Raw genomic sequence first — 72089 nt, forward strand, 5'->3', positions numbered from 1 at the left:
TGTCTTGCCTTGTTGTGTCTCTGTATTTGTGTACACAGCTTAGTAGCACACACAAGAGTGGCTTTATAGGACCTTGCAAGGGAAAGGCACCACTCTAAAACAGGATATCAGGGCCAGTGCTCTGGGATCCGCTGATTCTGTAAACTAAAACTTTTAAACATCAAGAAGTTGCATCAATTTTAACTGATTTAAATAACATTTAAAATAGAGTAAAATCTTTTTGACTTTATTATTGCTTTAAGGGTTAATTCAAAATGTTAAATTAGGGGTTAACCACACTTTGAATGAAGCTGTTGTTTACTGTTTCCCTCCTACCTTCTCAATGAAACCCACATAGCTAAATACTTACCTTCAAACAAGGCGGGATTTCCCACAAGGCCAACCGAGGCCCGGCCTCGGGGCAGCAGGGGTGTGGAATTCCTATCTCCCGACGCCTGGGACATGCAGTTCCAGGCGACGGGTGGGTAGTTCTTTTCTACATTTAGCCCTGTTTTGGGCAAGCAGGGCTAAATGTACAACGGTGAAGCCGCCGCTTCTTTTGTTCGAATAATCTCTGCAATGTCACCAAGATCACTTGTATGAAGCCGGCATACAGGGGGGCGCATTGAGGAACCTGGCACTGGGGCAGCAGTGATAGTAAATCCGGCCCTGCCTTCAACCTTACTCCGTCCACTTAAATATGTCCCCTTCCACACAATCTACACAAGGGAAATCTTGGACATACCCTGTGCCTACTGAATATTTGTCTTTTTTATCCAATCTCTTTCTGTTTCAGCAATGGTCTTTCGTGCAGTGTTGTCGATTTTACTCATCACATATGGTTTGTGCATGCTGGCTGAGAGGACACAAGGGAGTTTCCTTCATTTTTTCTCACACAACGATGCTTGTAACATGCAGGTATTATGGTCACATTTGTTACTAAATTAAATTTAAAAAAAACATGTGGTATGTGCTAGCTCCTTACATTTAAATTCTCAAATCACTAAGTCCTTTTTCTCATAGCTTATTCCAACTGTGCTAATATCCAAAGTAATAATAGGAAATGACAGTGGAAGCATTCGAAAAAACAGGAAACAGGGTTATGATTAAACATACTTTACAAGTTGATTTATATAAAGGTCGTTTGTAGTAATATTCACTGATGCCTGTGCAAAGCTTTCAGAAACTTGTCGTTTGAATTATATTTTAAAAAAAGATTGTGGGGTGAGATATAATTTCCAACACGCAGTTGACAATAATCCCATGAAATAATACCGCAATCACATGCAAGGCTCTTTTAGTCTAAAATGTCTAAAGGATACTTGATTTTCTGTGCAGCTACTAGTTTAGTACTTTGGCAAAAATTATTGGTAATATTGTTTATATTACTAATATTATTATAACAGTAGATCTTTTGTTTAGTAGCACTTTAAATGGGTATATATTAATGTTATTGTTATATTGACCATGCTATCATATTTCTAGTGCTTAGAATTTAAATAAAGCTGGCCATACATTATGCGAAGTTCGCACAGGGGTTGCCACTGTTGCAGTGCACCCATCAGCACGTCCCCCCCCCCCCCCCCGCTCGGGGTCGACATTACGTGCCGCCAGCCCCCCCATCAGCACAAGCCTCCATAGACAACCCCCTCCGGTGATCACTCACCCGGCATTCAAAGCGCCGCCGACCGCTGCCTGGACACCGCCACAACCCGCTGTCCTCGTCCCCGCCGGCCTCGTAAGGGGAGAGAACCACAGCAATTGCCGCTCTCAGGGAATCTGCCGCTCCAGGCAAACGCCTTGTTTGCCTCGCGGCAGATACGTCCCTGCACTGTTGGCATCCGTTTGGCCAGCATCCCTCAATCAGCTGATCGACGGAGCAGGTTGGAAAATCTTTACACGAACAGAGCTGGAAGCCAATGAGCTCTGTTTAGGTATTCTGACAGCGGCCACTGTCAGAATACAAAGGAAACAGCTGGGATTCCTTGCTAAATGCTCGTAAGCTTTGATGGAGGAATTTGTTTTATTTTTTCAGTTCAGCCCGCATTATGAACGATAAAAATAGAATAGTGTATGGCCAGATTAAGTAAAATATGTGTCTAACCAAAACCTTTTCCTTTCGCTGTGGATAGAATAGGGGACACTTAGAACTCCCATTGGAAAGATCTTTCTTATCTTCCTATCCCGGTGACAGCATTGTGGTGGGAAGTGAGGGGAAATCTCTAATAGGTACACAGACAATACATTCAAATATTTCTTATACAGTATATAAATATATTTTTATTGCTATTGTCTTTCAGTTAGAGATATCAATACTCATTTTTTAGTCCTGGGCAAAAAAAACAAAACATAATAATTATCCCTATATAGAACTCTGCAAGAACAGAAAAATATTGATCTCCCAGAAATTAAATAAGCTCCTAATTCTTGTTGTGAACTAAAACACAGTGCTCGTGCTGCACCTTTCCTAAGCAGTATTGTCAGCCCTTCCTGAGTTCTCCTTTGCTGGACTACAGTACCCTCCCCCTAATGTTATAGAGATAAGAAGGTCTAAATTGGAATTTCAGTGCAGCAGAGGCAGTGCAATGAGCTTAGACATCAAGAGCTTGCTGGATTTTTGGCAGGACCCCTGCCATTTTTAAAGAGATAAAACATGGGGTAATATGCGTGTATTGCAGGGATGTAAATTATTTTTATTTTATTTTACCCAGACATACACTTTAATAGATTAGGAAACTAGGCCCATTTACCTACCTAGATTCACCTGCAATCACTGACACATGCCCTGCCTTTTCAGGGAAGGTATGGAATTCCTTCTTCCAGAGCTAGTGGGCAAATGCCAGTGAAAACAAATAAGAATTTTAGGCTTAACAGGTGAATGTGCAGTGAATGATGGGAAAATGTCCACCCTTTAACCACTTGCAATTTCTTACTATTTGGACACACTGAAATTTTGGCTAGAAAACAGCTTAAAACCCCCAACAATTATACATTTTCTAAAAGCAGAGGCCCCTGTAGAATTAAAAAAATGCTACTTGCAATTTTTTATGTTGCATGCTATTTGCGCAAATGTTTATCAAGCTAGTATTTTTAGGATAAATTACACTAAAATAAAATTTAGTGCACGGAAACGGAATATAATACCCAGTTTTCTGGTAAAATATTAAATATGGGATCACATCTGGTAAATAGACACCAAACATGTCAAGCCTTAAAATTGAGTGGGTCCGTGAAACCGCAGAAAACTACAATACCCAAAATTTCCCATAGGCTATGCTTTAAAAGCTTTTATTGCTCATCAGTTTAGTGATTGATGGCCCAAGAATTATTGCTCGCACTTGACGTTTGCGGCAATATGTAAAGTGTGTGGTGCGTTTTAAGCTTTTGCGTATAGACGCACCTGACACGTGTTTCTGCTTCTATGTGTATGTACCTGGGCGCTATGGACTTTGTAGAATTTTTTTTTTGCTTTTTTAAAAACATTTTATATGTTACTTTAATTTTTAAAAAATGTACACTTAGCTGTATTGCTATCACATAGGGGGCTAATAATTTGTAATAGCAAATATAATGTGACAGGTCCTCTTTATGGCGATATCAGCGGTCTTTCAGATCCCAAATGTCCCCTAGGGACCCCAAAGAAGCTGATGAAGCAGAGATCTACTTCACCAGCTTCTTCTCCTGGCTTAAAGAGCCGGAGAATGTGCACAATGACACCGGAAGTGATCAGTGGTGAAATCAGCAGCTGGAAGCTTGCTGATCTCCCTCCAATCGATGCTGGAAAACCCGCCGTACCGATCACGGGGGACAGCGGAGCCTGGGGTAGCCGGCGGCGGAGGGAGAGGAGGACACACTCCGCCGCTCTGTACAAACAACCCAGCGGCTGTATAGATGCCGGATCATTTGTATCTGAACAGCCATCACCGGATGTTTACAGCAGCAACCATGTTTTTGGTATAACCACCTCAAGGGGCCAGCCGTATAAATACAGCCACCCGCTTGAAGTGGTTAAAGAGGAACTTTACCCATAGCTTCAAAATGGAAACAGGCACCTTTAGAAATGTTTTGCAATGGCAATCCGCAAAGACATTTAGGCAATTTCATGCTTTTTATTCTTTGCATACCTGGTTTTATTTTCCTCCCCATTTTTCTCACAGTGGCCATTTTTACTAAGGGCAGATCATTGCATCTCCCTTTACTCTGGCAAATGTGACTAGGACATGTGACTAGGACATGTGACCATGCACATCATCTCAGGGGAGGAAAATGCCTCTCCCTGAGATCTCATGAGATTACAGATGAGATTTCCTAGCAACGCTCTGCTGATGTAAGATTCCCAGGAAGCAGCACTTGGGCAGATTACATCCCTTTTGCCAAAGAGAACCAGGAAGTAGAAAACTGAGTAAGTAAAATGAAAATATGTTTGTTGAACTGCTGAATGTAAGATGATTTCATATCAGCATGCAGAGCTGCGTGATGATGTAATTTTTAGTGAAAGCGAGTAGAGGTCCACTTTAATAAATATCCCAGGAGCAGATGTTATTGAGTATACCATTCATTCAGATCTACTGCAGGGTTACTGCTATGCTTGCATTTATGTTCAGGTCAGTTTTCTCAAACAATTCACATTTTCAAATGTTAAACAAAGAATTCTAAATCACAAAATATTAGAATTCCAGGTGTACATGTTACATGCACAGGGAAATGTCAAATGCCTCTCCCCAGGGCCATATATCTCCCCTGTAACTGTAATTAATTACTTTTTATAGACATCTAGTAATTAAGGTTTGCTAGTACTTTTAAATGTCTTTGCACTTTTCTGCATACTGCAATAATGAAAATGTCCAGTAAAATGGTCATAGCTATGGCTAGTTAAGTTTAAAAATCAAAATCCATCACATTTAACTTTTCAGAGATATTCACATTGCGGGCCCACATAAACTTGCCATAGCATTAATAACAGTTGCCAGTACTGCTTCATGTATAAAAATACCATTCTGACTCCAAATATTGAGATCAGAAATATTGCTTAACACGTTCCCATAATGCCTTTTAACTATAAAAACTGAAGTCGTTTCTTGTAAAGGAAGCATCCTCTCCATTTCAAATGAATGTATTGATTATGCCATCACATAAGGTGAGATATGTGTTAGCATGATCTGGGATTGATCCATGGACCATTAATCTCTATGGTAAATGGACCATCGTTACTGATGAATAGTTGATTGAGGAAATCCCTGATGAACATGAACACAGCATGAATGCTCTATGCACCTCTTTCTTGGTCCATGAAGCAGAAATATAATGGTATATTCAGAAGAGGAAACGTTTAAAAGAAACAGTAAATTGGAGAGATTCATAATAACCACTCATTCACCAGAATACAGTTTCTGTAAAGTGACTACAAAAAAACATATTAGTTGATATGTGCATATGGATATCATAAGAGCCTGTAGGCATATATGCAGTTTTACAGACTGAAGCCTTGTTGTGTACATTGTATGTGTTTTTATATATTAAGGCTGAGCAGTGCAAACATCTTTACATTTCAACCCAATTCATAGTCTTAGCTTGAAAGTAAACCTTCCAACACGCTTGGACAAGCAGCACTAAGAATCTGATAAAAAATATACATAAAGGGAACATTAAAAAAATGTATAAAGTGTATAACCATTACACAGAACTCAGAGTATTGTGGATTTTCTAAGGGGAAAGAGCAGTGAATGCTGTTGACTTTTTTTTTAAATCAGATAATTTTTATTAAGTTTTTCGTTAAACAGACAATATAAAAGAAAAATATGTAACAACAAATATAACACAAATAAGAAACAACCAAAACCAATAGCAACACACAAAAAAAAAACCATATCCACCATATGCACATAAAACAGTATCCAGGAACTAACTCATTTAAGTCAAATCACCTAGGTGCATATAAACATTTACATCGCTGATGTAATTCAAAAAGAGACATAAAGACTTGGAACTGGAGTAGTCAAATTACATCTTGAGCTCACATATACGACACTCATATATCTAAATAGTACTAATATGAAGAAATTCTAGAGTACCCTTAATGTGTATGGTAGTGTAGCCATCTGGACCAAAGCAAAATAAATCTATCTTCACCAATGCTGTTGACTTTAACAGGGTTATTCACAAAAGGGTGAAGAGTTTGGAGAAGGCTTGGGAAGTGAACAATCTAGGACAACATAGATTAACTGGAAAGTGAGCTGAATTGGAGAATTTTTCCAAATCGGCTATTTTGGCCTAGATTGTTCACTTCTCCTGTCTTCTCCAAACTCTTCACCCTTTTGTGAATACCTCTGTAACACTTATTCTGTCTTTCTCCCTGTCTGAGCAGTGGAGGCTGGGGGATGGTGTGAGGAGTCACTGTAAATTTGAGATTGAGCTATTAAGTGCTGTAAACAGCAGTTTGTTTGTTTTTTATAACAGAGCAGCTAGAACCAGATCTGGAAAAAGCCAAGCTTGCCCCGACTACCTTCTCAGCATTGCTATTGAACAGCAAGTCTGCCCAGCATTAGGTTTATGAGATGGGAGGGGGCAGGTTAACTGTTACAAGAAAAATTATTTACTTACAATTTCAGCTGCCTATATCTACTGATTGTTTTGACATGTGACTTTCATAGTGGGTACATCTGCTTATGCATTGTTTCTTCTTTTGATTCCTGCTGCAGAAGGGGAGTGCATGCAAAAAATTCTTGCAGCAAAGATCAGAAGGAGGAGATCTACGAGGTGTTGGGGATCTGGAAGAAGAAAATGTTATAAAGGTAAGACATATTTCTTTCTAGTACATCTATTTGGAATTTGTATTCAATGCTTAGGCAAAAACCTGTCCATATTAAAATGATTTGTAAATTAATTTCCAGCTCTTAATCTGTAAGAGAAGAGGTACTCGGTTTTTCATGCTGAGAGCCACTATCCGATTTTGTGGGCCCCCATCTGTGAGAATAAAATTGTTCTAGGAGTCCAAAGATATAGCTTTCAAGAAAATCCAATATGAACAATCATATAACTAATGAGGATAATATTTATATAGTGTTTTCAAGGACTCAAAGAACTGTATAGAGCATGCTTAGTGTCAGACCATAGTCCTAGATTAATGGTTAAGTTCTTAATATCAATCTTTAGACGAAAAACTAGGGACACTGCAGAATCGGGCATTTTCTGTTCATCTTATTGTACAGTCTTTTTAATTCCTGCAGAAGGAGAGGCAATTTTACAGAGGTGTTTTAAAAAACAGTAACATATAAGAAAATGAATTCACATTATTTATCTTTTCAAATAAAGAGTACTTGTATTTTGCCTGTGAAAAACTCATGCACCCCATTTCTGCCACATTCAAAATAATGGTATGCAAAGTTCAGAAGCGTGAAAAGTGTCTGACAGTGATTACATTGAAACACAGTTTCAGACCTTTATGAAGGAGTGAAAATGTATACAAATAAAGCAAAGCTAGGTTTTCTGAAAATAGAAAAAACAGCAAGTGGTCAGTGAAAAGACCAGAGTCTATGTCTAGGCAGGGTATATCCTGTGCCTCTATGAGTGGCACATTTCACAGCTTGTAAACACACATTTCTAATAACATTTAGGAGCTTTTTTCTATATTTTGACCCTTAAACATTTAGGTTCTCTAGGATAATCCATCTTGGATATGCTAGAGTTGGTGTAATCAGAAGGTCTGTGAACTGCTGGAGGAACAGCAGACCCTCTCTTGGAGAAAGGTTGATCAATAGGATTTTCATTGCGGGATCCACCTGCATCCATGCTATTGCCCAGGCTTTGCTGCTTTGATATGTCATTAAACAATTTCATGGTCCAGTGCACAGGGCAAATTGTCAGACAGCATTTGGTTGGTCAGATTTACCAAGAAGTGACAGGGTGCAAAGGCCAGAATAGCCGTCCACTCATGTGTTACCTGCTGTTTCATAATACTGTGATCTTAAGGGTGGCAAAAACTCTGTAGTCAAAAGGCGTAATATGTGTAGCTCTGCAGAGTAATACTGCTTTTGCCCAGTTTTCTTAAAAAATTTAAGTGTTTGTAATATAAATGAGGACATTTATTTTAAATATGATAATGACCATTGTAAGTATTGGTTATGTACAGGATGGCAATATGTAACATAATAAGAAAGTTTATGTATCCATTTTTTTAACAATGTTTTTTTCTTCCACTTGCTGTCAGTTGAAGTCCCCTGTTGAGATTGAGCTTAGGCTGGAGACACAACAAATGGATAACTACAAGAATTTTGTTGAAGACATTTTTGGTGATGAAGTTCATGAGTCTTAATGTATTATTTGGTCACCTGCATCTTGTTTAAAGCACAAGATAAAAATGAAAAATGTTGTCATTTTAGTTAAGCAAACAATAAATATATGAAACATGTACGTTTATGCAATTCTTTGAATGGAAAACCAAATACACACACATTGGGGGGTATTTATCAAAACTGGAGCAGACAAAATCTGGAGCAGTTGGCCTTGGCAACCAATCAGCATCCACCTTTATTTTCAAACCTTAACTGAATCAACTGAAGAGAGAAGCTGATTGGTTGCCATGGGCAACTGCTTCAGATTTCTTCTGCTCCAGTTTTGATAAATTCCTTCTTGTCTTACAATTCTACATTACTTGATATGTGCTATAATTTCAAAATGTGCTTAACTATATCACAAAGGCCAATTTTGTTTCCATAGAAATGGCAATATTTTAAAATGAGTGATATGGTGACATTTTGTAGTGAGGGAGGTAAATGACAAATGATTTTATAAGGAAGAACAAGATATTTGTACAGACAAAGGAAAGATGTTTTATTAAAGTTAGCCTTACATTATCAGATGATAAATATTTTGTTATGTTTAATTGTTGTTTTAAAATAAATTAGTTTGGTATTTATCCCTCCAAATAAATATTAATCTATTCTTTCAGTTTATGGATTTGGGCTATTACAGTACCAGCCATAAACCATGCTTATTTTAGATCTCTTTTTGAGGCTAAACTCTTTTTAGTGCCATCTGATTTCACTTAATTTTCTTGCAAGTGATCACTAGTAATCCTGACCTGATGACTTTTATGCAAATGTTATTGATGTTATGACTGCCAGCGAGGTGATGTATAGCCTATGGAGAAGACCCAAAAACAGCTTAAATAGTCATTTACAAATTGCTACAGAAATAATAGTAATATATAAAAATACATGAAGGAATCAATTTTTTTTAACCAAACAATGTTTCCACAATTCACAAGACATTACTTTAAAAACTCCACATTGCACTGACATATTATGGTTTATTTATAAATCTTCAGATGGAGCTGTGGAGCTAGCCATGTCCTTTGCTGTGTTATCTACATATCACTGAACACTTGTACACTGGAGAAGAGAGCTGTCACATTACCTCTATGAACTAAGATGCCACTTTCCTCCAATTGATTCAGCTCATATATGAAGCTGTACTCCTGATGGTACTAGACCCTCAAATATTAGGTGGGTTCTTGAAGTGATAGTTGGATGACGCCTTTCTTTTACAGTTTTATGACCTGCAAGCAACAGAGACAATGATAGTACCAAGGCTTCATTGGCCTCAGAGTTGTGATGCAAGTGGTGGAGAAACTGTAGTTGGGAAGCACACCATGCTACTTCATAAATAACACAAAGAAAGAGGAGCAAGTGGTACAATGGCACATTGCATTTCCTAAGCAAATTTGTCAGGTCAGAAATGAAGAGTTAGACAAAAGACAAACTGACTAATAACCATAATTAGCTTGTAATGGTGTTCCAAATATGTTCAGCATGTACACAATTTGTAGCTGTCAAGACAAGGACATAATAAATTTAGTGGAAAAAAAATGCTAAAAGGTGGTTAATGCCTTATGCAGATCTCTTATACATGGGTTGTACAGCTGTAGTACTAGCTGGAGTCATTGGAGATGGTTTACTAAAGGAGTAAAGCATGTTCAATTAATGAATTCTAATTTAGCTCACTGACTGAAGTAAGGCTAAGTTAAAAAAAAAATCAATCACTAAGCTAAGTTATTACTAAGTTATTACTTGCTCAACTTGGTGAATGAGGTGAAGCGGTGCTGACTTCAGTCATCAAATCACGAATACAAATACTTTGTTTTTTTTAAATTTTCTTTGCACCTGATTGTGTATTTTTTTGCAAGGTGACCTTCTTCACCTTGTTTACTTAAGATAAAGGTAAAGTGAACTACTTAAGGTACAAAATTCACTTTATGAAATAAAAACTCACTATGCAAAGTAAACATGCTCTACTCCTTTAGTAAATTAACCCCTATTATGTAACAGTCACTCATGTATGATCTATGTATTCAGGGCCGGTGCAAGGATTTTTGCCCACACAGGCGAAGGTGCATTTTTCCGCCCCACCCTCGCACCCTGAGGTGGCTGCCTGTGCAGCCTTAGTCTAACGCCGGCCCTGACCCAAGCATAAAGGCAGCCAGGGAATGTTTTTCCAGCACACACACAAATAGCAGGGTTGCTTCAAATACCAGAGCCCAAAAAGCTGCAGCTGAAATACATCCTCTGCCCACAATGGCCAGCCTGTTTTGCTTTTCGGGGGGAATCTGGTTGCTGTAGATAACAGGTCCACTTGAGCTGAAGAAACAATCTGGTAGGATGTGGCCACCATCAGCCCTACTTGTCAGGGCTTTCCAGCACCGTGCAGCTCAGGAGTGTCCAGAATCATGTTGTCATTTCCTGGCCCATGCACCTCCCTGACAGACTTGTTGGCTTGTTTTGTATGGATTCCAGTGACATTGTTTACAAGATGTCCCATACAATAGATGCCCTCAGGAGAGGACTAAAACAAGTTTGTCCCCCAGCAATCTAAAAAAAGAACTCTTCTAAATATAGTCTTAGAAAAAGACAAAGCAAAACTTGATTGGATAACTCTGCAGATATGTAATACAGAACCCAACAATTAAATATATAACTGACATTTAGGGGTCTATTCACGAAGCTGCCGAAGGATCTAGCCGTAGCTTCGGCAGATCCTTCGGCTAGCTTCGGCCCCAGGACCACTTCGGTTCAGTAGAACCGAAGGGCTGCTATACGGGCTATTCACTATAGCTCGTACAGCTCCCGAATGTGGCTGAGCGGCTCAGTCGAGCCGAACGCATATGCATCGGCTTGGCTGAGCCGTGCTGAAAGCCGAAGCTGGCCGAGCGGCCGGCCATTGGCCGGCCGACAGCCTGCTTCTGACAGCTGGGCGGAGCCAGCCATGATCTTACGGCTGGCTCCGGCCACTTGCAGAGAGATCAGCGTGCCTGGTTACCTGCTAACCAGGGACACTAATCTCCAAACAGCTAACTCTCCCTGGCGCCCCGGGAGTCTCCTGCTCCCGGCCGCCAAGGAGAGAAACACTGCTGTTTCTTTTTTTTCCTTTATTCTGACACGTAGCGATGTCAGAATAGAAAAAAAAAAGAAATTTTCCAATTGAAATGCATTGCTAGATTCCTATTGGCTAGTTCAATTTGCAATAGCCAATAGTAAACTAGCATTCAACCCGCCCTCTGCTGCAGTTCTCCATCAGGTCCATCAGCAGAGGGCGGGTACAATGCTAGTTTACTATTGGCTATTGCAAATTGAAATAGCCAATAGTAATGTAGCAATGCATTTCAATGGGAATTTTTTTTTCTATTCTTACATCGCTCGTGTCAGACTAAAGAAAAAGAAAGACACAGCAGTGTTTCTCTCCTGGGCGGCCGGGAGCGGGAGGCTCCCAGAGCGCCCGGGAGAGGTTTTTTTCCGGGTTTTTTTTTTACGGCAGCAGAGCCGCCGGGCAATAGGAAATTATTGGGCGGAGCTAGCTGTCACTGCTAGCTCCGCACAATCGGTTTCTATTTACTTTTTTGGAATTTTTAAAACTCTTTTTCTGTTCTGCTCGGTACCTCTGAGGGACTGAGCAGAACAACCGAGCCAACCGAGAACAACCGCTGAGCGGCATTCGGCTATTCACTCACTGCTGTTCGGCATCTATAAGAATAGACCGAACAGCAGTGAGTAGCCTGCCGGAGGGTCGGCTCAGCCGATCCAGATGTTGGATCGGCTGAGTCGAACTCCTTCTGCACTTGTGAAGTCATGTGAAGCAAGCCGATGTACTGCTGATTTCAGCCGATGTACGGCTGAAATCAGCCGTACCAGCCTGAAGTGAATAGCCGAACAGTGTTCGGCTCACTTCACTTGGGGTCGGTTGTTCACTCGGCTGCCCTCGGCAGCTTAGTGAATAGACCCCTTAGTTTTTATTGCTCCGCTATGCCGAAAGCTTAGCAGTATTTATCACCTAGAGTTATATAACTTCCACACAGCCGCACAGATGGCTTTTGTCAATGTCACATGATCGAATTGTCCCTGTAAATGACCTCTTATGAATAAACATACCAACACTGCGACTGAGTTTATGGAGCAGTGATAACCGATTACCTTGTCACCTTATCTTGATTGTAAAATCACACTTCTAACCTACCAACAAAGCTTCCCCCTTTAATTTAACATTTGGAAACTTATCTCAAGGTGACTGTTCAGGTCCTTGGACATCATTGGAAATTATATGATTGTTGACAAATTCTAATGATTAAAAGCCAATCCCAGACACTGTGGATTTTATGTTTTTTTTTTTAACCTTAAATACTATGGGTGGAATTTATCAAAACTGGAGCGGACAAAATAAGTAGCAGATTAGCACTGCAACCAATCAGCTTCTTTCTCATTTTCAAATCTTACCTGAGCAAACTGAAGAGAGATGCTGATTGGTTGCCATGGGCAACTGCTCCAGATTCTGTTTGCTTCAGTCAGAGTCAAACTCACCTCACCCCCAGTCCAGCGTTGGGTGTTCTCTATAACGTATAGCTGCCAGCACTTATGAGTTCCACATGGAGTACCGGCACCAGATCCAGTCACTTCTCAGACACCACCTTAGAGGTCTAGAGGACATGCTGCTCCTTTCTGTGTTTTTTTTTCTCGTATAAATGTTTATCGAAAACAAACATTTTCAAGTATACAGTATCAACATAAAAAAAGTATAACAGATAATACATTCAAACAGAACATATAGGCATCACTTGTAGGAGGTAAGTGCTATGCAATGACACAAAATAGATGCTGGATACAACGAGTTGTGTACGATATTCTGCACCTTTGGTCGGGTCCCATGACATAGCCAAAGGGGTTCGAGTAAAAGATGACCGTTCAGGTTACATGTCTGGGAAGTGCAAGGTTCCAGCCATAAAGCCCTGCACTTGGTGCATTGGGTTGTTGTCAGAAATTGAACAGACTGGACGGGTCCCAGGCCATGCAGATTGAGTAACTGAGATAGTGGTATACAAATGTATGTTATGTGGACAGTAAATCAGGGTGTTAATGGCATTAATCTAGAGGTGACACCACAGGAGACAATCGACATAACAGGAGAGGAGAATGAGAGGAAAGAAAGGAAGATGTAGTCAGAGACAGGGAAGGGGGAAGAGGAGGAACCATGTTGCACGCAGGGGTCTGAGGACGACCTCAATAATGAGGAGGCAAAAATTAGCTTAGATGGTGAGAAGACGGTGAGGTGTAGCGGAGGTAAAGTATTTACAAATCCATGGGGACCAGATAGATTCAAATTTTGACATAGCATTGTCAAGCTGTGCTTTGTGTTTCTCATGGGACATTATCCAATGAACATGGCCTGTAACACTGGAAATACTAAGGGACTTTGTCTGCCAGTTCTTCGCAATATCCCTATTAGCTGCAGTTAAAATGTGGAGGGAGAGCTTAAAGACCTTATGGGGTAGGCCAGCTGGCTTACAATTATGGAGGGAAAAATGTGGGTCTTTAACTATCGGTTCAGACAGTATGGTGTTCATCCAAGACTGCTGCCATAAGTCTTTATCTAGGGTGGACTCAAGGACCCTGTTTAGTGATAAAGAAGTATTGACAAAAATGTGATCGATCCTAGAGAAAAGTGTAGAAAAGGTAAGTCCAGGAGACGGTATCAAATGCTTTTCTAATATCTAGAGACAGGAGCATGGCTGGAATCTGCTTACACTAGTTTTGGCTATACGGGTAAGAAGTGTGATCCTACGGATGTTGTCGCTCACCTTACGTGTGGGAATGAAGCCTACTTGATCGTTGTTTACTATATGTCCGATTGCTAGGTTTACTTTATTAGCCAGTACGTTGGCAAGCAATTTAATATCTACGTTGAGTAGGGAGATTGGCCTGAAGTTAGAGGGAATGGAATGGTCAGAGTTAGGTTTAGGGATCATACAGATAGATGCAGTGAGCAATTCTCGACCTATGGGAACACCACTATGGAGACAATAATTGGAGGCTGCTAATGAGGGGACTAGGAGTTCTTTGAATTCACAGTAGTACGCCTCTGTGAAGCTGTCTGGGCCTGGTCATTTCCCTCAGGAAAGAGAGGATATGGCTTGTTGGACCTCCTGCGATGAAAGATGGGGGAGATCTAGGCCAGTAAAAAACTGGTCTGCCATAGTCGTGGAGAAGCGACCTGGAGAGGAATAAAGAGTGGAAAGGTGTTGTTGGAATATGTCAAGGATTTTAATAGGGTTACAGGTGTGGGGTCCCGAGGGGGTGCGCAATTTAATGGGCCTAAAATAAGGATCAAGGATCTTTTTAGTTTAGTGGCTAGGAGAGAATCCGCCTTAATGCCCTTCAGCTAGTATTTATTGGCCATGCAGTGGAGTTGTTTTAGCAGTGCGGTCTGTCAGTAATAGGTTAAGGGCCTGGTAAGTCGATTCCAGGTTTAATCCAAAGAGAAAGCTCAGAAAAAAGTATTAAAGTTATGTTCAAGTGAGGTTAATCGTTGTAGTTGTTCATTTTTAAGTCTAGAGGACAGCTGGATAATCTTACCTCTGGGGACAGGTTTATAGCTTTCCCATATGGTGACAGGGAGACGTCGGGAGTTTGGTTAAGAGTGATATATTTGGAAATGCACAATTGTCGCTCCTGAAGTCGGGTCCGACAGTAACAAGTCGTTCAAGGTCCAGGACGGCGAGTTGGACCTAGTGAGTAAGTAAGCACACAAACCATGGGCGGGAGCTGAAGGGAAAGAAGAGAAAGAAAGAGAGGAGGGGGGAGAGGGGAACATACATGACAGCAGACTGTACAAAGCAAAACAGAAACAAAAATAGGAAGTGGAAAATAACTACTTCACTCCTGGAACGTTGGGCAGAAGGATCCGGAGGATTCCAAACTGTCCAAGGCATGGGGGGACAGTGACATGCTCCACCAGGCAAACCTAGAAAAGGAAGTAGCACCAAAAATGATACATAACTGGCAAACTAAAACTAGAGATGCTCATAATACTTCGTAACTACAACCATATTCAAAACATGGGCACAGGAGTTGTAAAGGGGATGGTTGGGGCTTCATACAGTACAACATGCGTCCCTGTGCCTTTAAGGAGGTTGGGCTTCCTCCTGACAAACCTGCACCCAATTTTATCTTTAGCTACATGTGATCCAAGATGGAGACTCTCATAGTTTAAAATTAGGACCCACTATATAGAGGTGCCTTGGCGAGGCAGTGCAGCTTCCACATTTTCTGCAGAAGATGTGTATCTAAACCTCTGTTTTTAACCTTAGCGGTGAGACAAGTTTTTTTGCATGCTGGCTGGTGAGTGTGCTGGGAAACTTTTTTCTTGTGCCATTTTAGCAGAACCCTGGGCCATTGCCTCGGCAATGGGCTTACCCTTGGTTTTCTGGCCACCCTGGGTTGAGTTAGACATGGTCTGCTGCACTAGTAGTGAAGAAAGATTAGGTAGATTTGGTACATGAGGAGTACTTAACACCTTGCTAATGAGAGGTTTGCCTGGGAGAGCTGCGGAGCCGTTTCAAAAACCTTCTGCCATCAACAGCCGCGCGCATGCGCCCGTGTTTTTTTATTTTTCATTTTGAAGGTGGCCCCCATGAGAATTAAATACAAATAATGAGAACTTCTGGTCCACCTCCGCTGATTGACTATTGGCTTATCTTAAGCTAGCAGCCTAGCTATAAATTCCCCTACTATCTGTTGTTTTCCTTTTTTTTTATTATGACGGTGGCCGCTGTCAGAATAAAAAAAAACAACAGATAGAAGAGAATCAGCATATAGCAGGGGATCCCATAGGGGTTTACTCTGCTAGATAGAGCAGAGTAAACCTTTTCGGGATAAACCTGTTTCATGATAAACGGTGGTCCTGGTCGCACGGTCATTAGTTGTTGCGGTGCTGGCAGCCGGGCATTTTAAGGGCGTTTGCAAGGAAAAACGGGATAAACTGTACCTTGTATTGAATTCGATACAGGAGTTATCATTTTATTTTGTAATCTGGAATAAACCAGTATTATACAGGAGGGAGCGGTGGCAACCCTAATGACAAGGTTACAATGCAGAACAACTGGGCAACAGACAGGAACAAGAGTGTTGTCACTAGGGATGAGCTCATGATCGGAATGAATCTGGTCGAAACCTGAGCTCTTCCGAACCCAAGGAATCTTTCTGCTGTCACTTAATCGGCTATGACCAAGGAATTTCCCGCCTGCAGCTGCACTTAAACAAAGGGGCAGGATGCAGTGACATCATTGACCTTATATGACCACATGGCTATATTAAGTAAAAGATAATTATTATGGCCATTTAAAGTGAATGATATCAGAAAAGCGCCCCCCCCTTTTTGTTTATGATCAGCTGCGGCGTGGGAAATGCCCAACCCGCAGCTGATTGCAGACATCCCAACACTCCCGACAGGAGTCTCCTGCTATAAGATAGTGCCTCCATGAAACTCGCAAGAGAAACATTGTAGCGCGATAAGGTTTACTCTGCTGAGTAAACCTTTCCGGGATCCCCAGCTATCTGCTGATTCCCCTGCTGTTTTTTTTATTAAATTCTGACAGCAGCCACCGCCATTAAAAAAAAAAAAAAAAAAACAACAGCAACAGATAGCAGGGGAATGAATAGCTAGGCTGCTATTGGCCATTTCAAATTGCAATAGCCATTAGCAGGCTGGCTATTGCACACGTCCATTGCTGCTGTCAATCAGCCGATGTGGCCCTGAATATTTCCATTAGGTCCTCCTCCGGACCAGAAGGAGAAAGAAGGGGGGGGGGGGGCACCTCCCTGAACTGAGTTTGCAGGTTGGGATGTCTGTGATTGGGAGGAAATTCCCATAGAGCAGCTCAGGTTCCAGCTGGGTTCAAGCTCATCCCTAGCTGTCACTTTATAACAGGAAGTGCTTGAACTTTCATGGCAGGATGGGTCACCAGTTATTATTTCAATGAAAAGCAGGTTTGAAAAAGATTGATAATAATTTATTAAAATTACAACATTCTTAAAACATATACGAGATTTTGTTGTGATCAAGTTTACATATACGTTAAACCACAGCGCCAAGTAAAAACGCTTTGCAGAGTGTGTGCTCTTTCTACCATTACCAGTCTATCTACTATACAAACATGGCCGATTTCTGCTTCAGCGTAGTATCCGCCCATCTGTTGGCCCGTTACCAACATGGCGCTGCGGAAGAGGCGTGCCAGTGACGTCTTGGAAGCCACCAAAAACATGTCGGACGCCGAGCTTCGGAAAGAGTTGCTGAAACTTGGCTTCTCGCCGGGACCGATCACTGACAGTACGCGGGGGGTGTATAAAAAAAAGCTTAAAAACTTAAAAGCGGGTTCTGCGAGAAGCCAGAAAAACTCTAAGGAGAGCGAGAGGGCAAGAAAAGGCCAGGAGAGCACAAGAAGTAGGCGCAGTGAACCCATACAAAACGAAAGACAGGATTGGGAAGAAGAGGAGGAGGATGAAGACGAGGAGAGTTTACCTCACAGGACGAACGTGTCCGCTCGGCAGAGCCGCGCGGTAGAGAGGAATAGCTATGGGGGTAGCAGCAGAGTGGAAAGGGGAGATGATAGGTTTTACTTTGACAGCAAAAGTGTTACTTCTCCTTCCCACGTGGGGGACACAGGGCCTTGGAAGAGTGACAGGTCCTTACTGGCAGGGAGTAATTTAACTAGAGGTACAGCTGAGCATAGTGACTACTTAGGATATGAACATAGCTCTTCCTTGGGAGGGGAGAGAAATCCCAAAAACACATTTGAATATGGTTCTTCAGGACAGGAGACCAGGTCCTCCCAGTTCAGAGAGAGGTTTCCTAAAACCACTGTTGACTATGGTTCCTTGGGGCAGGAGGCCAAGTCCTTCCAGGAAGGGGAGAGGTTTCCTAGAACCATGTTTGACTATGGTTCCTTGGGGCGGGAGGCCAAGTCCTCCCAGGAAGTGGAGAGGTTTCCTAGAACCACTTTTGATGTTGGAGGCCAGGCCAGGTTCTCCTCGGGAGGTGTAAGATTTACAAGGAACACTGCTGAATCTAGTGGCGTCCTGGGACAGGACCTAAGGTCAAGATCAACAAGTGAAAGGAGTAGCTTATCAAGTTTGCCTTTACTTAGAGATGAGGGTAGGCATCGCTCCAGATATGAGTGGGATGCAAATGATGACCATTATCCGAGTCGACATCCTGCACTAAGTAAACCAAATTGGAGTAGAGCTCTGGAATATTATTTGTCCAAACTGGTGAGGGTACTGTCAGTAGGCCTGTTCATCGTCTTCTTTGGTATTCTCATTATGAAGAGTGGGATATTTTACAATACACAGCAGGATGACAGTAAGTTGATTTTATTTGATAGCCATATTTACATTTTGTAGCTAAAAAAAACCCTCTGTTTAAAGGAGAACTATGAGGTGAGTGATTTTCACTCAACCTCATAGTTCGAGCCAACGTGTGACAATGAAACTGTGACACACTGGCTCAATAGATCAAGAAGTGAGCAAACACCTACCGCGACGGTTCGCTCGCTTCTCGATCCTGTCCCTGCAGAGAGCCGTGACTGTCACTCACGGCTCCCTGCAGGGATTCCGCTCCGATCCTCCAGCGCGGACTGGAGGAATGAACGGGGGAGGGGGCGGGTACAGCGGGCTCTGCCTCTAGATAGGCAGAGCCAGCTGTCAATCACGCAGATGGGTGAATTGGGGTGAATGTCGGAATCCGTTGCGGCTGTCTCAGTATACCGCAAGCTGTACCTCGCGGTATACTGAGCTTAGGGTGACGGGAGGACGCTAGTTTATGTCCTCCCGTGACCCTGAGGAGAACTATGGGGAAAACACTTAACCCATAGGTCTCCTTTTAAGCTCCATTCACACCAGAGTGCTGATTCCTGAAGCGTTACAACACTCAAGATGAAGTATCCCATTATCCTCAATGGTGCCCATTCACACCCGACTATTAACACTTGGTGCTAAATCTGGAAAAGGTACATGAGTTTCTTTTGGGCCGGACTTGGGGTTGCCTGAATGTGTTTATGCATGCTTTGCAGGCGCTCGAATTTAGGGGCCGGTTCACACCAGCTCCAGTGCGTTTCAGCACGATTTGCTGCTGGAACGCACTGGAGGGCATCCCGGCCGGCTTCCTGCGGGAGGAGGCGTAGCGTGCATTGAATTCAGTGGCACCGCAGCTGAGCCCCCTGCCCGCAGTGTGATTGCCAGCACAGAACGCATGGCACATCAGTGCCTGCGTTCCAGTCCAGTGGGATCTCAAAAAATGCTGCATACACTATTTTTTTTCAGATTGCTCTTCACTCGACCGGAACGCCGGCACTAATGTGCCACACAATCCGGGGTGGGCGGCACGGCTGCGGTGCCATTGACTTCAACGCACCACCATGCCCCTGAATGCAGGAAGCCGGCGGGGATGCGCTCCAGTGTGTTCAGCAGCGAACCGGCCCAAAAAGTATGGGGTCAAAAACCCATGATTCTGCTCCTGTACTACGAGCGGCCTGTAAAAAAGGCACAAAAACCTCTAATCACCTGGCTACGCTCATGATTCGGTGTGGATGGGGTCCAGTTTGTAAATTCTGTACAGCATTGGACAAAATGGAGTATAAATTTGAAACACCCCAGTGTGATGGAACGTGGTTGTCTTCGAGAGGAGTGTGCGGGTGAGAAGGAGACTATGGACCATTTTCTGCTTCATTGTCCTTTTACCATAGAGGTATGCAAACAGATGGGGCAGGCCCTCAGTGTTCTCCTCTCTAGGCTGACTTATGCAGAGGGGGAGTATGGAGCATTCAATGCTGGAGGGATCTTTTGTGTGCCTAGTGGTCTGTTATTTCACGTGGAACGCATGGTGTCAGGTCTCCATTCGGTGTAAAATCCTTCCTGTCCAGGTGGTGGCGTGTGACATTCTGCATGAGGTGCGGAAGATTCGGGTGCTTGAGAGAGACAAGTGGGGTAGGGCTGCAACAACTAATCGACATAATCGATTATAATCGATTATTGAAAAAGTTGTCAACTTTTTCAATAATCGATTAATCGTTTTCAGATCAGTTGGCCCTGTTCACAGCTCCACGCGCTGTGCGCCGCACCGCCTCCCCACCTCACGCTCGCCGCTGCCAGACCCGCTCGCCGCTGCCAGACCCGCTCCCCTCCCCGCTCCACACGCCGCCCCTAATCCGATTAACCGATTAATCGAACTTAATAATCGGCTAACTAATCGATTTTGAAAATAATCGTTAGCTGCAGCTCTAAAGTGGGGGCACTTGCAGGAGTCTCTCCGGTGTGTCGCTGTCTGTCTCTTTTCATTCTATTTCTTTTTTCTCAGTTCTTTGAGAGTTTTAAAAAAATGAGAGTTGGACCTGAGCTGCTTAAAAGAGAACTATGGGATAAGTGTTTTTCCCCATAGTTCTCTTAAGGGTCATGGGAGGACATATACTACCCTCCTCCCATGACCCAAAGCTCAGTATATCGCGAGCTACAGCTCGCGGTATACTGAGACCGCCGCAGCCGAGACTGATCCCAACAATGCTGTCGAGATCCACCCAGCTGTTTGAATGACAGCTGACTCTTCATTATCGTACCATTTTCTTGTATGCCATACCTGAAATTAGAAAACACTTGCAAATTTAGATATTGTTCTATATCTTTTACATATTTAGGAATGTCAATTGAGTTCTAATCCTGCATTTAGTAAAGTCTAATTCCAGCCAAAACTTTTTTTGTGTATGTGTATCTTCATGTCCCAATGACAGCTTCCATCATATTGAGTAACTCTGGATTTGGGTCGGAGTCTCTAACATTCACAACCTTTTTATCACTGAGGAACCCTTGAAGTAACGTTCTGGTCTCGGGGGAATTACTAAATCTATATCTCACAATAAATGATTAAGATGATGGGTGGCAAGAGTGCTCCATACATTTGTGGTCAGTGGGAAGAATTCCGCCTCCCCCAGCAGATGGTTAACCAGATCATTTGTCAGTGGTTACTTATCTGAGAGAAAAACATTTTTCATCAGATGGAACCTCTAGCAACTGCTGGAGGAACCCTCGCTGAAAAAGGTAAAAATTACCACTTTACTAGGCCTCAGGAGTTCCCTATGGTTCTGGCTCCAGCACTAACTGGTTGACTTAAGTAGTGATGTCAGTACCACTACACCAGTCTCTCAGCAGCCTGACCAATTGCTTCTCCTTTTGGCCATGTGCGGCCCAATGGGGGAAGGGGGATGGGCCAGAGCCCTGTAGCAAGGTAGGGGAAAGCGAGGCCGACTGTTTTTTTAATTTGTCATTGCTAGTATAGGTGGTTGCCTGTTTTTTGCCCATGTATTGCCACAATGTAACATTTGTTGCCAATGTATTGTCCCAATTGCCAGCTCTGCAATTTGAAATAGCCAATCACAGGATAGTGAATGTTCTCTGTCAAGGTTCTCATTCATCCAGGTCATGGTTTATCTGTAAAAAATAAGTCAAGGCAACTGAACTTGTTATATTTTTCCTTGAAGACATTTCACTGGTCATCCAACTAGCTTTCTCAATTCAGAAGCCGCTCAGCACAGCACTGTAGCTCCGGCTAACTCAGTGTAGGGATGCAACGTCTAATTAATATAATCGATTATGCGAATCATTGTCAACGATTCTCATCGATTAGTTGATTCAGCTCAGCCGTGCTATGCTTAGCCGTTCCTTCCACCTCTGCTGTAAGTTTGTTCGCCACCACTGACTTGCCTCTGAACTGCCACTGCAGTCTGTCACCTATGATCCCGCTGCTCCTCCCTGCCTGTATCGGCAGAGGCAGCGAGCATCTGAAGGAACACAGACCGGCTATCGGGCACTAGGGAGAGAGATGCCAAAGGGGGTGGTGGTTCAGGACACAGTGTGGCACTGCTGGGCGGGTTAGAGGCTCAGACGTAGTGGGTGTGCAATGTCCAGTCTGCTATTACAGTTTGAAATGGCCAATAGCAGGCTGATTATTGCACCCGCCCACTGCCTGCTGTCAATCAGCAGAGGAGGACCTGAAGGAGAACTTTCTCCTTTAGGTCCCTCCTCTGCTGATTGACAGCAGGCAGTGGCGGGTGCAATAGCCAGCCTGCTATTGGCTATTTCAAAATGAAATAGCCAATAGCAGGCTGGCTATTGCACACACCCACTGCATGCTGTGTTTACATTACCTGGCTGAAGCTGTTCAAGCCATGTGTGCTTGAATAGCTCCTTTAAAGTGTAAAGGAGACCCTAAGGGTCTAATAGACCCCTAATGTCACCTTATAGAAATCCTGAAAAAACGTGATAGCAACAAGGTTAACAAAAAAAAGATGAATACAATATTAAAAATACCAAGAAAAGTAAAGTCCCCTTTCCCTGCAAATACACGCATAGGAACACAAACACAAGTCTGGTGCACCTACGTACAAAAATGACAATTGCGCTATACATGTCGGGTATTGCCATGTGCGCCAGAGTAAAAGCAATAGTTTTACAAATACTTCTTCTCCACTCTCCATCCTGACTTGCTGTCACAGGAAGCTGTGTGGGAAGGAGAGCTCAGCCACCTGTGGCATGGCTGACAACTGTCTCCGCCCTGCACCGCCGGCTCCACCTCCTGTGACAGATTACAGCTGTCTCCTCCCCCACACTACTCCTCACCTTGATCTATCATGGAATGCCAATTGGGGAAGTGCGGGAGGAGAGCTCGGCCTCCTGTGACAAGCTCACAGCACTCTCCTCCCTGCCCCGCTCGGCCTCCTAAACATTCCTCTCCTCCCTGCTGGACACTGCTCTAGTATTTTTTGTCCAATTTTTTGTGTTTATTTTAAATAAAAGTTTGGTTATTTGTTTACGTTGGCTGGAATTTTTAAATTCAGATTATTTTAAATCCATGAAACTTATTAAAATGTCTAACGTAATACTTTTTATAAAAATTATAAAAGGTGGGAAATAGTTTCAGTCCCACAAATTCTACCAGGGGTGTGTTGCAGTGCCATTCATTTCAATAACATCTCAAACACACCTCCCGCCCGCAGTGCGATCGCCTGCATTGGAACGCGTGGTACCGCAATGCCCTGCATTCCAGTGCAGTGCGATTGCAAAAAATTGTGCATGCCGTTTTATTCTGAAGCAAATTTTTGCATGTAACACTGCATTTGTGTATTTTATTTTAAATGAAAGATGATATATATTTTTTTTATCCAATTGAAAAATTATTCGGCCAACTAATCGTTTATGAAAATAATCATTACTTGCAACCCTAGTGCTTTACATGATGCCCAGTGGTTGATCAGATATGACATATGCATACTTACATTAGGCCAAGCTGGACCAATGTAAGTATGCATAAGAAGTTCTACCTGGAGTTCACCTTTAAGAATAAACCCAGGAATAAAAATTTTATACATTACAGCTTAAAGATGGGATGGCTGCACTAGTTTTCAAGCATTTTCGGCAAGTACAGAAAATAGATGTTGATCTTGGCAGAAAGGTCATGTCACTTCCTGGGAGCTTGGCTAGAAGCATAAAACAATGTTATCTTTCTAATGTAAACTACTAATTTCCCCTTCACCCATGTAATGGAGATAAACAAAGGGAGACATAGTAGTAATCCAGTCTGTATGGCAACCATGGTCCCCTCCATTGATACAGTGAAGGAGTGAAATTAGCCACCGTAGGACAGGGGGAATTCTGTTTAAAGGATTCCCAGGTAGAAATAAAAGAATAAAAAGCCTGAAAAAAAGGAAACTAATGCTGCCTTGTTATTTTAGGACCGGTATTCTGCAATGTATACAGTTTTTTGTTTTTGAGGTTAGATATGCTTCAACTGCTGGAGCAAACATGGGGCATTGCCAACCCTAGGGTGCAGCAGTTTTGTATGCAGTAGAGCCATTGTTATTTAGAACTGAAGTTGGTTGTTGATGTTACAATCATTTTTATTTACCAGCAATTATGTAGTGCAAGGGTCTTCTGGATTGGAAGTAAATTGAATAGCTTGTTTAGATAGGCCCTCAAATTACTAATTTGGTTGTAATATTAAAAGAGATGGTACAGTCAAAGTGTAAAGTGTGTGACCAGCATTAGCACCCTTTATGGAGCAAACTGTAACATAACCGTGTAAAAACTAAAATGTAGCACCCTCAAAATATCATATAAATGATTCATAAACCAAACCTCCCATTTGGATTATAACCGGAAGAATTACTGCAGCAATAAAAAATACATATGAACCGCATTTGCTGCTTTATTATAGTACTCGCACAGATAGTCAGGTAAAGTATTTCATAATGATTGATGACCTGCGGTAGAAAAAAAAAATCATTGTTATTGCAAAAATAACAGAAATTGCCTTTGAATTCCTTAAAATATGATTGTAGTCAATCCTGTTGGTAACTGTATCTAGAAGGAGACACTAGATTATTATTATAGCATTTTAAAGTTTTATGTTTTTGCCTATGCAAAGGAGAGGGGGAGCACTGCAGGTACGGGCCTGTCATGGGGGGGGAAACCCGTAACCATTTCTAGCTCCATTCTGGCCAATTTCATGCCAGTGGCTCTCTGGTATTGAGCTGGAGACCAGTCAAGCAGCATGAGCTAGGTAGGCATTTCCCCCACTGTAATGTCAAGTCTGATGCGTTTCAAGGCTGGGCCAACCCTTTCTCAAAACGAGGTGATCTCTGGCTGTCAGTGGAATACTTACTCCATCAGTATTTCCTAGTTTCCATCTTTGGCCTTGGTATTCTTATGTTACTTGTCTTTAATGGATAACTGCATTTTAAAACAAAGTACATGTATCCCGCTTGATTCTTTACTAGAAGTTTGTTTTTTATAAAAAAAATAATTTTTGAATATTTTATTTTTATTAAATAGTTTTGTTTTTTTTTTTAACTTTTTGGGGGCTTCTGAGAAATGTAGGGGTCTAAACAGACCCCTGATATTTCCCTTTTAAAAATAGAGATTGAAAGTTCAGAGTCCTCAATCTCTTTTTCTGCAGCCTCTGTTATAAATGAACAGGAATCCTCTATACTGAGTGTTCCTGTTCATTCATAACTTGTGGATATAGTATGTTTACCATGTCTACAATCATGAATGAGCAGGAAGTGATGTAGATCACTTCCTATTCATTCATAATTGGGGACACAGTAAACCTACTCTGTCCTCAATTATTTACAAACACTCAGCGGTCACTTATTGCTGAGTGCTTGTGATCCGCTCTCCATCCTGTATCGGCAGTCACAGGAGGCTGAGCGAGCGTTGCGGGGAGGAGAGCTCGGTCTCCTCTGACAGCTGACTCCTCCCCCACACCGCCGCTCAGCTGATCTGTGACAGGAGGCTGAGCAGTGCTGCGGGAGAGACGCCAACCACTCACATCGCTCTCCTCCCCTGCACAGCTCGGCCTTCTGTGACAGTTTCTCTCCTCCCCGCTGGGACACAGAGCAGCGCCAAGGGGGGAGGAGAGAAATCAGGGATGCACCGCTTTTTCGGCACTTTGGGCATTTTGCAAAAGTGACATTTTTGCCCGATATGTTTCAGCGGCCGAAATTTCGGTACGTCCATACTCTTTACACTAACCTACTCTCCCCCTCCACAGATGCATAATCACCTAGATTCAATGGCCACTGCCTCTGATGTTTACCTCCTGGCCGCAACTGCTCAATACAACCCCTAGACTTCTATGGGGCCATCTCCCTTCACCTCCATTTGTCTCCTGCCAAATAGCAGTCTATGGGGCTGTAATGCGAAGGCACAGCCAGGACAGTGAGACTTGCAGTCATGGATGTAAACAAATCCTGGAGGCCGCAGCCATCAGATTGAGGTAAGTATGCATCTGTGCATGGAAAGTGTGCTGATCATTTAAAGGAGAACTTTGGGGAAATTATTTTTAAGCCTTGCAGTGGGGCTAGCCCCGAGACTGCAAGGGTTAGGTGCTTGGCTTGGTCTAGGGGTGAAAATAAGTTAAACTCCCCTTATTTTCCTCTCTAGACCAAAAGAAGCACTTGACCCTTGCAGTGCGGGGCTAGCCCCACTACAAGGATTAAAGGAGAACTATGAGGTGAGTGCTTTTCACTCCCCCCATAGTTCTAGCCGACCTGTGACAATGAGACTGTCACAGGTGGGCTCAGTAGATCGGGAAGTGAGCGAACACATACCGGCGTTCACTCACTTCTCGATCCTGTCACGGCTCTGTGCCGTGACGGGATGGGCTGGATTCCCCCCTCCCCGCTCCGATCCTCCAGTGCTGACTGGCGGAATGGGCAGGGGGTGGGTACAGCTGGCTCTGCCTCTAGATAGGCAGAGCCAGCTGTCACTCACGCAGCTGGGCGGATCCAGACATAATTGTCGGGCTCTGCTTCAGCTGCGGCGTCTCAGTATACTGCGAGCTGTAGCTCGCGGTATACTGAGCTTAGGGTGACGGGAGGACGTTACCCTACCCTAAGGAGAACGAGGGGGGAAAGCCCTAACCCCATAGTTCTCCTTTCAGATTAATTTTCTACTTTAAATTCTCTTTTGGTGACAAAGCATGTTTAACATACTCCGCTGAAGTTGCAGTATGCAGTTCAGTACTAATCCAACAATGTAGTAACTGCGTCCATTAATGGGCTATTAGGGACTCGGGTGCCATACTGGTCATACATAATGTAATCTTTGACTAATTTCAACTGGATTTGTATTGCTAATAAGATTGAGCAAACCTGGGCACGCTACCAACAGCTTTGACCATTCAGTTTCATTTTGGTAGGTTACCGTCTAGAGCTGCAGCTAATGATTATTTTCAAAATCGATTAGTTAGCCGATTATTATGTTCAATTAATCGGATAAAAAAAAGGCTCCAGTGATGGACTACTAGTTTGTATTGAGATTGTAGTCCATCACAGGAGCAAGCTTGGAGCGGTGGAAGTAAAAAAAAAAAAAAAGTGTGGTGTGCAATATAGTACATTATGCAGCGTCACAATGCAGAATACCAGCAGCTATAGAGAAATACAGCAAATCGCAGCAATAGTACATTATACTATAACGTACTATTGCTGGGATTTGTAGTCCTCTGCAGCTTGTGTTATTCTGTGTTGCGCTGTATAATGTATTATTGCTGGGAGTTGTAGTCCTCTATAGCTGGTGGTATTCTGCAGTGTGCTGTGTAATGATTATACGGCACAATACAGAATACCAGCAGCTATATAGGAATACAAATCCCAGCAATAGTACGTTATAGTATAATGTACTATTGCTGGGATTAGTAGTCCTCTGTAGCTGCTGGTATTCTGCATTGCGCTGTATATAATGTATTATTGCTGGGATCTGATATATTCCTCCTATAGATGGTGTTATTCTCCATTGTGCTGTATAATTTATTATTGCTGGGATTTGTATTCCTATATAGCTGGTGGTATTCTGCATTGCGCTGTATAATGATTATATGGCGCAATGGAGAATTAATACCACCAGCTATATACGAATACAAGAAATGCCAGCAATAGTACATTATGCATACAGTGTATAATGTATTGCTGGGATTTATAGTCCTCTATATGCACCATGAGCTATAGAAGACTACAAATCCCACTACCCCAGCAATACATTAATATAGCACCATGGGGGGGGCGGCAGTGCAGGCTGACCTGAGCAGATTGTGGGCCTGTCTGGCAGCTGCCTTCCCCCCATGGCTGCTCTTCCTTAATTGTGCCAATCGTGGATGGGCAGGCAGCGGTGAGTTTGTGAGGCGGGGAGATGCGGCGTGCGGGGAGGAGAAGCGGCGTGTCCGCATGGCTTGGAGGAGTCATGTAGTGTCGCGCGGCGGGGAGGAGAAGAAGCGTGTGGCGAGGAGAAGAAGGCCACACTAATCGAAATTCAACTAATCGATGATGGAAAGCGTTGACAACGTTTTCCATCATAGATTATAATCGACTTAGTCGATTAATTGTTGCAGCTCTATTACCGTCATACATTTGCTAACAATTTTTTTTTTTTTACTTGAAAACTGGTTGAAAGTGGTTTATATTGCCTGCAAATTGTGTGTATTTTGCATTAGGGCTGTTTCAGGATGAACATGTAGGTAAAGCAATCAGTGGTGTTTCCTGCTCAGTTTACCTTAGACAATAATGGCTTGTTGACTGTTGTGCCTTTAGGCAGTGCAGATTTCTTCGAGGTTAGTTTATTATGTCAGAGTTGCACCTGTCTGGCTCCACCTAATGAGGATTGCGAAACAAATCTGTATTTGTATATTTTAGTAGAATGCACATATAGTACTCTATTTGACCTGGTTCTAAGCACCAGCAAAATAAAGAATACTTTTACAGACATGCTACCCTCGGCCACTGAAATTTGAATGAAACCTGTACTAGGAGCTATATACATGCTACCGCTACTGACCTGGCAGTTTGCTGGCTTTAATTCAAGAATTGTTACTGGTTTGGAGTAGGGATGAGCTCAGCTTTGATCTGAACTCCAAAAGAAGCTGTGGTTGCTGTTCAATCAGCTGCGGCCAGGGCAATCCCCACCCCACTGCTGAATGAAAACAAAGGGGTGTGATGCTGGTGACATCATTAACCTTGTGTGGCCACATGTCATTGACATGTGGCCATTTAAGGTCACAGACAGCAGTAAAAGTGCCAGTTGTTCTAATCCCTCTCTATCCAAAAACATTGTGGCTTCAGTTGTGCTTTAAGATGCATAGATTTCCAGAATTATGAATGCTGTGCTGTGTTTTAAACCTACATATGAAACCATCTCACCAGAAATACATTCCTGATGCGCAGAATATAAAAAACTGGGTAGCCTGAAAGGAACAAGTGATGAAACATGTTGCTGGTTAAATTGGATGTAATGCCATTTGATTGACCCTGAGGCCAGGTTTACACCTGGGTGATCCATGACCGCGCGGCAATTGTGCACGAGACTGCGCGGTCACAGAGTCGCCCACCACCGCCGATCGCTCAGGCTGTGCCATTATTTTCGAATGGTGCCCCAGTTGCGACAGGCAGATCGATAGATACATGTACCTTTTTTTCTATCGATTGCCGTGCAGATGCAACTCCAGTGAGATCAATGGGGCCACGCGGCTACCAATTCCGCACGTCCCGTCTGCATCAGCCCTGAATGTCTTGGGAATTTCAGTGTAAAACCTGAGCTGCAGTCTGCTCCCCTTTTACTCACTATTGATCAGTAAGGCTTCTTATGACTCTCAGAGACTAAAGCGTGCCATACACTTTACAACCATCACAAGACTTTCATCCTGCGATGGTTGTAAGCTAATTAAAAGCTTGGACGATCTGCCCATCTTGGACAGGCAGATCGTACTTGCGATCATCGCAAGCCCGCCCTGCTGAGGGGAGGGCTTCCAATGACTGCAATGCTGAGCAGGCAGTGTGCGCTTGTGCACACCGGCCCGTGTAGCATTTGTCTTACGAGCAGGCCACAAACACACCGAAAATCTTACGATTTTCGTCTGGTTTTCAAACATGCCCGTAAGACAAAAGACGTGCGACCGTACAGTAGAAACGGTCGCACGCCATCCATACACCTGCCGATTATCGTACAATCGCGGGATTTCCCGCGATTATTGTACGATAATCGGCAGGTGTATAGCCGCCTTTATACCAAAGTGGAGGGGCTGTAGATATAGGTGGTGGATTTTCAAACCTGCTGCTAGTTTATAGGGCTGACAAGTGCCTATTGGACTGTCTCCCATCTGGTGCTCAGGTTTATCCTTTATATATCTTTCCCCCTTGAGCAACTAGTGCCAAAGGTGGCATTTCTCACTGTGGCCGATTGCTTTTGCAGTTTTTGGGAGGGATTATATGGGATCTTTTTCCTTTCTCTTACAGGTCAGGTTATATTGCAAATGTGCTAGAATCGTTCATGTTATTCGACAGTTGGACTCGGTTTATGGGTGCATTTGGAGAAATAAAGACTGGTTGCTAAAGTTTATTGGACGTTTTGCAACAAAATCAATATCCGTAAATTAACTATGCATCTGAGTAGAAATTATTTTGCTTACTGTTTACTCTACAGCTAGAGATAAATAAGATCATTCATCCCAGTGAATACTGTATTAGGACCAGTTTGTTGAAAATTCTGGTGGAAACATAAGCTTTTTGCCATCTCCTACCAGTATCCGTGTCGATTCCCTTTTGCAGTTCCAGAGACCACAGAAGTGATGTCACTATGTAGGGGTGTGGAATTCGTATCGGCCAGTGCCTCCATTGTGCAGATCTACTAGCATTATCGTAGTCCGTCATTAAAGGAGAACTATGGTGTTAAGGCTTTTCCCCATAGTTCTCCTTAGGGTAACGGGAGGACACAAACTAGCGTCCTCCCGTCACCCTAAGCTCAGTATACTGAGACGCCGCAGCTGAAGCGGATCCTGACAATTATGTCTGGATCCGCCCAGCTGCATGAGTGACAGCTGGCTCTGCCTATCTAGAGGCAGAGCCAGCTGTACCAGCCCCCTCCCCCGTCCGATCCGCCAGTCAGCGCTGGCGGATCGGAGTGGGGAATCCAGCCCCTCCCCCTGTCACGGCAGAGAGCTGTGACAGGATCGAGAGGTGAGCGAACGCCGGTATGTGTTCCCTCACCTCCCGATCTACTAAGCCGACCTGTTACAGTCTCATTGAATAGCACTCACCTCATAGTTCTCCTTGAAACAGGATAGAACCGACCTACTATTTAACTAAGATAAGCCTTTTGGAAGGAAATTTCTACATGCTTTAGACCCCCTTAGGTATTCATCTTGCTTTCTAATTATTTGGCTGTCCTAGAGCATAGGTATGATTTCATTTGTTTCATGTTTTCTTTTCCATTAATCTTCCAGTAAAGCACTTATAAACATGTTGGTTTTTTTCCCCCCATTTTTTTAATGTTATTTTGTATATGAAGGGCCACGTGCAGTTGCAGACTTAACTTTTTCATTTATTGTGTTCTGTATAGATGACTTAAAAAGTCTGCTAGGTGAGCAAAGCCCTTTTATGCATGGCTTGAAGGTTTCCTGGAAAAGGAATATGCAGGAAACTAACTATTTTTGCAGATAGGCAAATCTGCATTACAGGCGGAATTAAACTGTTAATTAAATTCCCCTCTCTGTATGTGTCCTTATCAAAACTGGAGCAGTTGCCCATAGCAACTAATCAGCCTCTGTCTTTCATTTTCAAAGCCTTACTGAGGAAACCAAAAAGAGAAGCTGATTGGTTGCCATGGGCAACTGCTCCAGCTTTTGATAAATTTCTGCAAGGTTATCTTTAGCTGACACAAAATTTCTTGTAACAGAGAGGCTGTTAATGACAGGACTGGGATAATTGATTCCATGAGGTCACAGAGCGTTTATATCTGCCTGTGTATGTATTCAGTCTGTCAGTCAAATCAAAGGCCTGATTTGTGTGTGTGACTAGCCCATTTTGTAGCTAGGAGTATTGTATTAAAAAAAACCATAGTGATTAAATAAATGCATCAGTATTCACCACATACTGCTCTGATACTCCTTCATATTCACATGCATCTTTATGTCAACTTCCTGGATTCCCAGTGTGCTTTGCATCTCTTTCCCTGCTGCTTGATGTGATCCAATCTCGATTTCTCAACACTACATAGTCCAGCATGCATTGCTTCCAGCAAACAACGATAATGTGACATTGTTCAGACGGCTGGCTTTCTGACCAATCAGGAAGCCCCCCCCCCCCCGGCTTCCTGATTGGTCAGAAAGCTGGCTCCATGCTCCCTCGTCGCCAGGGAGCATGGACCTGGCTTCCCGGCCAATCAGAAAGCTAGGGGGGCTAGTAATGACTTGCCGCCCGGCTTCCTAATATGCCGGTTCCATGCTCCCTCGTCACTTGGTGATAAGGGAGCATGGAGCCGGCTTCCCGGCCAATCAGGAAGCCGAGCGGTGTGTAATGCCTCGCAGCGAGTCATTACCCACCCCCTGGCTTCCTTATTGGCCATAAAGCCGGCTCCATGCTTCCTTGTCACCTGATGATGAGGAAGCATGGAGATGGCTAATTGGGAAGTTGTGTGGCAAGTCATTGCACGCCGCCCGGCTTGCATAATGGGATTTCCAGTATTGGTGAGTACCAAAAAAATATATCGGTACTCGATACCGAAAAACCGGTATCGGTGCATCCCTACAGAATTCAAAATATACATATTTCTGGGCTACATGGTACAGGGCAGCGTACCAAAGATGGGCAATCTATAAGCTGTTTTTACTTTTCAACTCTAAAATGAGTGAAATAGGAGAGACCATATCAGAAAGACACTAATGGTAATAAAAACCTCACTCAGGTTGGGACTTTTACCCAATCCTGTAAAAAGTGTTTCCTTATTGGAAAGAGTTCCCAACACTTCCTGACCAAGGTGCCAGAGTGACGTCTCTCCAATGGGAGCACAGACAGCATTTTGAAATGCAAGACAAAGTAAAAAGTAGCTGAGTACTTAAAACAAAAAAACCATGGGCAACAGACAGACTGTGTTATAGCACATGTGAAACTTCTCTGACACCTGTTATGAAAATAATATGGGAGCCGCTCTGATCCCCTTGTTTCTTGGTGTTAGAGGGTGAAGAGAATTCTCCTCCGAGCAGTCAGCCATCAATAAAAACTTGACTGAAGTGGGACCCTCTTCTCCACTCTGCAAAAATGAAAGTTTTGGCTGAAGTTATTCTTTACTATTTAATCATTTTCAAAACAAAAGCTCCTATTCTGAAATTCACGGTTTGTTTTTGTTATTTGTTTAGTCAAACTCATTCCTCCTGACTGCGAAGGCAAACATGATAAGGTACAATATATTTTTCTTCTTATAAATGTTGTTCCTTTTAAATAAGTTAATAATTTGTGAGAGACTGTAATTTTTCTTTATCTGTACTTCCTTGAAAATTGCTACCTGTCTTATAACAATGTTGCATTGTGCATTATCTAAATCTCATCATAAAAAAAGCATTCTGGTGTTTCTTATGTGTTGCGTGTCTATTATGTAAATAGAATTAAGGTACTGCCATGTATAGCTGAAGAGTAAACGTGTTCTGAGCAGAGCATTCATATTCTTGGGGCGCTTTGCTATAAACGTTTATTGTCATGTTTTGCTTAGAAAATTTTAATTGTTTGCTGTCAAGCTACTCAGGATGTAAGGGTGGAGCATTGTCTGGTGGCATGTTGTATTATATGCTAATATGCTACGCATGCATTTCAAATTTCCACTCAAGTTTTTGTTTCCTTTCCCTTTTGTTTTTTAGTATTGCCAAGTCATGCAAAAGCAAATTATTCTCCAAATCCTTTCAGAGCTGTATAATTTTCTGTCATTAGAGGCTGGTGAGTATTTAATTTCAATAGGTTTTTATTGAGTTTTCGTAACGGTACAAAGAAAAAAGTATATAGTATTGGACATCAATTCAGGTCTTGTCGGGACCCTATAGACATGTCATAGGAAGAGAAAGAAATAGAGAACAAAACAAAACCAAAAACAAACAAAAAACAAAACAAAACCAAGATATACATAGTACGCCACTATAGTCAGAGCTACCACCACACGTGGAAGTCCAGACAAAGTCTCGGGACCATACCTTTAGCTGGTGAGTATTTAATGCTCCTTTGTTACAAATAGACTGTATAGTCTTCCGGTTGTTTTGTTCATGTACTTGTCCCATAGTTAGAAGGCCATATTTATTGATATTACTCCACTTTGTTGCTCCTCATATTTAAAGGAGAACTATGGGGTCAGGGCTTTTCCCCATAGTTCTCCTAAGTGTAACGGGAGGACACAAACTAGCGTCCCATCACCCTAAGCTCAGTATACCACGAGCTACGGCTCGCGGTATACTGAGACGCCGCAGCCGGGACAGATCCCGACATTACTGTCTGGATCCACCCAGCTGCGTGATAGGCAGAGCTAGCTGTACCCGCCCCCTCCCCCGTGACCCGCGACGCTATGTGTTCGCTCACTTCATGATCTATTGAGCCGACCTGTGACAGTTTCATTGTCACAGGTCAGCTAGAATTATGACACTGAGTGATTTTCACTGACCTCATAATTCTCCTTTTAATGCTGGGTAGTAAGAGCTCTACTGATAAAAGTAAACTTTTCCTAGGGTATTCACTCGAATACACACCAGCACTGGATATAGCAATGAAACGCTGGTGATCAGGATTTCTACATGAAGAAGTATGCTTCAAGTAACCCTGTCATTAGTAATAATGTATGCAGAAAGTTATACCTGGAAAATAAGCAAATACTCATCTTTCTCTCTGCCCGCACCACCAGAATACCGCTTAGTTCAATACAAATCGGTATCCATAGTCCGCAGGGAAAGCGATTCCAGGAGTGTAGATCTTCATGATCCCCCACAGCTCTCACTGGTCACTTCTTCGCTAGGGCCAGATTTATATTTTTTCTCCTAGGCCAGCTCTAGTTCTAATGCCAGAAACCTAATCGCAGATACAAAATCAGTATTTTACTGTTGCAAACAGAAACTTGTCTACAGACACAATTAGTAGTGTGCTGACACAATCAGTACCTTACTGACAGAAACATGTCTGCAGAGACGGAATCAGTACTGAGCAAAAACAGCCAGAAACATGAGCAGAGACCAAACCCATACTGAACTAACACAGCCAGAATCATGTCTGCAGACACAATCCGTATCTTGCTGGCACAGCCAGAATCAGTTCCCTACTGACAAAACCAGAAACATGTCTGCAGACGCCAATGGTGGCGCAACTAGAAACATGTTTACAGACACTATTACTGACACACTGACACAACTAGGCAGGCAGGTAAAGAAACAAACAGCCCGGGAGGGAAAGCGCTTCCCTGTCGGCTTTGATTCCATGGGACATGGCCTAGGTAACCCAATGTCAAATCTGACCCTGACTATTCTATAACAAGTTTATGTTGGTGGGAAAAACCAGTTAGATTTATGGGGTCCCAGTGCTCATTTTAGAGGGGTAAAACACTACTTGTACAGATATGTGCAAAGAAGCACTAGTTAAGTGCTTTTAAAGGAGAACTATGGGGTCAGGGCTTTTCCCCATAGTTCTCCTAAGTGTAACGGGAGGACACAAACTGAAGTAGGGGTGCACCGATACTGGGCATTTTCACGAGTACTTGTACATGTGAAAATGCCCTGATAGTAAACGCCGATACTGGCACTTTAAACTTTTATATCTACTGGAAATATCTACTGGAATTTCCTCCTTTCATGTGCAAAATACCTTTTCATGTGGCTTCACTTCTCTGGTATTTAAATATGCACTTATAGAAAGCAGTAAGCAGTTAATTTATAACACTATTTGTGATCACTGTACTGGAAGTGACAGCGGAAGCAAGGCCTTGTAATCTCCTCATGTGTGCAATGTGTTTGTGTTTTTTTTTTTGTTTTTTCCCCCTGTGTAATATGCCCATACAGAACCAAAAGCAACTAGTAAAGCTGTTTTCCTAAACGTTTGCAATAAAGCACCAATATAGATAATGCAAACTAAAAATCATGACCCCCCCTTTCCTTGCAGGCTATTTTTTTTTTGTCTGACAGTGGCACAAAACCCGAACAGTGACTACAACTGATTGACTCCAGTCACCGTTAGATCAATCATTTTCCCATGGGAGGGGGGGGTTAGTGAGTTGGCTACCAAAGGGGCCACTGGCTGGTTGTATTTCAGGCAGGTCAGCAGGACTTGGCTAAAATTAGACCAGTGTATGACCAGCTTTGCACACTTGGGGTGTGTCATATACTGGGTTCCTTGCTGCTGTTGGAACTGCACCAGAGGAGTCAGCTGTCAAATGAGACCGAGCTATCCTCCGAACGCGGCTCAGCTTCCTGTGACAGCGAGTCAGGATGGGGAGCGGGTACAAGCAGTCAGCCGTCAGCTAATCGCTGACTGACTTTAAATAATTGAGGACATAGTATGTTTACTGTGTCCCCAATTATGAATGAACAGAAAGTGCTTCACATCACTTCCTGTTCATTCATGATGGTGGATACAAGTTATGAATGAACAGGAACACGCATTATAGAGGCTTCCTGTCCATTTATAACAGGGGCTGCAGAAAAAGAGATTGCGGACAGTGTCGTATCCTTTTCTATTTTAAAAGGGAAATATCAGGAGTCTGCTTAAACCGCTAATATTTTGCTGAAGCTCCCAGCAGTAAAGTTAAAGTAAATAAATACAAATTTAAAAAAAATAAAACGTTTAATAAAAAATAAAATAGGTTGGAAAAAACATAATTTTCGGTTTTGGCCTGACAATTTTCTTTTTTTTTCAGTTTCAAAATTTCATTTCGGTGCACCTTTAAAATAAATATATATTATTGAACCGAAGCATAAAGTACTTCTAATAAATTTTTTTCATTTTGTGATCGCTTTAACCCCTTCATGACTGAGCTTGTTTTTAGTTTCTGTTCGTAAATGACTGACACACTTTTGACATTTTTGCTGTGTGATTCTTCCACGTCAGTAATATACTTTCTTACAAAGTGCACCCACACATATTATATATTGTTTTTTAGAGGACAGATAGGGCTACATATTTATATCACATATGTGCGTCTAACGCCTCACTTAGGACAAATAAAATATAAAAAAAGAGGAAAAAACCGTTTAAAAAAAACACTTTTTTCCCAGTTTTGATTTGTAGTATTTTTTTTACAAAACCAGCACAGCTAAAAAAATGCAATAAATACATTCATTTATTTGTCCCTTATTTTATTTTATTTTTTACACATTTTTTTATTTTTTTTACACTTTTCACTTTTTTTTTAACTTAAAAATGTTATTTTATTTATTTAATTATATCAAGCAGATTTTGTGAATTAATCTCACTGTTACTGCTTGATAAATTAATAAATTTTTGGTTATTATCAGGCTGCTTCAAACTTCAGAACAGCCGATAATAAGTTAGTGACACTGATCCTGCAGCAGTTCAGGATTCAGCTGTTACTAAATGTTTTCTGATTGTTGCAACAACGATCAGCAAACAAACATTCTTCTTCCAGGAATAGATACATTGTAGGAATAGACACATTTTGTATCTATTCATGAAAGAAAAAAAAAAGCCAGTATAGCTTGAGAGAGATATCTCTCGATCTATACGAGCTGTCAGAATGCCGGCAAAAGCCGGCATCTGTGTCCGCTTTGCTTTGACTCTCAGACACCCGATATTAAGGTATCGGGTGTCTGAAAAAGGTTAACCCTTTCATTAATGAATGCCTCTGTAGTAAGGGCATACATTAATGAATGTTAAAAGCTGATTCTCAGCGATTAACAGCCCTCTAAAGCAGCAAATAACTCGTCACGTACAGTGTACGTGACAAGTCATTTGGTCCCTTTGTGGCTGGACGTACAGTGTACGTCTCCCGTCACGAAGGGGTTAATGTATATGAATCCTAAAGATATTCACACAACTTTGTTTTCTACACCATAAAATACCCCAAATAATATGTTGTGAAGTAGGGGTGCACCGATACTGGGCATTTTCACGAGTACTTGTACATGTGAAAATGCCCTGATAGTAAACGCCGATACTGGCACTTTAAACTTTTAACCTGAAACCGGCGCCGCGGTTCACAGGAAGGCTGATAAGGTCCCTAGCAAGCGGCACCTGTTTTTTAAACGCTCACGGCATTCCACCTCCTCCTTCCTAAAACCACTTCCAGACCCCTGATGAGACCCCATACAGCCACCTGAGACCTGAGTATGTGGCTTCATATTATTCTGCAATGATGCATTGCTGGGATCTGTAGTCCTCTATTGCCATTTGCCATTCGGTATTGCTGTTTAATGAGTTGCTGGGATTTGTAGTTCTCTATAGCTGGTGGTATTCTGCATTGCTGTATGATGTTTTGCTGAGATTTGTAGGCCCTCTACAGCTTGGAGTCAGTGGCAGACCTTTCCCCAAAAAAAGATATTGGTCATTGAGGAAAAGTATTGTTACTTGGTCTGGAAAAAATGGTATTGGTACATCCCAATTTAGAAGTTGAACCTTAATTTTAGGCCCTACATAGCATTTAATTTCTGCTTTTGTTCTTTTAGGTAACTTTGAGTGTGGAAACCCTTCTGGTCTAAGCAGCAAGTGTATACCAATTAAGAAGGCAAAAGAACATGTATTGGTAAGTAGCAGTGAGGACTTGTCCCACTGTTATGAATCACTGGATTTTAAAGGCTTAACCTGACTGTTGCTGCATAACCTTTTTATAGGATGTTTTTGACCATGCACCAGAGAAGTTTGATTCTGCTGTAGGCTGGCTGCTGGGCAGGGATGAACACTTAGGCATATGGTGAGTCAAACTGCATACTGCTGCTAATATGTATACATCTGGTCACTATTTTCAGCATTGATTCTGTAATAAATCAATGCTGGTTTCTTCTTAATTTGCGACCGTGTGTGTATATTTTAGGGCGAAAGGTGAAGATGGCGAAATTGTCACCACAAGCTCCCTTGTCTTCTGTGTTGAGTCCTCAAGGCCACATCTTGGAATCTCTTGTCGAATGATAAATGCGCTTTACACGGCTATTTCTAACCTTTTCCTGGCCCTTTTTGGTAAGAAGTGCTTTGTTAAATTTACAGTTTTTTTTTTTTATAAATTCTTTATTTATACAACGGCACACATGAGATACAGTCAAACGAATAACAGCATGAGGATAAATTGTTACATATAGTCAAAAAAATGTACAGTTTTATTTGTCCTTTTTTGTCTGGTGACCTTTTATTAATTTTGATCTATACTGGGTTTAGTGAATTGTGCTGGCTGACTCTTAATGTGAACATTTTAATGATACTGTAAGTATTGAAAGGACGTCTCCTCTAAGTACTGCTTGCATCAAAACACCAACATAACAGTGGCACGTAATCATGTTCAAATACTGCTACTGTGGGTGAATTTTGTTTTTTCCCCTACTCCACTGTCTCTGAATATTTGAGCCTCCATGGCTTCTCGTGAACATGGTCTGAACCGAGAAAGAAGAGTTTAGCTCTCATAATGCAATGTATGTTTCCACTGTTTTGATATTTATAGGGAATACGGTCCAGTAGGTGATACTGTCAGTCATTTAGGAACTCTTTTGTATTGGAGAGCTGATATCACTATTCACTTTCTATTCTTTTTTTTTTTATAAATTCTGTTCGACTTAATTTGCATTACTGCTGCCTAATGTGGCCCGCCCGTTCATAAACTACATGCCATGGTATCCTACATATTTCTCTTTGCTTAGTGCAGCAGAGAGATGATCATGTGACCTGGCTTTTTTTCTTTTTAAATCTCCATACATTTATTAGTTCTCAGTCCTGAAGCTGGCCGAGCACTATGCACATTTTTAAAGCAGTATATTTTTATTTTAAAGCATCACCTTGATGCCAAACTCTTCCACAACTTAAAGCCCACTTGAACCCTCCTTTCCAGGTGAATCAAAACAATAATGTTCAATGTCTTACAGGTAATTTTCTTTCTAAAGCACCCACAGCCTGTGTAGAAAAGCATGTCCCCTGCAAGCAGCTGCTGAGGGAGACCCTGGCATTCTTTGTGGAAGCAGTGGTCTTATTGCAGAGGCCGGACATGTTCCCTACTGAGTAAGGGTCACCATACACGTTACAGTCTGACCATACAATTTTTGTACAGTCAATTTTAGATTTACCAAATCTATGTGATAGGAGGACCTACCTATTCCATCCAGTCAATCTGCAGACAATCAGGCAGGTCCTTGCACCACACAGTTGTTTGTAGATCTAAAGAAGATTGTACAGTCAGATTATGAAGTGTGTGGTGAGCTTAGACCTATAGCTCTACATTCGGCAAAGCTCATGATCCCTGCTGATTGTAGAGATCTGGCTCTGTCTCAGCTGGTGGCATGTTGGACCACTTTAGGGTCCCACCCACTCTGCAGTATGCTGGCGGGGAAGAGGCTGTGGTTGATTTTGAAGAAAACAAACTGAAAGACTTTGTACACTTTGTTTTGATTCACCGTGGATGTATTTGGATCATTTAAACTGAAAGTTCAGGTGGTTTTCAACCTCCTTCATAGAGGCTAAATGCAGATTGGGTGGCTGAATACCCTGGGCAAAAAAAAAAAAATTAGCAATGGATAAAAATCTCAAGAGATGTCTCATACAGTTTTACTGCTCTGGCTTCCAATCCTCTTCCAGGTTGATTGATACTCAGTGTCATTCAACCTAATTCCTATGATTTCGCCCACAGTTTTACTGCTCTGGCTCCTGGCCTCCAACCCTCTTCCTGGTTGATTGTTTAGCATCATTCAACTCACTTCCTATGATTTTCCCCCACAGTTTTACTGCTCTGGCTCCTGGCCTCCAACCCTCTTCCAGGTTGAAGCTCAGCGTCATTTAACCCACTTCCTATGATTTCCCCCACAGTTTTACTGCTCTGGCTCCTGGCCTCCAAACCTCTTCCAGGTTGAAGGATGCTCGTGTCATTCAACCCACTTCCTATGATTTTCCCCCACAGTTTTACTGCTTGGCTCCTGGCCTCCAACCCTCTTCCAGGTTGATGCTCAGCGTCATTTAACCCACTTCCTATGATTTCCCCCACAGTTTTACTGCTCTGGCTCCTGGCCTCCAAACCTCTTCCAGGTTGATTGCTCAGCATTATTCCACCCACTTCCTATGATTTCCCCCACAGTTTTACTGCTCTGGCTCCTGGCCTCCAACCCTCTTCCTGGTTGAATGATGCTCGTGTCATTCAACCCACTTTCACCCTGGGTATGCTGTAGAAAGTTGTGCCTTGTCTCTGCAGCTGATAAGATCCACCCATCACTGGAGAAAGAAGAGGCAGTGAAAGGAGCATTGAACCTGGCGGAGGATACCTGGAAAAAAAAGGTATGTTTATTGATTTTTTTTTTTCTTGGTCGCAAGGATGGTCCACGGTAGCTGGGGGGAGTGTTTACAAATGGTGGGGACCTAGACTTGGAAATGGCCTATATTCTGGAGGCATGATTACTAGGGATGCACCGATACCACTTTTTTAAGACCGAGTACCGATACTTTTGATCAAGTACTCGCAGATACCAATTACCGATACTTTTTCTTAAAGGGACAGGTCACATTTTTTCTAAAGCAATACAAACTAATGCTTTAAGGTCACTTTCTTAATATTATGATTCATGAGATGACGAGGGAGCATGACGCCGGCTTCCCGGCCAATCAGGAAGCCGGGTAGCGTGCAATGACGCGCTGCCCGGCTTCCTGATTGGCCGGGAAGTCGGCTCCATGCTCTCTCATCACCATGCTCTCATCGTGACGAGAGAGCATGGAGCCGTTTCCTGGCCAATCAGGAAACTGGGCAGCGTGTAATGATTCGCTGCCCGGCTTCCTGATACAGGAAGTACTCGTGCTAGGTATTGGAGCATTTGGGCGAGTACGAGTACTCACCCAAATACTCGGTATCGGCAATGGTACTAGTATCGGTATCGGTGCATCCCTAATGATTACCTTTGTAAATGAATGAACTAAAAGTAATGCCTACCTACACATCTTTTTTTAGCATTTTGTTTTTCTAGGGCTGGGAGAGTACTGCTGTTAATGCATGGTTAAAACTCTACTGCTATTGATTTTACATTTACCAGTCATTCTTCTGCTACCAGGTGTCTTTGTTCTCTGGTTACTTTTGATCTACTTGCGCTATCACTGGAGGAAGTTGGAAGAGGAAGAAAAACAGATGTTTACTATGGTCGGGAAAATAATTGGTATATATCAGATATATTGTACTGTTAATGCAATAATGGATGCATAATGGATGTGAATTCCTAATATCAATTGTGCTTCTTTTTTGTCCCATTTTTACAGATTTTGTTAAACATCACTATAAAGACTATCAGCAGGGAATCGAACAGAACCCATACATTGGTATTTCACATGTCAGAGATATGCTTATAATGCCTCAGGACAGGTAAGCAAAAGCAACCATACTTGTCTTAAAGTGGACTTATTGTTAAAAGTGCCTCTTTCTTGCCACAAACAAAGGAAATTGTGCTCTTAAACGACCTTGCATGAGCTAAAGCGTAGGCAAAAAATGTGATTCTGTGGCTACTAGGGGCATTCTGCATGTTTCAGGTCATTAGAGCTAGCAAAGAGTCTATGGTTTTTGACATGAAAGAGTCTGTCTAGTAGAATTACCAAGATAACAGGATCAGCAATACAGTCAGTGAACAACACTACTAAGCAAGCCTGCATATGAAATCTGCAAACATGGTCAAGTCCATGTATGATTAAAAATGATCCCCAGAAACCTTTTTTTTTTAAAATATATTGGTAGATATTAGTAGGATTATCTTCATTAAAGCTGAACTCCAGGCAAACTCAAAAACTACGCTTGAAGTAGGGGTTCCCCCGAACTGTAAAGGTTCAATGCTTGTTTTTCCCTAGGGAAACATTAAAGAGCAGTTTTACTTAGCCCACCAGACTTCCTTCTTTCTGTGCAACCAGTTCCCCAAAAACTGATTGCCTCTGGCATCTTGTCTCAGTCTAAAGTTGTCGCATCCAGTGCAGAACCTGCATTGTAAGTGAGGGCACTGAGGGCCCTCCACACAACCTGGAGCGTTGGAGGGAAAGAGGAGACCACCGGCTACCACGGGACCAAGGGGTAAGGCAAGTAATATTCCCCCAGGCAAAAATTACCATTTAACCCTTGCAGGCGGGAGTCACACTTTTACGGTATTTTGCAAAAATTCCATGGAGTTCAGCTTTAAGCTTATCTTTGTAATCTAAATCTAGAAAACATTAAAACGTATAGTTAATCTTTATTGTAAACCTGTCATCTGCTAAGCATTACCTAAGTAGTCAAGAATGTGTGCACCAATATACCCAGCTCATTTGATATATTCGGTCAAGCAAGCTTGCAGATAAAACCTTTTATGTTTTCTTGATTTTGCTGTTCTTGAAAGCTATACTAAATCTTCAATGGTCTTGCCAGCTAAGAATCTCATACAGTACAGTATATAATGCAAATAAAAACATGGTATTGTAGCTGCCTAACCACTTAATGAGGTGTGTGTTGCCAAAAGTATTGGGACACCCTTCCTTCCAAATCATTGGATTCAGGTGTTTTATGGAATGGGTTTCCATGGCCGAGCAGCTGCATCCAAGCCTTACATCACCAAGTGCAATGCAAAGCGTGGGATGCCGTGGTGTAAAGCACGCCGCCACTGGTCTCTAGAGAAGTGGAGACGTGTTCTCTGGAGTGACGAATCACGCTTCTCTGTCTGGCAATCCGACGGACGTGTCTGGGTTTGGCGGTTGCCAGGAGAACGGTACTTGCCTGACTGCATTGTGCCAAGTGTAAAGTTTGGTGGAGGGGGGATTATGGTGAGGGGTTGTTTTTCGGGGGTTAGGCTTGGCCCCTTAGTTCTGGTGAAGGGAACTCTTAAGGCATCAGCATACCAAGACATTTTGGACAATTTCATGCTCCCAACACTGTGGGAACAGTTTGGGGATGGCCCCTTCCTGTTCAACATGACTGCGCACCAGTGCACAAAGCAAGGTTCATAAAGACATGGATGAGCGAGTTTGGGGTGGAGGAACTTGACTGTCCTGCACAGAGTTCTGACCTCAACCCGATAGAACTCCTTTTGGAATTAATTAGAGCAGAGACTACGAGCCAGGCCTTCTCGTCTAACATCAGTACCTGACCTCACAAATGGTCCAACATTCCCATAAACACACTCCTAAACCTTGTGGACGCCTTCCCAGAAGAGTTGAAGCTGTTACAGCGGCAAAGGGTGGGCCAACTCAATAGTGAACCTGGCGTCCCAATACTTTTGTCAATATAGTGTATACCAGAAAATATGAGAGGTAGCAGAGACATAACAGGGTTTTTAATGACAAACTAAAACAAATATTAACATTTTTCCATTAATACGTCTAGGAAACGCTTAAAGAAAGTCTGGGATCGTGCTGTGCAGTTTGTGGAAGATAATGAATCTCGTTTTCGAACAGAATCGCAACGGGTAGCTGGAGCAGATTTGCTGGTGTGGCGCTGGACCCAAGCAAGATCTTCACTAACTTTGTCTACATGGGGCAAATAGATATTAGTCTGGGACATGGGAATTGATGTTCTGCAAGTGTGAGCAAGTTTATTTCTTTGAAGGCACACTAGCTACCTGGTTTCTGGTATTTATGCATCCTTGCACTGAAGATGTCGGATATCTTTTCTACCTTTTACCTGACATGTTTATAAGCATAGTAATATTTAAGAATGCTTGTGGTGCTCAATGACTTGTATTCATCTTTCTGTTTCTGGGAGTACAAACTATGTAGTATGTTTGTATGTTGTTTCCCTTATGTGCATTATATTAAATTTTTTCAATAATCTGTTGCCTTGTATAAAATTAGCAACAATCCGCTTCACCATCTTTCATCTACATCTGTGTCTGGATGCCTGACAAGCAGTTCTGTGGCCTTTACATTTGTCGAGCCTGGCATTACACTATCCAAATTTCTTGATAACCTATGAGGTGATGGACTCCATGAAAGCCTATTATGCCTAACACTTTCACAAGGCTCTGTGCTATTCTTTGACTGTAATTGCTTCACGAGAAGGAAAAGGTTTGAGGGGAGTGAAGGGGTGGTGCATGAGATGTTGTAATTTGTTCTTGCAGGGGCTCATGGGAGATCTAGACACTTGCTGTCTCCTCGCTTGGCTGCTCTCGTTCTGGACAGCAGTTATTCCTGCACAGCAGAGATGTTGTTTATAAGCTGCAGCAGAGAAGCATAAAATTCAATTATTAGAGAATAACACAATACCTTCACTGCATTTAACTAGTGCCTTGCCAATGTTCTGTGAAGAAAATCTGCTTTTTTTTTTTGTTTTTGTTTTTCGACTAACCACCACAAAGAACAAAGACCACTATTGACATGTACATTACAGTATTTTTATTGTGTTGAATAAATGTATCATCCTGAGTGCCAGTCTGAAGCACCCGTATGTTAATTGCCTATAATTTCAAGGGTTATTTTGTGCTTTCTTTTTCCTGATTGTGCATTATGCTAGAGAACAATGAATTTAGTGTAGGCAGGAGGTCTGTTTCCGTAATCCATCTTCTTTATATGTCAAAACAGCTATTAGACCTCACCTACAGAAAGCCACTGATTAATCGGAGCAAGTTCAAAGAAGTGCAACAGAAATGGGGGTCTTAAATGCAGACTTCACTCTGGGGAACTAAAGTGTATTAGCAGATATCCAAAAAAGGTCTACTAATACCTGGTTTAACTTGCTTGTCACATGCTTTCTCATATCTAGCCAGATGGAAGGCAGTTTATAAGCAAATGCCTTATAAGGGAAACCTGCTGTGGTAAAAAATATGTTGTTTGCCAATACTGATGTGTCCTAAATATGCTAGTTGACTGTCGTGCAGATGCTTTGGCTGCAGTACGTTCTGAACTAGGAAAACAAACAGTGTTAAGGATTTCTGATTTTTCCCTGACTTTAATTTGTGACATGCTTGATCATGATATGTGAACCGCTAGGCAACTAGCATGTTCCACCAGAGGTCAGTAATGGCAGTCCACATGTTTTGGCCACGACAGGTGTGCTTCAAAGCTGCTGCTGTGAGTACAATCCCTGACTCCGCATACTACTTCAGAATGTATGTTTTTGCCAATAGATGAAGAGAAAAAGACATTGCCAGCTTATTGCAGAAGGTGGATAATCACAATTAGACCAGATTTTTTAAACCTTGCTAATCAGTCATTTCATCATCACTGTGTCTACTTATGCCAGAGACTTAAAACTGTTGCTTGATCACTCTGTTTTTTTTGTTGATGCTCTGTCTGATCTATGGCCAGTTTTAAACACTAGTGAACACATTAGATTGGTATAACATATGTACATAACATTAGGTTTAAAGAGGCTCTGTCACTTTAAGAATATGGAAAGGTATGAAGTGAATTCACGTGACTAATGTCGATTTCAGTATGCTCTTGTTTTACCAGAATGTCAGGCTGGACCGAACGGGCAAAGTGCCAACACTTCTGGTGTGAGAGCTTGCCAGTAAACCTTACTCTCGCTCATTGTTATTGGCCAATCACTATGATGAACGGTTTCACTGGCTAATTAGATTGTAAGGGAGGGCATAACAAACACTTCCCGAGAGTGCACCTGGCAGGGCATTCTTATTGTATTTTTCATCTCCGGCAAGGCCTGAAAAATGCACCAAGTATCCTGCAATGGGTTTTTTTATGGAATTTTTCTCCTGCATCATAAGCAAGGGTTCACAGATCGCCAAACAGACTTGGATGGACTTTTACACTACACCAATAATCAAAAATAAATGAACTGAAATTTCACGTTTCAGAGTGGAATGCACCTTTAATGAAATGTAAACAACTGTCCCTAGCCCAAATGTGTAGTTTTTGTAAATAATAAATGAGCAGACTGAATGACCAGCTAGACTCTTACTAGCTATTAGGGCTGCGGAAATTAACGATTAATCCCTCGATTAATCGTTAATTTTTTTGATCGATCAAAATTATTTTGATCGATCAAAGTTCTTTTGGCTCCGTACTCGCCTCTCCGCCGGCTTCCGGGTCTTCCATCGGAGATCCGGTAGCTATTAATATTTTGTGTTGCTAATTGCATAATACACAAGTAAATAAACAGGGGTTTGTTTGCCATGCACTTATACAAACACACCTCTAGAGATGTTTGCAGTGCATGATTGCATGTATATAATTTGCATACATTATCTCCCATAGCAGTGACGAGTCTGCGAGCAATGCATCTAGAATAGGTTATCGCTGCCATTATGATAAACATGTTTTGTTTGGGTTGTTTTTGTTTTTATCAATGCTGAACATCTAAAAAATGAAAATGAAGTGCTACATAAAAAAAAAGCTAAGTGTCTATGCAACAAACTTAGTGTAGGATAAATGCAGAGTCTTGCCTACGTCTCTGCTCGGTCCATTTCCCTCCATATGATGCATCCTCCGGGCAAATATCTTTTAAAGGCAGAATCAGTGAACCACAGCAAATGTGCTTTTCTGAGTATTTATGAGGTTTGGAGAGGGGACAGAATTTCAGATTACACATGGCAGCTATTGTTACTATAGATAATCTTCAACATGGTGCTCATTATGTTGATGTGTTTAATCAAAATGCAGAATAGTGGGTGTGCTAATTTTTCTTTCATACTCGAGTTGATGATCTTTATTCAATTCATCTCTTTTATGAGTGTAAATGTTATGAATGCCGTTTAAAGGCATCACATAAACAAAGCTTTGTCTTGAAGACTGCCAGAGCTGCCCATCTTTTATTTGACTTCACACACCATTTCTCACCATCCCTCTGGGCAACATCTTTATTTTTGCACTGCTCGGGTTCTTAAAGATATGGTCATGTGCATATGCTGTATCTTAACAATTTTTGGGCCATTAAAACATCCAAACAATGTATATGCTTGCATTTTATTTATTTTTGTACATTAGAAAATAGAACCCCTATTTAAATACAGGTTTCAATTGGAAGAGCATAATTGATGTAGTTGATATAAAGGTTGTATTACATACTGCTATTTTTATACACATGACCACCCCATCAGTACTTCGTTGGGCCACGAGATGACTCCACGAGATTACTTCGTTGGGCCGCCTCGTGACTCCACGAGATGTTGAAAGGTGATGCGAGGAATCTGACACTGCACTGTTGCCCTTCTGTTCTCTTGTACCAGTCTTGCCACTCTCCGTTCTGCCCTAACATTGACTAGTCGCTGACGGCCACAATTCGCATGTTCAGACCCAGATTTTCGGCTGACGGTCCCGTCTTTAAACACTTTAACAGCTGCTCTTGAACATTTAATGAATTCTGCTGTTTTGCTGATACTCGCTCCATGGCCAACAATCATCCCACGTTCAAAGGCTGTTAAATCACGCTGTTTACCCATATCTTCAGGAAAAAAAATCACTTCTACTGTCGTGGTAAACAACCTGCTTCCCTATTTATAATGGTCTGGCCCTCTAGCAACTTCAGCGCAAAATTATAGCTAATTTGTCTACAAACATCAGGTGGTCATAATAATCTGGCCACTCAGTGTATGTTGCATGTACAAATGACCCTTTTCACATCTCTTTATTGATATTTTTTTAATTAAAATAAAATGGCTTACTATTATTAGTTGGCTGCAGCAGCTGGAAAGAATATGTGGAACTCAACTGGTTAGCCAGGTTGTCTTCATGTGACCTTTGCAGCCGCATTTGCTTCCAGGTTCAGAGGACCATAGCTGGGCAGATGTTCCTCAGACAAGGATGGACAGTGAGATGCTGCTGTTACTGATGATTTGCCGACCTGAAGCAGCAGATGCATGGTTAACACCTTCCTTCCCTCTGTGTAGTAACAAGAAGCAAGGATCAGCTTTCTCAGATTTTCTTGTGACATGCCATGTTTGTTCATACAATGTTATGGATTCTTTATACCAAAGTCATTCTCTGTTTATGAATCTCTCCATGCACAGATCCAGATGTAGAAAACAGGATGAAAGAGCACTGCAATAAAAATACATTATAAATGCTAACAATAAGAAAGGCTACATATTATTGTCACCTGTATTGAGTGGCTTGCAATTGTAATCATGTGACCCACCAACAGATTTAAGCGGTAGAAGCATTAACAATTTCCTGTCCTTTTAATGGAGGCAATAGGTAAGAATCTCACAGAGATTTGCCAGCAAGTTTGAAAGCCTCGGTGAGCAATAGCACTTCAGATGTTAGAAAACGCTTATCAAATAGGGGCACCCCTGAACAGGCTGATCTCCTACATATCTACCTAAGGAGCTTATCGGGGGATGGGACTATCATCTGGCTGTTCATGGCTTTTTATTTTTATCACGTCTTGCATTTAAATCTCTAAACTGTGCACAGAAAACTGTTATGCCTGTCACTTTAGCTATTATATTCCATTTACTTACAACGCTAATTATATTGAGTGAGACTGGATCCACTGGTTTGCTGTTTTCTCTGGCTGGAAAAGCTGTACAGACCATAATGCAGCCGTGGCTTCAGCCATAGCAATGGTTTTGACTTGAAAAAAATGGTTTTGATCTATAAGCAAACAAAATAACATTAAATTGTCTGCCAATTAGCAGTAATATAAATATTTGTAAGATATAAAAAAAAATAGGTCATCAATTAGATTTTAAGTAGCTTTTAAAAGCAACACGAGGCAGATAATTCTAGAGAGGGCAAAAAATGGTTCCTGAAATCTAGTTCAAATAGCTGTAAAATGGTCTAAGGGCCCAGTCACACCATAAAGAGTGCGTTCCAGAGCGTTCGGCCTTTGGAACGCAACCCAACCGGCTCACTTTGTTATGGAGGGGGGCGTGGCAGTGCATTGAAGTCAATGGCACCATAGCCACGCCCCGCACCCGCAGTGCGATCGCAGGCATCCAAACGTGTGGCACATTAGTTCCTGCGTTCCAGTTCGGTGTGATCTGCAAAAAATGCTGAATGCACTACTTTTTGCAGATCGCACTGGACCGGAATGCAGGCACTAATGTGCCGCGCGTTCAGGTGCCTGGCGATCTCACTGCGGGGGGCATGGCTGCGGTGCCATGACTTCAATGCACCGGCATGCCCCACCCCAAAACAAAGTGTGCCGGCCGGGTTGCGTTCCATAGGCTTGTGTCAAGTCATTTACTTTACAAATGTGGATCAGATAAGCTCATGGAGAAAGAAGCCAGGGTATGAGTAAGTCACCAAACAGCTTTGTCCTCCAGCCAAAGTAATTCTTCCAGCTCCAGCAACATGCTTTATGCTGGGTAGAAAAAGGTGGCGAAGGACTTTGGTTTAAGATGCTTGATGTTATACTATGGCCTGAAGTGGCTTTTTATTTTGCATGTCATTTGTATAAAAGAGTTTCATACTGTAAAGTATTCTGCCCTATTTTCTATTGGTTTAATATTCATTATATGTTGACAATTTGAGCAATGTTGAGAATAGATTTCTAGAATATGCTGTTTGAACTGAAAGAATCAGGAGGAATTCTTGATTTCTCTGGCCAGTGAGCTGGAGAACCAGATGACACTGATCCACCCCATCCTCACTTACCATATACAGTTTCAAAGTTTAAAATATCATCTGTAAGACTAATATAATGTTTCAATGCACCTTACTCCTTGTAAAATATATAGTCAATTTGTAGTCCTGTTGCATTTTTGCAGTGGAAATGTTTTAAAGCAGCGGTCGCCAACCAGTGGTTCGTAGACCACTGGTGGTCCGCAAGAAAAGTTTGGTGGTCCCCGGGCCCCTCTGATGCCGTGCAGCCTTGGCTGTAATTGAAGCGGCATGGAGGGTTCGGGGCTGCCTTTCACTGACTCAAGCAGCGGATGTCACAAGGAATGCGCGGCTCTCAGTACAGTGCGGGCTCTGCAGGAGGCGGGGCATCTTGTCAGTACCCGGACTGAGCAGGCTGCGGGACATAAAAAAGTGGGGAGAAGCCAGGTAATAGTGGCTCAGTGTTGGGGAAGGGAAGGCACGGGGGTAGTTGGGGGCAGTCCTGAAGCTAGGGGGGCATGTGTCCTGGGCGCTTCCGGCAGGGCCAGTGGCAGATTCGATAGGTGGGGAAACAATTAATATTATTACTGGACCAGGGCGGGCGGCACCGCTCCCTCCCTTCACCAGCACTGCCATTCCTGCAGGCACACCCGCACCTATATATCCTTTATGTATATATAGATATATTCTCATTTTTTGTTTCCTCACATATATAGGGCATATTATCTGCATGTATTCAAAACTGAAGATAATTTACTAAACTCATTAAAATGTCATATTTTTTTTTAGCAGATAGTCTTTATTAAAGTTTTAACAATACATGACAAGAAGGTAAATCAGCCTGTCCCCGTCAGGGTACAGACGTAAGCTTACAAAATACATATTCAACATTACCTTACAAAGAAAAAAAAAAAAAAATTGTGTGGTATTTCCAAGGGTATCACAGTACAACATTACCACAGTAAACAAAAGCAGTTGTGCACAAGACATTTGTTTGGGGTAACCTGGGTTTGACTCGCGAGAAACTAGCGGGGGAGCCTCGCATTCACCTGATGACATCTCAGGAATTAAGATTGATTATCGAGGATATCTTGGTAGAGGGACCCCAATACTGGGGTAGTGTCAGGGGAGAGCATACGATAGAATTCAGCAGAGAATCCATCAGGCCAGGGGCCTTAGTACATGGGGAATGCTTGATGACCTCTTCTATTTCTAGAGGCGATACGTCGCGGTTGAGAAAGGCAAGATCTTCCTCGTTTAAGGAGGGTAAGGAGACGGAGTCCAGGAAGGAGGAGCCCGTACCCTCATCCCCCTGCTCATGTTTATACAGGTTTTAGTAAAAGTTTCTAAAAATTTCGCAGATGGAAGAAGGTTCGGAATGCAACCTGCCTTCCTTATCTGACAGGCGAGTGATATATGAGGGTGCTGTTTTTCCTCTCGCTAGTTTCGCCATAAGTTTCCCTGATTTGTTCCCAAATTTGAAAAGGTCTAGGTCTTTGGGCGCTCTTATGAGCGTCTCAAGTTGGCGCAACCAGTGGTCACAGTCTTGTTTAGCTGATAACCAAGTTGCTCTAGTGATGGGTGTGTGGCCCTGTGTATACTCAAGATAGCTGCGTCTGGCCGCCGTGGTTGCCTCCACATATCTACTCCTGATCAATTTTTTCCTAGAGGTAGCATATGCAAGAATTCTTCCCCTTAAAACTGCCTTAGCAGTTTCCCAAAACAATGCAGGGTTATCTAGGTGCTCAGAATTATCCGACGCATACTCATCCCACCACTGTTTAAGCTTACCCTGAAAGGTATCATCGTGTGCTAGATAGGAAGGAAATCGCCAGATGGTGGGATGAGTAGGCGCCCCAATATTTTTAACCGTTAATAAAACAGGAGCATGATCTGAGATGACAAGATCTTCCACCTCAGCTGAAACCAGGTGAGGCAGCAGAGTTTGGGCAACAAAAAATAACTCAATGCGTGACAGAGTGTTGTGAGCATGTGAAAAATGGGTGAACTCTCTGTCCAAGGGGTGTAAATACCTCCAAACGTCCTGTAAGCCCGTGGATTCAATCCATGTGGATAAGTGGATATCCTGAGGGTTGACTGACGTTGAGGAGTAGGGCATCTCTCGGGAGCGGTCCTCTTGGGGAGTTGGTACTGCGTTGAAGTCACCCCCGATCAGGAGGGGACTGTCCGAGTGGCGGGAGGAGAGCCTTGTGGCCAAGCCATCGAGGAACGACTTGTTGCCATTGTTAGGGCCATAGATATTCCAAAGTTCCAAAGTTTGCTTTCCCAGTTGAAGCGTCAGGAAGGACCATCTGCCTGCTTCATTATCGCACTGATGATCGATGACGGTGTGTGGTAAGGACTTGCTGATGAGCGTGATGACCCCCGCCAATCTGCCTGAAGCCGAGGCTCCTATGGCAAAATGTCATATTAAACTGCTCTACTACTTTAGGATGATATTGGGTCAACAGAATTTGACCCGATATCATCCTATATATACACAAAGATTTTGGAGGCTTAGCGTCTCATACATTATTAAATACTACAATGTTGAATAAATTGCTCATATAGCAATGCCAAATGCCACTAAAGTAGCTCTGCTTTGGACCCTACAAGATGTCCCAGATTGTCACCCTGCACATATCTCCTTCCTGCTATGGCTCCAGACCCAAATACCTAGTGCCAACATAAACACTCATTATACATGTGGGATACTGTCAGTTTGACAAAAAACCTCAGGTCATCCCACTTTCCCCTTGCATGACTTGTGGGCTGCCCCCTATTTTTACTGGACCTCGAGGGAACTGCCATGATTCTCATGGATGGGAACCTAGGAAAAATGATATCCTTCCAATATTTACAGAAGATTAAACACATATCCAATAGTAAACTCCTACCTGCAGATGCAGCATTATGCAATCCCTCAGTCATTAAAAAAAAAATCTTTGTGTCAATGTTAGCAGATTTTGAACACAAGTACCAGTAGGCACCTAGGACTGATCTTTTTCCTCATAAAACTCTAACACAAAACTCCCATATATCCTTTCCTTGGAAAGGTAACTCTCTTAGGTGAAGGACTTAAAGTGTATGTATAAGCACACGTTTTGTGCTTGCTTTAAATAGAGTAGGGAAGGATTGGAATCCCTGTCATGTTTTCATTGTTGTCTGTGTCCCCTCTAGGAAGATTTACCCTCTCTTTTTGTCCTGGTGACCATTGCAAATGGGAAAGAAGGTCATAGGAAATCCATACATTTACAATTTTCACCAGGGCAAAGGGTGAAGGGAAATCTTCCAATAGGGCCTCGTTTTTAGAGACTTCCCCTCACTTTCTCTTGCGTCTCTAGGGCAAGAAGTGAAGGAAAATGTAATCAATGAGACACCTAAAGCAAAACATAAACTGACAGGGATTTTAGGATTTTCCTACCTCGTTAGCAAAGATCTACATTCTTCACCTGCTTCCTGCCTGGGAGAAGTCTGCACTACTAATTCCAGCCTTCCTGTTGGCTTCGTTATCTTGTGGCACTCATGTTACTCCTTGTCCTTGAATCTTCCTAAGGAGACTTCTTGCTCCATCTAAGGTACGTGACAATATCTTTAGCACAATCGGACTATGGCCAGACCTTGCCAGAGAAATCCCCAAGCTCAACTTCAAAATGTTAAACAGAGAATCTCGGGTATGTATAAATGAAAACAGCATTTTTTTCTTTTTCTTAGACACAAGACATTTCTAAAGGTTTGTTAACTATGGGTTGACCATTCTTATCCTGCAGGAAAAGACCCATCTCTTCTTCTTTAAAAGCCTTTCTAATCTGGCAAACCTGAAACTTAATATTAAACCTGAAACTTATGAAGAGCATGTAGCATTAGTAAGCAAAAAGAACCCCAAGGAATTCTTAAAATATATAAATAGAAGGTACAGACGGAACATATAGGCACCATAAATGATGAAGAGGGGAGGTCAGTTATTAGCCACTAAAAAAGCGAACATGTTAAATGCATTCTTTTCTTCTGTCTTTACAGATGAGATGGACGTGTGCATCGATCAGGGCATCAGCTGCGGAGATAGTAGTACCAGTTTTAACAGCAGAGTAATACAGATATTGGAAAGATTAAATGTAAACAAATCACCAGGACAAGACTGGTTACATCCGAGGGTACTAAAGGAACTTAGTCAAGTCATAGCCAGATCCTTGTAAAAATGTTTATGGACAGTATAATGACAGGTTAGGTCCCGGCTGATTGGAGGAGAGCAAATGTAGTGCCAATATTCAAGAAGGGGAAAAGAAGTGCATCGAGAAACTACAAGCCTGTCAGCTTAACATCAATAGTGTGTAAATATTAAAAGGCATGATACAGGACTACATGCAGGGATTTGCAAATAAAACTGGTATCATAAGTGGTAACCAACATGGTTTCATGAAGGACCATTCATGCCAAACCAATCTATTAACATTTTATGAGGAAGTAAGTACTATATTAGACAAAGGGATAACTGTAGACATGGTGTATTTAGACTTTGCTAAAGCATTCAACACATTAACCCCACAATGGTTTGATCCATAAGAGGGTAGTGATAGATGGCTAATTCGCTAATTGGGCAAAGGTTGGAAGTGGGGCGCCCTAGGGTTCCGTCCTGGGACCGATCCTGTTCATCTTATTCATCCACGACATAGAGATTGGACTAAATAGCTCAATTTTAGTTTTTGCGGATGATACTAAACTGCAGAGCAGTAAATTCCGAACAGGAATACCTGGTAACAGATACCTGGCGTGTATTAAAAGAGGAATCGTAGCAAGGGATACAAGTAATACTTCCACTTTATAAATCATTGGTTCGGCCCCATCTTGAGTATGCAGTTGTCAGGGATACCTGCACAGGTGACCCCACACCTCCGCAGGTACCCACACAGGCAGACCAAACGTGAGTGACCACACAGACAAGGCAAGTATGTTACACGGACCAGGCAAGGATGTTAGATATGTATAGTTTGTTTAATATACATCTTAGACTAATAGCAACAACCAACAACAGGGCTCAGGACAGCAAACAAAAGACACATGAAACAGGACTTCAAACAGGGTTCAGGACTCACAGGTAACAAGGTTCAAAACAGGATTCAGGACTCATAGGTGACAAGGTTCAAAACAGGATTCAGGAATCACAGGTAACAAGGTTCAAAACAGGATTCAGGACTCACAGGTAACAAGGTTAAAAACAGGATTCAGGACTCACAGGTGACAAGGTTTAAAACAGGATTCAGGACTCACAGGTGACAAGGTTCAAAACAGGATTCAGGACTCACAGGTAACAACACTGAACCATCGTCCTGACTGCAGGGAGGGTTTAAATACCTCCCAGGAAGCACCAGGTGATGGCTAAGTGCTGGGAGACACCCGCAGGTGAGCACAGGAACTGCAGGGCTAGCTCCAGCGCCACCTGGAGGCGCTCTGGATCCTAACAGCGGTACAATTCTGGGCACCGACTCTCAGGAGGGAAGTCCTGGAACTGGAGAGAGTTCAGAGAAGGGCTACAAAATTAATTAAAGGGATAGAAGGCCTGAGTTATGAGGACCGCATTCAAAATCTTAACTTATTCACCTTACAAAAGGCGATTTAAGAGGGGGACCTTATTGCAGTCTTCAAAATCATCAATAGGGACCACAATAATAGGAACAAACTGTTTAATCTGAAACTGTATTGAGAACCCAGGGACACAACAAGAGGTTAGAAGAGAGGGGGTTCAATCTTAGAATTTGCAAGGGGTATGAATATATATGTAACACTGATAAATGTAAGAAACTTCTGGATGAGTTTTTTCTTTTGCAGAATCTACAGGGATATGGGAAGTGTGAGAGCAAGATAAATACACACACACTCACATACATAGGTTGAACTGGATGGACCTTGGTCTTTATTCAACCTTACATACTATGCCTCACCCTCCCTTTTCACCTTTCTTCCTCTTTTTTTCTCCTTCCCTCTCACCTTTCTCCATGACCCCCCCCACCCTTTAACTTCCCCTTCCCCTTCCTCCTTCCTATTTGGCTCAAATTCCCAGACCATACCCTGCCTCACCCTACATCCCAAGCCTCTATATTACAATATTTCACCTATACTTCTTCCTAAACTCTACTATTCCCTCCCACCTCAGAACTCCCAGGCCCATCCCCAAGACTAGGGATGAGTGAATATGTCTGGGTTTGATTTGTGGGATATTTGTGGAATCCATCCTGAAGTCTGAAAATTGTGAATTTTAATCTGCACCCCATTAAAGTGTGGATGAAGAGGGAAAATCTTGAAAATCAGTTCGGGCCATTTTCAAGGCTAATTGGCAACTGATTGTCAAACAAAAGTAAAGAGGAGCTGGGCACTGCTTTGAGAGCACATACTGGTGCAAGCAAAATTTTAAATACCGTTCAGTGGAAAGAGGGTTCTCCTATTTATGCAATTTTGAGGGTGACATGGGAAGATTACCAATCCTTTTAACTGTAGCTTAAGCTGTATGTAGTGAGTGTTACGGAACAGTACAACTCCTATGGACTGTCAATGACACTGGATTCTGGCATCACATATTTTGCATCTGTAATATTTTTTTTCAATTTTATATTATTTCTTGGCTTAAATAAATCAGCATCATGTAATTTTTTATCCTGTTGTTTTAGGCTTGAATTGACCGGTGGAATTAGCAGCCACAACAGACCTAAAAGCAATGGTAAAGTGTACTCTTATAAAAAATAAAGATCAGCCCTTAACTTTGTACCAATTACTCAGTGGCAAGAAAGTTACATAACATAGTTTGTGAGCTTCTTTATTCACCGTACCCCACTGTATTGTAATAAAAAGTTGAACAAAATATCAACACTGTGCAACAACACTTTACAACTTCACATTCTACAGATGAGACCGTATTTATCCTGTAATAAAAATTAGAGTGTATTTCATAGACAATAGCCAAACATGTAGTACAGTGGTTGGGGAGGATGTAAGCAGCTTGTTTAGGCTGCAGTGTACAGGAGAGATGTGGCAGTTTTTATCATGAAATAAAAATTAGTGTATTGTTTCACAGAAAATTGCCAGAAGTATTTCCCAGTCAATGCACAATATATAAGCATCTTTATTAGAACCACAATTACAGAGGCAGAGACCGAGACCATGCAGGTTTTATCAAACAAATAAAAATTATAGTGTATTACTTCATAGAAAATAGCCATAAATATTGTATATTCAATGCACAGTTTGTATTTAGCTGCAGTTGCCCACACGGTCAGAGGGAGAGCTGAGACAAGTTTTTTCTAGAAATAAAAATGAGTCTAATACTTCAAAAACATTAGCCTCAAATATTGTATAGATGCACTGTATGTTAGCGGACTTAGCAGTCCTCAATTGTAGACATGTGGCACGTCAGCAGAGGTGGCAGGAGCTTGTATTGGTGGAAGGTACCATTTTTGGGGGAACCAGATTACAAGGAAACAAGGCTGTAGCTGGTAGTATTAGCTGCAGAGGGTTTGTAATCATTACTGACTGATCCAAGACTGGTTAATTTTTATAAAAGTGAGCTGGTGCACAGTGTCAGAGGACAGGCTTATTTGTCTCTCAGTCACAAAACTGCCTGCTGTGCGGAGTGCCCTCTTTGATAGCACAATGCACTCATATGGTTTGGGAACTGCCTGTGACTGCTGCCAGCAGCCAGCCCTTCCCACTTTGTTTGGAAAAATGAGTTAAAAGCAACTCTAAGGCAGCTGCTCCTCTTTTCAGTGATCTGAGGATCAGAGTCACATTGGGCATGAGAGGGGATACTGCCACCATCTGAAAATGCGGCCAAGAGGTATTTCCACAGCACCTATTCTAAGTGGTGAATTATTTTGCTTCCTCTTGGATGATAGCATGAGATGTGCCATTTTCTGATTGTATTGGGGATCTAAATGAGTGGCCAATCAATAATGGTCCCTTTCCTTGAAGGACTGCATCCTGGGATTCTTTGCTCAGGAATTTCAGAATGAATGAGCCCATTCACCAGAAAGTGCCTGCAGTAGAGGACCCCATGTCCACAGTGTTCACAACTATCTCACTTCACCCACGTACAACTCCCAGGGTTTGGGAGGAGTGAACACGTACCTTCTCCTCCTTAAACCCCTGCTGCCTCTGCCTCACAGGGTGCATTTAAAGCAGATGGGGCAAATGCATTGCTCTGCACCTGGGAGGAGGAGTATAGGGAATGCTTGGTAAGCCACTGCCCACCTCTTCTGCGTGCTCTGGCTGTAGGGCATTCCCACTACCAGAAAGAAAAGGGAGGCATGCCCAGCCTCTCAAAGGCACGACTCAACCACTGATTTGTCCTGTGGATGCAGAACCAGCTTGTCTCCTACTGGCTGGTTCTGCATAGGGGGATTGGGGATGATGCGTTTTGGTGCACTTAGAAATGTGAAGATTTGTTGCACTAAATTGTACGCACAATGGGCCATTGTTGCTGACACACAGAAAGGTAGCCGCAGAAAGGACTATTTCAATCAGAAAGGAGGGGTGTACAATATGTTGCCCACCAGGCTACAATTACCCTGTAGCACAATACAGCCCAGCTAACACGGGAGGATCTGGGTGTACACAGTATGTAGCCTACCTAACTGCAATTCACTGTAATGTATCACAATACAGCACTGTGCATACCACTGTTTAGCACTGTATAACACAGTAACTATCTCTCCCTGCAAACACTTGGTCAGCTCTAACCATTTACTCCAAATTCCTGCACATTTGCACATTGGCAAAATGATATGATACTGGGAACTCTGACTTTTATAGGGCAGAGACTGGCACATAAGAAAACCCCCAGTATTTGCCTTCTTAAGCCACCAATCCAGAAAGTGCATTATTGGTAATTGATTGCTGCTGGCCGCATTAGATTGACATTTTCCCAAACTGTGACCAACTTGGGTTTGCCTAGAAGTCATGGTTTTACCCAAACCCAAAACTCATCCCTAGTACAGATCCATTATGACACTGAACAATCCTACTACTATACCTAAAAGCTGTGATAATACCAGTTATGGAGAATAAGGAAAACTGCAACAAAATTAGTTTCTTAATTATGTATAGGTTGGGGAATAGCTCAAAGTCCTAACTTTTTCTCTGTGTTGTCCAGCACCATGGAGTTCCCCCTTCATGCTGACATGGTTGTGATATGAAGTAAGCACTGCTACAAAGCCAGACTGCTTATTGTCACATCTTATCACAAGGAAAAGGGGATCTGCTGGGATCCTGCACAACAGGGAAGACCCACTGAAGCATCAAGTGCTTCCCCACTCTCACTACTATACGTCTATTAGTATACTACTGTAGTTGCCAGCATGTCTAGATTTTTGAAATCTTTATCCCTATACTGATTATTTACTAAAATGCTTCCTTATCAGTGTTACAGTCAATTCAAATTAACCTTTGTATTGATATTTGCACTTTAAGCTAATATTTGTCCCTATAGCAATTAAGCCAATCTCTTTTTAGCTGTCATATTAAAGCAGTTTAGAAACAATACATGAAACCTATCAAACCTATTCAATACTTCTGCATTTGCACATAGTATTCATCCATACACCTGTTGTTATTCAGTACAGAATTTATAAGTTATCATGAACTGACAGCAATTCAGGTCACATAAATACACAGGAATATATTTATATAGATAGATTTGAACAGTAGCAATGTCATTCCTGAACATAAAATCTTTCAAAAATAATCTTGTAGTTCCTGTAAAATGTAAACTTTTTTCCATTATAGAATGTTTAGTTCTGTAACAAATATCTGTGCTGGAATTCAATGATGAATGGCTACATTATTACACATAATACACTAAAACTAGCAAGGAAAATTACACACTGTCACAGGTACTGCAAGCCATGTCTACCTCATGTCAGTCGGATTCCTGGCAGTCACATGAAAAACGGTCATAGTCTTGACTGAGATGGATGGAGCTTGTTGCCTCCTTTGAAGGGGCTTAATTTATCATTGGATACAATGTTGAGACAATGTAAATAAAAGGATTCTAACATTAGGAATCGGTAGAAAATGAAAAAGGAATTAAAGAGGAACTGAATTAGTGAAAGTGAAAATGTCCTGTCTTAGGGAATATTTAGTAAGCTTAAATGCAGGTAAGCAGCAGCCTCAAAAAGTTACCCTTTGTCTTAAATTTCTCCTAAGAAGCAGCAGTGCACCTACTGATATCTGAGAGTGCCTAGGCCAAGGGTAGGCAACCTTGGCACTTCAGCTGTTGTTGAACTACAAGTCCCATGAGCTATTGCAAGACTGACAACCACAGGCATGATGGGATACAGCACAGAAGTTTCAGCACAGCTGAGGTGCTGAGGTTGTCTACCCCTGGCCTAGGCACTACTGTATCTTTCCAGTCAGCAGCCGTTTGCATAGTGAGATTGTATAAGGCACCTTCCACTCACAAATACCTTTGACTGAATAAAAGTTCCTCAGGGGTGGCACAGAGAAGAAGGCACAGAGCTCTGCCTCTGATCCAAGATGGCCACTGCCAGAAGCAGGCATGATAAGTTGTACCTTTGTCACAGATCTGCTGCAAATAGCGCCAGCAAACCTTGATTATCTTTAGCCATCCTTTAACCTTCTACTTTAATTATTTAGAGAGTTCACTTCCACTTTAAATAGAAGGTGTGTAATTATATTGTAGACCCTGAGGGGAGGGCTTCCCATGATTCCAATGCTGAGCGGGCAGTGTGCGCTTGCCTACACCGGCCCATGTGGCATTTGTCTCCTGCGAACACCACTAACCCGCCGAAAATCGTACGATTCTAGGCGGATTTTCAAGCCTGCTCGGGAGACAAAAGACGTGCGACTTTACAGTAGAAACGATTGCACGCCTTCCATACACCTGCCGATTATCGTACGATCTCGGGATCACACGATAATCGGCAGGTGTATGGGCACCTTTACCGCTGCAACAAAACCTGCAAGTTGATTGTTAATCTACAGCAGACTGATAGTGGTGGCTAAGCTGCCTAAGCTACTTACTCATTTCCCATACCACCGCAGCAGTCAATAAATAATCTTTAGTGCAAAATGTAAAAAAAAAACAGAAAAAATAGTAATTAAAAGGCACATCACCACAGAATATTGTAAAGAGTCGAGCAGATAAAATAAGATTGGCATGCCATCTTATTTTGGCATTTTGTGTGTCGATTAATTTATGTTGCAATGCATAGGGTGTAATTAGTGTATAGTAGAATGTGTAGCTGTCTTGGCACACTGCTGCGCACCTCTATTGCGACAAATGCTGACTCATTTTCTGAACCAGTATTTATTTGATGCAGATTCTGAGACTATTAAAAGATTACATTAGAACTGAGATCCACAATTATAGTCAGGCTTGCAAGCTGACTTACCAAAAGAAATTGTTGGAGGAGAAGAAATTAAAAAGGCCAGATTCAAACCTTTGTCGTATATTACTACACACACAGTAACATGCAACATGTTGTGCATTATTGTGCACTGCAGTAGGCTGCTAACACACCATAAGCACACCACAATGCACAGATGGTTCCTATGTGAAGTGCTGAAATGGTGGCATGTTTGGGATGTGCAATAGGGCACCACTCAAAATTAAAAAATTAATGACACCACAATGCGTCAATACAGAAAGGGAAAGGAAAAGGAAGCCTGAGAGAGAAAACAACCAGCTAGTCCAACACAAAAGAAAAAGGCCTGTCCAGTTCATTTAAACTTACTCCAGTTGACAAACATCTGCAAAACCTATTCCATTTAATTTAGCTACCGTCACCTTAGCAGACAATAAAGAAAATAAAAGTTACGGTCTGGTTATTTTTAAGTATGTCAGAGACTGGGTAAGTTAATGCTTCTGGGTGAGAGTTCAGTAGGTTCATAAGGGTGAATGATGGTATGAAACAATGATATAAAACCTCCACATCATATGTGGTATATGTAACCCGTCTGAGAGTAACCACAGTGTATCATCTCATTAATGCTTTGTAACTGGTACACTATAGCTGCCTGACCCTTATTTCCAGGAATGTAGATTTGACCCTTAAACATATGTCTTCAGTACTTTCTTTCAGTACCACTAAACTGTGCAGAATATTATTCATTCTATATATTGGAGGGTTTTCTATACAAGGCATTATAAGATGACAGATATTAAAGAGCAGCACATAAAAACTTGTGACAAAGGTCATTGAGCTTGCTGCTACATCTATCTAAATTGTGTGATAAGCAGGCTTTAGACTAAACTGTGATATATAAAAACTATGAGGGGGAAGGCCCAACCAATGATGGGATTTTAGTTCTGGGTAAGTGATTACATTAGCTCATAGATTTGTATATATCTTGCAGACTCCTGCTGTGAGATCTCTTCTGCTGAGACATGGCCACCTGGCCGCTGACATTGTAAGAAGCAGTGTTTTTCACACTACAGAAAATGGAGTCCAGAGCAAAAGAAACATAGGTGCACATTATGTGCTCAACTAATCCTTTACTGATGTAAAAAGAAAATTGTGTTCAATGTTCTATATTTAGTGGCATTCATGCCTGTTCTGTTGATGTCAATTAGTCAACACACATATTTTCACTGCCTGGCATCTTTATAGTGTTAAAGGGTATCTTTAGTCAAAAGCTAAAAAAATAAATCCATATTTCTGTATTGAATTTCCATAAGTTCTATCCCACTCCAAATAATCATATCAATCTAGAAGTTTGTAAACTTACCTTTTAAAGATGCCCATTGGATTCACCCTGTGAATATTCACTTCCTTGTGTCACCACTTTAATTAAGCCTGCCATCTGAACTACAACTCAGCGTCTAAACTTGCCACAATGTAACATTATCATTGCTTGCTGGAAGCAAAGCATGATGGGCTATATAGCACACTGGGAATCCAGGAAGTTGTTGAAAGTGATGGCCAGACGGAAGACAACACTCACTACATAAAAGGGATTTTTTTTCAATTAAAAACAACTGTAGTATGTATTCTTATTACAATGGTGATGTTATAACAAAATAGTATATGCTGGGGCTTTAGAACTGCTTTAATGGAACCCCACAAGGTTCTGGCTGAATTTTCTCCCTTCACACTGAGCGATTTATCGCGCGGTAATTCCCGCGATATCGTGGCTATTTACCACGCGATATCGCTCTCCAATGCATGGCAATGGGGCTCTGTCCGTTGTTGTCGCGGGTCGTGCGTCGCTACAGCAGGACCCTTTTTGGAGCGGATTTTGCCGCGATTCTAGCTTGCTCAATGCAAGCATTTGCGCGATATCGCGCAAAAATGCAAATCGCGCAGCAAACGCGTGATTTGCGAATCGCTAAGTGTGAATGGGGCCTAAAGCAGAACTCCACTTTGGGATCATTTTCCCCCACGCCCTTGTCTCTCAAATAAAAAAAGTATGCATGTAAGCTACGTTCTGTGCTGCAGTACTGTCAGCCCTGGCTAACTTGACACCCTTTCATAGGAGGTGGGTCCATGGCAACCTGTGCTCACAGAAAGTAGGTTGGAAGATGATGGCTATCATTCAACGCAGAAGGCTGGTGACATTTAGTGGCAGAAAGGATTGGATTGCAGGAACTGCTTTTTTATTTTTACGTTTCCTGGACTGTGGATTTTTAACTAGACTTCTGCTTAACTACACATGGGTTTTATGGGTTTATATACATGCCATAATGTGCTTATGATCGAACTCCACTCTAGGGTACTCTCACCTCTCATCTCAGGGCTTTATTTATCAAATGATCTGTGTCATTACCAATACAAAGTTCAATTTGGTGCTCTGGGGCAACACAATTAATTCTTATTTCAGTTATTCAGCTAAATAAAGCTTCTTGTTACTGCACAGAAGAAAGTTACAACAGGAACTTCTAATTTCGAGAAATTGTGATGACCAGACCTCACTCAAGATCCTTTCATGCTTATGACCTTGTGTTTATTAATGCTTGCGGTTTTCAAGTATAGCTGGTGCAAGGAAAATGTTTACTTGTAAGATTACTGTCACTGCACCTACATTACAGCAAGTTGCAATATAGTTTAAATGAGTCTAATTTCTTTTATGGTTGGTAACTGGGATATTGGTTTGCACACAGAAATCTCTTTCGAATGGGGACTCGCTCTCTGGGCTTTTTCTACCTATGCACCCAAGTAGAACTGTAGTTCCTGTGACCCCAAAGCCACTCCATGTTGCATTATTTATCCATTTACATTATTACAGATCCATTTGCAGTCATCATAGCTGATGCTTCTTGCCATTTGGAGAACTCTAACTCTAATGTAGCAGAGGGTGTGGAAAAGGAGAGTGGGGATTAGACCTTTGCAAAGAGACCACTGCTTTTACACAGAGATTAATGGTCCTTCACTGCAGGATGCTGGCAAGGGTTAGACTTGTTTACTCACTCTGTGGCTGTTCCTTACAGAAAACAGACTGTAAAACACCTTTTGTTTCAATGCATCTGGAATGTATTTAGCTGATTTCAAGACTGATTTAAATAACAGATGTACCAGGCAATATCTTTAATTCAGCAAATATTTAAGATAAAGTACCCTTAGGTTTTATGGTATGTGAGTCACAAGTTTCACAACATTAGGAATTAAAAAGAAAAAGAAAATGCCTTTGGACTATATTAGATGTGAGTCATGACATGTTTATTTACATAAGGTTAATACGATTATGGGCACTGCTGAATATTCATATACATCATTAGGCAGCACCTATGTTGCTTATTATAATTAACTGATATGTTGTCTTTTATAAATAGAATTAAATATTCTGTTTGTCCCTGGAAGTTCCCCGAAGTCCCTGAAAATGATTTAAGACAAAACATATGTGGCCATTATTAAATTATAATGCACAGCTAATACATACAAGAAGAAAGCAAACTATACATTTTATGTTCAATAAAGCAGTGCAAAGAAACATGATCATTTGCGAAAGCAGTAACTCAAAGAAACCAGATTTCAGTTGTTATAGATGAAAAGTCATGTGCCAATTTGCCTCAAAATATCACTTACTACTGCTGAAGGCTGTGTTATCCCATTGGTCCTCATGTTTGGACTCCTATGTGTTATGCCTTTATTGGCTGTCACAAAATATTTGCAGCCTTCCAGGCTTTTTCAGACATGCAGCATTTTCCCTGCAGTTTACTAGTTTTCGTGCCTTTACTCAATGTGATGGCTAATATTTTTGTGCTCAGTTTCCCCCCCTGATTTGCCTGTATTCTTCCTGGAGAGTTGTAATTCTTATACCTATGTTCCATCTGGCACCTAGTAATTCTTGCGGCCATATACTATCTTGAGTGTAGTGGTTCTTGTTCCCGCATTTTTTCATTCAAGTGGTTTTATGACCATATTTTGCCTGGTTTATAAAGAAAGATTTCGGCATATATACATTAACATTAAGCAAGTGAATGATTATCCCAAACTGGGGCATTGGAGAGTTCTAGTACCTCATTGAGGTGTACTGAAATAAAGAACTTGATGGGTAATGAGGAAAAAAGTAGTGGTTCAAGACAGAGTCAAGACCCTGACTGATTTAGGAGTCAAGCCAAGAGATCCGATTAGAACAAGAAAACAGCATAGACACAGGGCAAGGAAAAGACTTGGCAACCAGCTATGATTCCAGGAAGGGGTGTGTTGTCTGTGTATGCTTTTCTGCATATATCTGCATCTAGTGTGTGAAGCTTTGTGTTCACCAGTGTACCAAAACTTTGTGTGTACAAGTATTAGAACACACAGGGGGAACAAACACTGGGCTAGGATGTTGAAACAAAAAAAGACAAACATGGAATGACTAAATTATGTCAGACCAGATAGACAGATGTAAATTCGAATATAGGAAACTTTGGGTTTAAAAACCCCCCCAAAACATATGATATTGCTTTACATTTTACATGGCATCGTAAATGTTGTTGGGTATAGTGGCATCTTGTGTTAGGTTCTATATATTGATAAATATTAATACTAGCAATTTTTGTCTCAAGCGGTTATCATAAGCATAGAGTAACAGTATATAGTTATCATTGGCCTAGAACTAGATATATTCCTATCTCACAGTGCAGGTTACTGAAACAGCAATAACCTGACTCACCCTGTACATCACCAAGACGAACATTTAAAGAAGGGTATACTGATTTGGGCTATGTCCAGTCCATATACCACAATCAAGATTCAGCTGTTTATTTAATATATATTTTAGTCACTGCTATACCTTTCTAATTTGTGCATTAGCAGTGAGAATAGAGTTCTGGTCTTCATGGCTGCCAACAAACTAAACCAAATAAAAATGTTTGGCTGTACTGCTCTTTTGAGATGATATCTTAATTGTATTACTTTAATTAAATTTATACCGCTATTTTATTTATTTATTTACATTCATAGTGGCTTTGTCAAGGTAGGATATCTAGGGTACTTTGCTTTCTTGTATTGTCATATTACTTGTAATAGTGTTCAAAGTCTAGCTTATTTATGAACTAGCAAAGGTCACCATTTTAAGTGAATGTTGGGTCAAATATCAACTAGTAATAGATCGCTTTGTAAAGGCGATCTATTGGTAGCTTTTATATAAACGTTTTCCATGTCAGCTACCAATTGATTAGTATTATAAGTCATCTATCAGTGCAAGGCTCTAAGAGAAAGTGGAATTACTCTGGTCATGACAGGTCTATCCATTAAAAAGGGCAAGGCTGTCAGAGGAAATCCCTGATGTCATAGAGTTGCCCCTTTTCAAATTACTGTGAATAACACTGATCAAACAGTCTGTGGATGTCGCCAACCAAAGATAGGCATGTATATGTATGGAGAGCGGGGTTATGTATCTACTACCATGCACCTAAAGCCATTTTAAGCAAGCCACTATAATATGTACAGCTATTACCAGTTCAGCAACCTTTCCATTTGTTATATGCAAAGTAGTTGCAACTCCAGCATTAGATGTTGAAAAATGTAAAGTGGAGTTAAGTATGAAAATATCTTTCAATGGTAATCTCTTCTTTTTTTTCAGAAAAGCCCCCACCCTATTTTTAAAATTAGGGGTTGATTTACTAAATATAACAAGGATGTTCACTTTGCAAGGGAATTTGCACTTAGCAGGGGAAGATCCCTCTAGATTAGTGAATGTGGTGAAAATTCACTTTGCAAAGTATACCCAATCACAAGTAAGAAAAACAAAAAGTAGTTTTGCTAGCTAAAGGGAAAATTCCCTTGCAAAGTGCAAATTCCCTTGAAAAGTGAACAGCCTTTGATAAATCAACCGCAAAGCTTCATTCAACCTACAGAAGGACCAGCGGCAAGATGTCTGTGAAGTAATGTTGTGGGGTACAGTGTCAGAAAGAAAGCGAGTATTGCAGGGAAGGCATTTTTTTAAAATTATTTTAACACATGTTGGGCATGAGATTTTCTGATTTGTTTTCTAAAAGATGGAGTTGGGCTTTAACATGCATTTTATAAGTGAGGATAAATACCCATCTATTTTTAGTCACAATAAAAACACTTAGTGGAAGTTGTCTGTTTGTTTATGTGTAAATATTTATGATGCATGTCTAGCTGAAAATACACCCACATCATAAATTGTTTACATCTACTGCAGATACCCATCCAAAAAAACAAATAATTGGCTTAGATATTATATATATATATATATATATACTGCAGTAGTGCAGGTGTCAAGCCAGGAATGGCAAGGAAATCCCTGGCTCTTCTAAAAAAAAAAAGAAGATAAGTGATCAGAGTAATGAGCAGTTTGGGGAGAGGTGACACAATGCAGTCTACAACTGTGGGATATGTAATGAAAATAAAGTGTCTTCACGTACATGTAATCTTCAGCTTGTCACACTATCTGCGGGATTTATCCCCTGCGGGGGTTTATTAAGTGGGAGGAATTATGGCTGCACTAGGGACATCTGACAGCCGATACAAGGGAGTCGAAAAAGAAGGCAAATTCTGTGAGGCATTTTTGTTAATGGCGAATGCTCTTAATGCAGATATTCTCCAGAGCAGCTGTAGTAATAATAAATTACTTACAAATGATACACAGTGGCATATGTATAATAAAGAAGAAAGAGCAAGGATAAAATATAATAGTTTTTCTTATTATTCTCTTGTGTTTTATTGAACTGTAGCTACAAAGGGACAGCAGAAAAGAGACTATAATTTAAAAACACATATGGGCTAAATCTGGTCACAGACACAAAGGGGTCTATTCACGAAGCAGCTGAAGGATCTAGCCGTAGCTTCAGCCGATCCTTCGGCTAGCTTCGGCCCCAGTACCCCTTCAGTTCAGTAGAAACGAAGGGCTGCTGTACGGGCTATTCACTATAGCCTGTACAGGTCCCGAACTTGGCAGAGCGGCTCAGTCGAGCCGAAGGCATGTGCCTCGGCTCGGCTGAGCCGTGCTGAAAGCCGAAGCCGAATTGGCCGGCCGACAGCCTGCTTCTGACAGCTGAGCGGTAGCCAGCCATCCATGCGGTAGCGGTAGCCAGCCACGATCTTAGCCTGAGCATTTCAGCCGACCCGAAGCCACCCGATGTACGGCTGATTTCAGCCGATACACGGCTGAAATCAGCTGCACCAGCCTAAAGTGAATAGCCGAACAGCGTTAGGCTCACTTCGCTTTAGGTTGGTCATTCACCCGGCTGCCTACGGCAGCTTAGTGAATAGACCCCAAAGAGTTTAGGAAAATATATGATTACAATATACATTGAAAACAAATCTGATCCTCAAGAACTTTGTGAATTATTACTGAGATCTTAATAAGATCACGGCTGGCTCTGCCCAGCTGTCAGTTGCGAGGCTTTCGGGTTTCACCTCGGCTCAGTCGAACCGAAGCATATGCCTTCAGCTCGACTGAGCCACTCGGCCAACTTCAGGAGCTGTACGGGCTATAGTGAATAGCCTGTACAGCAACCCTTCGCTTCCACTGAACTGAAGGGCTCCAGCGGCCGAAGCTAGCCTAGGGATCAGCCGGAGATATGGCTGATCCTTCTGCTAGCTTTGTGAATAAAATAACCCTCATAGTTATTTTCTGAGATCCTTGTGCCCCAAAATCCCTGTGGCAAAACTTGAGTGACTTAATAAAATAAATATATGTTTTTTTACAACATGGTGATCTATACAAGTGTGCTGTCTCTCTTTATTCTGGTGCCATAGGAATGTCATTACAGCTTCCATACAGTGACTTTGTGATTGCTTCAATTAGTTTCTGTCAAAAGGGTGTGTTGGCCGATGGCATTTTGCTCCAATCAAAATGGATTTGCATCCTTAAAAATTTCTATGCAAATGCAAATCCCATTTGAAGCAGGTCACATGCAGGTCAGAAGGAGGACAATGGCACCTGTCAATACATTCTGAATGATCACAGAAGTGTCTGAAACTGATGTCAAACTGTTATTACTACATTATTATAAAACACATGCAGCCATTTAAAAACTGTAAAACAAATAAAAAAAAGTGCAATGCATATTTTTCTGCATTGGTTACTTATGAAGGACAGTAGAGATAGTTGATTATTTGTTTTCTATAACAATGTTAATAACATATTTTAAGGAATACAATAAAAACATTTCTTACAGTAGTTTTCTATTTGTTTTTTATTTTTTAGGAGCCCCTATGTGCTATATTTGTTCACTGCATTATTGTGCGGTAGGCCATGCTACATTAAAGTAGCCCATTCATCTTAAACAGGTTAGCAGTGCATCATAGCCCACTAAAAAAAGTACAATGTTTTCAATGTACAACACCACGACACACAGATGGTTTACATGTGTGCTCTGTGGTGGGTTGAAATGTTGAGGTGCTGGCCAGGTTCTTTGGGGTTCAATTCAAAATAAATGGCATTTCAGTGCTGTGCACTGTCGATTGTATCTTAATGTGCTGTGCAGCGACAAGCAGTAAAACATGTTATTGCAACGCATAAGCTTGAATATGCCTTTAGAGCTACATAAAGTTACTACATACTGGTAATTTGTTTTCTCTTTGTTGATACAAAACATGATTAGAACATCCAGCTTAAAAAGAACCAATTCAAATGTCACTAATAATACTTGAGAAAAGTGGTCTAATATTTACTCTTACACTAGGTAAATATTATAGAGTTAGCATTTTAGCTGTAGAGCAGGGGTGCCCATTAGGTAGATCGCAAAACAAACACTGGTAGATCGCAATCAGCTCACTGACCTGAGCTCCCTCCCGCGGTGCTAATGCGGTTGAATGTGTCAGACGCTGCAGACGGGAAGGGGCGGGACACCTCTCCCTGTGTGCAACATCGGCAGATAGAGATAGCAGATAGAAACAGGGGAGAGAGAAGAGACGGCCAAGAGAGAGGGCCAGTTCGCACCACAAAAACTGCGTTCCAGAGTGTTCGGCCTCTAGAACGCACAGAAACGCAAGCAGATTGCACTAGACCGGAATGCAGGCACTAATCTGCCTGTGTTCCAGGTGCGTGTGATCGCTCTGCGGGCGGGGGGCGTGGCTGCCGTGCCATTGACTTCAATGCACCGCCATGCCCCTGAACGCAGGTGTTTTTTCATTGGTAGATCTCATTGAGCTCGTCATTTGAAAAGTAGATGTCCAGAGGAAAAATTGTGGGCACCCCTGCTGTAGAGTAACTATGTATGCTTTCCTTTTTCTTTGGACACACCAGGAGAAATTTACACTAGTAATCAGGGGTGTCCCTAGCATTTTAGCCGCCTAAGGAGAGGTAACGTCACTGGTTGTCAGGAGCTGAGCAGGACGCCAGCCATAGTGTTTAAGGTTGCTAAGAGCTGGGCGGGGAGGTCTGTATGGCCTTTACACATCTCCCCACCCAGCTCTTAGCAATCTGGCATGAAAGTGGGTGGCAGGCACATTGTGCAACAGAGCTGACATGTCACTTTGCCTGACGCCCCTCCATGTAGCCCAAAGAGATGCCGCGTGAGCCAACAGCCTCTAGATGTCTCATTATAGGGACACCCCTGCTTATAATCTTCCAAAATTGATTTCTGCAAGATAGAGCTAGCATACACAATGGAGGAAAAAACAATACAATTTTAATTCACTAGACCTTTGTGCTGTCCAGTTTATTTCTTTTGCTAATGTTAATACTCTTTACATTCATAAAAATCCCATAGAACTTGTTGAATATGCCATAAGCTTGATTGACTGGCATTTACCTTTATGTGTAGCAGTCTGTATTTTGGCATCAAGTGGAGTATTTTGTAGTCCTATCTGTTTTAACTTCTCCTTTAAAAAGCAGAGAAACTGGTCCTTGCAAATATTTTCTCACATCCAGTAACCTCGTAGTCTGATCACTCTCTGTATCTGAATCTGGCAAAACCTTGATTGGTTTGCACCTTAAAGAGATTTTGTGGACTCTATTTGAGTAGATGTTTTGGGAAATGTAGTTTACACTATGATTTTATTTTTAGACTTCCTTATTCTATTCTTTTCAGTGGGTCTAATACATAAATGCTTCAAAATAAAGCTTAAGACCCTTTCTGTTTGGTAGACACTCCTAACGTTTGTATTGTTCTTTTGTATAATTTTTCAGGAGTTGACTCTCCAGTATTTATCAGACGTTTAAATTTTCATAGGACTTCTTAACAAGGAGCTTATTAAACCATCCGGCACTAAAATATTTTCTTCTAGGTCAGATGTCTTCTTATGTTCTATGGGTTTTGGACTAGACTTATGGTACATTGACATTTTGAATTTAATATAGTCTCCACAGCTTTACCTATCAGGACTTATTAATATGGTCCTTTCAACCTTCATGGTATTAGGGACAACCCATGTATATATCTGGAGTAACTGCAAGAACCTGCAAGTTACTATGAAAAATA

At 41.9% G+C, this 72089-nt stretch overlaps 1 protein-coding gene across 1 annotated transcript; it reads left to right on the top strand.

Annotated features, from left to right (window-relative positions):
* The first annotated feature begins 17536 nt into the window (after positions 1–17536).
* Positions 17537–44304, top strand: LEMD2 (LEM domain containing 2). Its single transcript, XM_018556774.1, has 9 exons — positions 17537–18657; positions 33022–33062; positions 33517–33592; positions 38305–38409; positions 38513–38549; positions 38670–38812; positions 41866–41967; positions 42068–42170; positions 44145–44304. The coding sequence occupies exons 1-9, from the start codon at positions 17559–17561 to the stop codon at positions 44302–44304; spliced, it is 1866 nt and encodes a 621-aa protein (XP_018412276.1). The 5' UTR covers positions 17537–17558.
* The last annotated feature ends 27785 nt before the right edge of the window (positions 44305–72089 follow it).

The sequence above is a fragment of the Nanorana parkeri genome, unplaced genomic scaffold, assembly GCF_000935625.1.
Source record: "Nanorana parkeri isolate BGI_ZX_2015 unplaced genomic scaffold, ASM93562v1 scaffold252, whole genome shotgun sequence".
Taxonomy (NCBI): domain Eukaryota; kingdom Metazoa; phylum Chordata; class Amphibia; order Anura; family Dicroglossidae; genus Nanorana; species Nanorana parkeri.

Coding starts and splice junctions, on each gene's coding strand:
- LEMD2 (XM_018556774.1), top strand. CDS start 17,559: ATGTCGGACGCCGAGCTTCGGAAAGAGTTGCTGAAACTTGGCTTCTCG. Junction 33,063..33,516: donor GCGAAGGCAAACATGATAAG/GTACAATATATT, acceptor TTTGTTTTTTAG/TATTGCCAAGTCATGCAAAA. Junction 42,171..44,144: donor CTTATAATGCCTCAGGACAG/GTAAGCAAAAGC, acceptor TAATACGTCTAG/GAAACGCTTAAAGAAAGTCT.